Raw genomic sequence first — 58,702 nt, forward strand, 5'->3', positions numbered from 1 at the left:
AAGTCAGCCAAGTTCCTTTTTTTAGATAGCATTTTGATCTAAAAGGAACCTGGGCGAACCAACCCAACCTGCGAGTTGGCGTTAGGTTGTGATCTCTCGATGTGGCAATGTATCTCCAGATTTATGGACAAAGAAGACGAAAATGTTACCCGTTGCAGTGCAACGGGTAACATTTTCGTCTTCTTTACCCGTTGCAGTGCAACGGGTAAGTTTCATTCAAGATGTCGTGCGCTACGTGTGATCGGTATTATTGCAAAAAATCGGTTTTCCGATGCCGACCGCCAAAAATGGATTTCAGATTCGTAATCTACACCCCAAAAAACATATAATTAAAAAAAAAACACCCTTTTTTTGGATGTAGTTAATCTGCAATAATACCTAAATACAGAGCAGAAACACACCTGTGAAAAGGATTTCTCCATAGCATCAATGTAGGCAGCAGGTTCAGTAGCATTCTCAGGGATGAAGAGATCTTCCAAGAAAGCTGGAGACTTGATATAAAACAGGATCCCCATGATGCCCTGCAACAAGGCACAAAAAATGTTTAGATTGCACAAATAATATGCAGAAATGATCAGGTGATTTTTGGATTGAAAAGCTAGATGAACCTTCAAAAACATTTGCAACTATTTGTCATTTATAATATCTTATATATTTATAATCTGGAACTAAGTAATTCTAGAAAAAATTTCAACAACTAATTTCAATCCTTAAATTATACCAATAATACCATCAAACAGGATAATTAATATGGGACAGGAGGGGACAGGGTAAATCAGGGCGGTCGTCAAACCCGAATTGCCTCAACCATCCCTTATTACCCCATTTGACAATATTCATTGTAATTGTATCTTGGAACCAGCTTTTGTATGCCTGTGGACTACTGCAAGTTTTCCTTTTTGTATAGGCCTACTACTAGGCTACCTAGGCATAGTGGCAAACCACAGATTTTTAGAATCAGTTCATTTTTAATTTCCTTGTTTACCCAAGATTTAAATCCATTTTTTATGTATGATACTGCTGGTATCCAGGATACTTTACTGGTCTACTTATAGGACTCACAAATGAACTTGAGGGAGATTCTAAAAAACTCTCTGCTTTGCCAACCTAGGTACTACTGAGCTGAGTACTGTAGCTAATCATCATTTAGACTAATGTACAGCAAGTTTTCATTTTTCAATGCTAGTTTTTTTTTTTGGTCGGTAACACTCACCAGCTGTATTATTCCCCAAACGCTCAAAATTGTGCAACAGAGGGAGAGTTTTGGGCCGCAAAACTTCATTTTTATTAATAATGATTATTGTTCCTAAAATTCTAGCACCGAAAGGCAATGGAAGATCACACAGCTAGACTATACAGCTGTCGCTGTCGCTGTTGTTGTATTTATTAAAAGAAGAATTACAGAATAATTACCCTAAATATCGTCATTTTCAGAAAGAAAGTCACACAGTTGGTTTCATAGAAGAGATATGAATCAAGAAAAATTTCCTACAAATGGTAGAAATGCACATGGATGCAGTATCAAATACATTTTTTTGTATGGAATACTGTAGAGCTCAGTATTTTGTACAAAATTAGCCTTTTAGGGTAAAATTTATAAAATTTTAACCTAACGTGGAGACTTTTCAATGTTTTGAACATGTGATCGCCTATGAAGGATGGAAATCAACCGAAAGCATTGCAATATGACAGGCTCATAAATTAAGATAAAAAAATATTGATCAGCTAACCCATGATATCTAATGATGTCCAATGAAAATGAATTACGACATCTCAAATTTATCATCATGAGTAGCCTAATACCATTGTAGTCACTAGTCACCTATGAAAAGCTGATGCTCTATTAAATATAATTAATTACTTTGATAATCAACCTTCATATAATTAATAATTTATTATACTGAATTAGTACGGGCGGATTAATTATTCAAATAGTGTTTAGTTATTGGGATTATGATATGACTAAAAATTTGTATATGGTGTTTACTGATTTTTAGCGCATTTTCTCATTTATGGAAAAAATGCACTATTGCGCTCGCCATGTCCGTCTGTCTGTCCGTCCGTCTGTCCGTCCGTCTGTCCGTCCGTCTGTCCGTCTGTCTGCCCGTCTGTCTGTCCGTCCGTGACTTCACGTTTTCGTCGACGAGAAAATGCGCTCTCTGTCACTCACTGCAGTGAGTGCTGAGTTATATTTTTTTCACCTTTAATTTATTTAGGACAGCGATCAATTTGAAATAATTTTAATTGACAAAATTCTGCAGGTCCATTCATATTCATGATTGTGGATAAACGTAGATAAATTTGTTCCATTTAATTTGAAGTCCCTTGAAGTTTCAAAAAGGAATAAATCTTTCTCTTTTATTCGTCTTAATTGCCACTAAATGTAAATATTTTGGTTCGACGCACTATACAAGTAATAGCGGTGTCAACGTCGATCATCGCTATTGCTATTATAGTGCGATAATATAGAAATGTTTGTTTAAAAAGAGACCAGTTAATATCAATTAATGTATTAAAAAATATAACTCAGTACTCACTGCAGTGAGTGACAGAGAGCGCATTTTGTCGTCGACAAAAACGCGAAGTCACGGACGCCGGACGGACAGACAGACGGACGGGCAGACGGACATGGCGAGCACAATAGTGTATTTTTTCATAAATGAGAAAATGCGCTAAAAATATCGATACCAGTTTAAAGCTATACATGCTATATGGAACTTAGAACACCCACTTGCTTGTCGTTCAAAAATAGGAAAATGAAGATTTTAAATTCAATCAATAAATTCTGATTTAAAAATCAAATTCCAGTCCTCTCATAGTTTTTACATTACACCATATTCTGTCATGAATCAATTTTTACTGCGAGGAAATATTCCGGCATATGGTGAATAAGCGAATAAGCGTTTATTTAGCCCCTATATATTTGTGGCGCCGAGCTTACAACGCGAACGCACTGCTGATACACTAATTAATCTAATCTTCTTTATACTAAAGATATTTAAAACATTTATGTCCCGGCGACTTCAATATCACAAAGAGATAGTCGATCATAGATATATGGATAAGCCCGGTCTACGCATTCCAGATGCGTTGATTGACGTAGGTTTGAATTAACCCTGTTTTCCCATCAGGTAGGATGTTTCATTATTTGGGTCCCGAAAGACCCCCCTCTCCCTATCACCTCCCCCCACAGGTGGAGGCAGCGCCACAACTCAAGAATTGGGTGCTACCGTTCACCGGCCACCGTCGCTCTCGGAGGCGTCGCCGCGCGGCCTGCCGCAGCAACAAATTTCGAATGTAAAATCGATGGTGAAGACGAAATTTTGGGACCAGACTGTCCGGTATCGTGGATACGCAATGGGACAAACCCCTATAAATGGCATGTCGAAACAGCAGATAACTTTATGGCCAATGTGAGGTACTATACATCGGACAAAAAACAATCGTCCTTTTGGGGAAAAGAATGTTCCACATATTACCTCACGTAGGCCAAATGTCGCAGCTTGGATTGACGGTGTTCCAATGATCATAGCCTCCACAGCAGGTAGGAAGTTTTATTCATTGGATCCCGAAGGACCCCCCCCCCCACAGGAGGCAGGATGTTTAATTTTTGGGTCCCGAAGGACCTCCTTCCCCCAAGAGCAAAGCAGTAGCCAGGTGAAGGCAGCGCCCCAACTCCTCAAGAATTGGGTGCTACCATTCACCGGCCACCGTCGCTCTCGCCGCGTGGCCTGCAACAGCCACAAAAGAGTCGCCGCAAGAATGCGGTGAATCTCTTCCCCCTTTTGGGGGGCGGCGCCTCGCTTCGGCTCAGCTCTGGTGACTCACCCCGGACCATCGAGAACAGATCCCAGCTACTGGGGTCACCAGAGCCTCGCCAGTCCGACATGCCTTAGACCGACACGGAAGAGCATTCCATGAGCCTTCGGAGACCAGCCATGTTGTTAAAGATTTTTATTTCAATCGAAATTTCAAAGAAAATCGATGATGAAGACGAATTTTGAGACCAGACTTTATATAGTCCGGTATTGTGGATACGACATTGGACAAACCTCTATATATGGCTTCTCGAGACAGCAGACAACTTTATGGCCAATGTGAGGTCCATCAGGTAACGAATCTTCATCGTTTCCGCTTAAAGTATCACAATATATTTAATTTTCAAACTAAAGCCGATTGAATTGAAGGCACGCTAATTAGAATTGTTTCTCACTCAATAATCAATAAATTGGTGCAAAAATTGTCTGCTGGCTTGATCGGAGGGTGTATTGCCCGTGGTTGAAGTTCAATGGTTCAACAATAGTATTGCCCGCGTATCAGCGATACACAACACTAATATACATGTATATGGCCACCACACACACACGACCAGCCATACTTGCTGCTGTAGCTCAACTCAACCTATTTGTTCCAACTCTACTTGTAATTAAATAATATACGTTTAAAAATTACTTTTTAAAGACAACACTTCTAAAGAATCCAGTGTTTCCAGTGTTACTGTTACACATGTACAATAAATTTCTAATTTTATTTTCAAATAATAAAAAATTAATTTTTAAATTTTATTTAATATATAAAATTTTTTTCGAAATTATTTATTCTGTCAATTGATTCATGCATTGCCTCCGACTTCACACAAGTATGCAAAATTTCAGATCAATTGGGCAGGTAAAAGTGTGCCAAATAACAATTATAAGATTTGTAGCTGACAAAATTATTTTTTCAATTTCTTAATATCGACAAAAGAAAATTTTTACTTTTTAAAATTATTCGTTTGCTAATTGATTCATGCATTGTCTACAACTTTACGCAAGTGTGCAAAATTTCAGATCGATAGGATAAGTAGAAGTGTGTTAAATTTCGATTATAAGATTTGTGGCAGCCAAACAAACAACAAGAAGTGAAATTAAAGAGAAGTGTTGTGAAAACTTGGTTCACAGCGAATCATCGGTCGCTTCACGATTTTTCTGGCGCAAATGTCACATAACTTGCGTCAATAAAGGAATAAAGAGCTTGTCTCCACTCAAACCACTGTACCTCACCTAGAGGATTGAAATAAAAAAGGAAAATCCGCAAACAAGTAAGTGCAATAGAACATGCGCATACGCAGTTTTACGCTTCTTACAATAATTGGTAAAACAAGAGCAATGTTCCTCTGTAATAATTTACTCGACAAGATATGATATAACCCTTTTTACCCTATCACGTTGACGTCCATGCATTCTTTATGTGTGCTACTTGAACACACGTCTGTTTCTTCTTTTGTTCATTACTAGCATTGACAGCCTGTCAGTAGCCATGACAGAAATAAAAAAAATATGAATTAAATCTAACATAATATTCCATGTCATTACCTGAAATAATGAACATTATTTTAATTTCAAATCCAACGAGAAGTAGCAAAAGACGTTAAAGGAAACAATGCGTGACGATCAAATAAATCATTGATCGAACGAGGAAGAGAACCTTATAATCCCGGTATTTTATTTGAAACCTTGGTGAAAAAAATTGCGTTCTCTGATGATCATATGTCACAATTTCAATGCAAATAAAGCCAATTGCGGGAAGACCACAAACTATAAATCATATCTCTGCTCCCAACTCAAACAGTAAATTCTCTCACCAGCAATAGTTCTTCATCATCTATGCTTCCAACCGCTTTGCAAGTAATGAACAGTTGTTATAGAGGTATCAGCGTTTAGGCTTGTCGCCTAGTCTGAACATCGCAGAAATTTCACAGCCTGTTGCGTGAAATTTGATTTTGCGTGCATGGGATGATGATTAGTAGGAACGATGTCCGTAGATCAATGCCTGTAAATAATGTAGGAAGTAACCGCATACATCAAAGTGAAAGTGCACAAAAAGTTTTAACTGTTTTTACACGAACTCGGATTCCGTTTTGAACAAAAAAAGTGAACTGTTAACTGTGATCGCAAACGAGTGTATAGATATTACTAGTATTACAGAAATACTCACTAAAAATCACGGGGGGAAATTGTACCTGTTGAATTTCAGCGGCCAGGTTTTGATTGTTTTCATAACTTCAACGAAGATCAGTGCAGTAGAGGTGTAGCTCTGTGGGTTAGAACCTCTTATGGGGCCCAGCAAGTTAAGTTTTCTGCTGAGCATCAATCAGCTCGAGAATCAGTGTGGTGCGAACTTATTCTAAAAGGCAAAGATATCCTCCTCATAGGGGTCATTTACAGATCACCTAACAGCTCCTCTGATAACAATAAAGTACTAAACAGCCTTTTACCGAGCATGTCATTCAGCAGGTCGCATACGCTGATCGTTGGCTCACTTTAACCATCCAGAAATAGACTGGGCAGATGAATCTTCTCCAAGAGATGGGAATCACCCAGCATCCCTGTTCTTGGAGTCTGTGTGAGACTCATTTTTAATCCAGTACATCACCAAGCCAACCCATTTTAGGGGTAAACAGACCTCAAATGTTATAGATATTGTGTTTACTAGTGAAGAATCAATGATATAATATAGCGGTTTCAGCGTTTATCAGGCCGTAGGCCTGTCGCCGATTCTTAACATCGCAGAGCATTCACAGCATTTTGCGGTCTCGAACTCGCAACTCACTGCTCCAATTCTGCTTTGCTTAACCGCCCGGCCTCCTTGCCGATTCTGACCAGAAACTGGCGCACAGAGCTGGGATCGAACCCACGCCTTTCTGCTCCAATCATGGGACTCTGAACTTTAACCACTGGGCCACCCTGCCCTAAAAGTAATCGTCGCCGCTTGGGCGACATTCAAAATAGAGTTTAAGTTTATACTGTATAAATGGTTCAAGATATGGTATACTGGTCGTGGTTTTCTTATGGCGCTGCTGAGTTTGTGGACCATGGCTGTTTTGAAGAGGGAGTCGTTTACTGTGAGACTGGCTGTAAAAAAAAAACAATCGAGCTTAGGAAACATTGGGAAACTTGTTTTTGGAGTTAGTGATTAATTCTAAGTCTTCTTCATTTGTGCTTTTCGAGCTCGTAAGGCCAATTTCACCTAACTGGACAATGTGCCGAGATGAGTTAGAACTAGATGAGCTTCGCCACGAGGCTTCGTTGGGTAAAAGCCACCACCAATCATTGTTTTTCAGTATTAAATGTTTTGCAGAAAAGACGCTTCGGAAGTGTGAACGTTTGAACTTTGCGAAAGGCGACTATGATAAACTCCGTGAAGCGGTGAATGCGTCTAATATTTCGGACTGTATTGAGGACATGAATGTGGCTGATTCATCGTCGTTTCTCAAAGACTCGGTTATGTCTGCAGTTGATGTCTGTGTCTTCAAGATTACGCTTGGAGGAGTCAAAAAGTCCCAGTGGATGAACAGTGCAGTTAAGGCTCAGCTAAAGACCAAGAAAGAAGCCTACAAGCGTAATTTACGAACTCGCAGCGAGTCTGATTATAACCTGTATGCAAGAGCTCAAAATCAAGCTAAAAAATTTTGTCGCACTGCAGTGAAAAACTTCTAAAAAATATTGCTAAAAATGCAAAAAAAGAATCCGAAAGCCTTCTTTTTGTATGCTAGTTTGAAGTGTAAGTCATAGGACGGCATATCTGATTTGAAAGTAGACCAACAAAAGATTTCCTCTGATGAGCGCAAGGCTAACGTTCTTAATCTGTTCTTCAGCAGTATGTTCACAGATGAGGACTTGAACAGTAATCCAGATATTGATGAGCGCCCAGTCGGCTCTAAATTAACAAGTTTTGAAATACAAGAAGAGGTTCTCAAGCGCCATATCGCTGTAAATCCAAACAAGTCATGTGGACCAGACGGCTTCCACCCCAGATTAATCAAAGAGTTAGCAACTATCCTGGCCGGCCCTTAGACGTCATTTTTTCGAAAAAACTTTGAACGAAGGAATGCTGCCGGCTGACTGGAAAGAAGCTCGAGTAACACCATTGTTCAAAAAAGGTGACAATGGCAGCCCCGGTAACTATCGCCCTGTCAGTCTGACAAGTGTTGTTTGTAAGCTAATGGAATCTGTTGTGAGGAATAGGATTATTGATCACTTGACTGCTCACCATCTCATATCAGATTGTCAACATGGTTTTATTGCCGGCAGATCCTGCACCACTAACTTATTATATACGTTGAACGATTGGACTCGCCTGCTGGACGAAAGGGAGCCAGTGGATGCATTCTACCTCGATTTTGCCAAAGCATTTGACAGTGTTCCGCATGAGCTGCTGTTGCGTAAAGTGAAGTCTTTGGGAATTGAGGGAAACGTACTCCAATGGATCAGAGATTTTCTAGTAGGTAGACGACAACGTGTCAGTGTTAACGGAACCGTGTCAGACTGGGCATCAGTGCGCAGTGGCGTGCCACAAGGAAGCGTTCTTAGGCCTATTTTGCTCGTTGCTTTCATAAACGATCTGCCAGAAGCAGTGTCCAGCGTATGGTCCATGTATGCCGACGACATAAAAATTTTTAATACGGTGAAGGATGCGTCAAATAAAGCGCAATTGCAAGATGATCTTGACAGTTTAGTTAACTGGCAGCTGCGTTTTAGTTAACTGGCAGCTGCCACGTAAACTGGCAGTTTAGTACGCGGCAGCTGCGGTTTAATGCTGACAAGTGTAAAGTACACTTTACAATGAAGAACAATGAACAGCAAGATTACAGTATGAGAAGGCCTACACTTAAAGCGCCGAGATCACTATGTTATGTAACTTATGTTATAGAATAGAATAGAAATGTCGGCACTGAAGAAATAGGCTCATGGCCTGTTGCCGATTCTTGAATTTTTCGTTACTTGATTCACATGTAATCACTTGATTCACAAGTGATTCACAAGACAGGGCGATTGACCTTTGTCACATTTTTTGAACAATGGTGTTACTCGAGCTTCTTATGTTATTTGATTTAACCACTGGGCTAAATCCAGGTTATATGATTTAACCACTGGGCTAAACTACTAAACCCACTGGGCAGGGTGGCCCAGTGGTTAAAAGTTCAGAGTACCAAGATTGACGCAGAGAGGCGCGGGTTCGATCCCAGCTCTGTGCGCCAGTTTCTGGTCAGAATCGGCAAGGAGGTCCGGCGGTTAAGCACGGTAGAATTTGAATAAGTGAGTTGCGAGTTCGAGACCGCAAAATGCTGTGAATGTTCTGCGATGTTAAGAATCGGCGACAGGCCTACGGCCTAATAAACGTTGAAACCGCTATTATTATTATTAATAAATTTATTATCTATTATAAACCGCATTGGTTAAGAATTTAGGTCAACCACACTAAAATCACAATTGACTACCTATTTTATCTCTCACTAGATGGCGTCACTTAACGGTCTCTATGCAAGGCGAATGTTGCTGTTGCTCCTAAACCCGAATAATATGATGTTTGCGACTTTGGGTTGTGGATACTGGAGAGATCCGCAATAGGTTAGGAATATTTCTACAATGGACATAGGAATTGAAAAAATGGCGTTATGCCCACGGTTGTATAATCACTGTCGTGCATATCCAGGCGAGCAAAATCGTCTTTGAAGACTTCAAGTTCAAGATAACTTTGTTTTATGAACCATTTTCTCGTTAACCAGACGACCTCTATAAGTATAATCTCGATTGTTGAACTAGGACGAATGACGATTGGTGGCATTATCATTATGGCATACCTAACACATACGCCGATGATATGGATACGGTAAACGATGTAGGCCTACATTCGATTCTTGTGTATGGAATGGCGAGCACAAGCAGTATTTAAAAATCATGAGAAGAATTTGTCTTCAATTCTGATCGACTGCCGTAATCATTACGGCAGTGAGCAGTCATAATAGCTACCTAACTAAAACTTCACAGTTTATTTAATTCGATCTAATATCAACAAATTTGCCCTTTTCTTATAATAATTAAGTGAAAGTCTGTGAAAGTGACTGCAAACTAGATGTCAAAAGCTACCATTATTGAGATGATATGAAATGTTAAAGTTTATTTATGTGACCTTTTTCTTCTTTGTTCTGCCTGTTTACCATAGGGCATAGACATAGAGTGATAGACATACCTAGTAGGCATTTGCCCATAGGTAGATACTAGGTAGTCAGGAAAATGTGTGAAGTTCATATCATAAGAATTTATGTTGTCATTTAGGCCTATCCACCTATCCAATTTGCAATTCTGCATGGTGATGGTGTGCCAAAATAGGCTATGCTGAGGAAAAAAGTGCCACGTGATAGGATCAAAAAATAGCTTAAACACGCACATGGAATCATGGATGTGTCATGTGTGCTTGTGCAGCAGCAGCTTGTGTGGCTGTGCATGCAATGATGCAGCATGTGCTCAGGTCCTACTTTTCCCTGAAATATTGCGGCTCTCTAAAATTACAAGCTGTCCTGTAAGCTTACAGATACAGAAGAAATGCTACATGGCTGCTGATATGAAGCTTGCAGACTTCCCAATTGGAAATTTTACTTCCTCAACAGACAACAGTGAACAGACTTACCTACTCTCAAAACACCACACTGTGCGCCAGCAATGATGAAACATCACAAACTGTTGCCATATTTATTTAAAAGCCTTTAGAATTCAAATCCTCGGAATCGCTGAATTCCGACACATGTGTGCTAAATGCGGCATATTGTGAGACTAATTCTGACAGTGCTTCAAAATCGTAATTCGTCATCCAGATGCCCTGTGTTGAAATTCTGACGCCCTGTGTGAGCTGTGTTGGAATATGACACAGCTCAAATGAGCTGTGTGTGTTTAATTCTGAGCTGTGTTTGAATTAGTTTTTATGTGTCTAAAACCGTCTCTTAAATTAATCATCTATTAATTTATTTATCACTTGAAATATGCAAATACAAGTATACTTAAAGGATTCCTTTTATATTCACAGACTTATTTAAAAGTCTCAAACCATAATATTCTTTCTACACTAACAGTTTATCACTATTTGGTAGAGCAAGATCAACTATCAACTTTCACTCGTGTTTTGATGTTCTCACTGGGTGACGTGGAGTTTTGCTCTGTGGATCTTAACATTTTCCTGCCAGACCTAGTGTTTTCCTGAAATATTGCGCACAATAGTATGACGTCACTATTTCAACCATCTACGCATGCGTGGAACTAAGACAAAGCTTAATATAAAGGAAAAAGTTGAGAAGTGTCAGAATTACCCACGATGTCGGAATATGGTGCATTTACCCTACTTCAGGAACTGTTTCCAATTTCTAGAACATGGATGGCAATGCTTTTTTGTCATAGATTACACATTTATACAAGATACTAAGAAAAATAAAGACCAGAAATATGATTTAGTATTTTATTGATTCTTTGATGATTTGTTCTAATTTATACGTACAGTATAATGAAATTATGCTAACCTAATATATGTAAGTCATGTTTGATAGTTAAGATGGGATCAATCAATTGATTAATTTGTTAATCAATAATCAATGGTTTAGCGTTAATTGATTTAATTTATATATGAATTCAGAGATGAAATATTAACGCATGGTATCTAAATGGGTGTAATAAGCATCATGAAATTTTTCATATTTGTTGACTGTAAAATGAAATATAATTGGAATATATGATTATTTATAGAATGACAAATAATATGCAGAGAAAAATTACAAGGTCCCATTTACCCTCAATGCAAATAAAACCTCTTCATCATTAGAGCTCCAGTGTCTTGTCACTTTGATTGCTTGAAGCTTTATCTTTATGTACTCACATTTGTTGTATCATTAATTTATTTTCTGTCAAATTGGTGATACAACTCTTGTGCTCCGTAACCCACATTAATACTCATTTCCCCTTATTGGCCCAAATGGATGATACTCTGACAATGATAACAAATGATGCATTTACCCTCTAATGTTGTATGTCACTCTCCTCCGGGAACATAACTTTCAACATAAATTATACATAAACTGTTGAGTGTAGCAACATGAGGACTCTTGTATGCAAAAGAGAACATTTTAAAGATGTATGTGGCGGCAACCATCAGTGCAAGTCATTTTGCGCTCACTAGAATGTATCCTTTTTGGGTAGTAGGCTTCTGACAATATTGCTATGGTTACTAGCAGTGGTAGAAAGTTAATATTGTTTTCATGGCCCACAAAACTAACAAGTTAACATTTTACTCAAAATCTGACATTGATTAATGATAATCAATTCTTGAGAAGGTAAGTTTCACAAAAGGAAATAGAAGCCTATTTTTGATTTTTGTATTTCATATCTATGTTTTATAAACAGGCACTTTTACCTACGTTCACAATTTGTAGGACCTGAATAGCATTTGCCACCATGCATGCAATGTGCATGTTGACTTTGTGCACTGACATCAATACATTATCATGTTTTCCATCACTTGGAAAATATATTTCTACATGCTACTTCTAACCTGATAGGTATAATAGTATATACTCAATTTCGGTGGTAGAATTAGCTGTCATGAAATTTTATAAAAAAAAGTTCATGTCATCAATCATGTAGCTTTTCAGGGAAAGCTAATTTTATAACCTATTTGTTTGGCAATTTTAAAGGTTGAACAATCATTGACAGGAAAGACAATAATACCGTCAACCGGGGCTACTCGGGACAGGCGGGGCTACTCGGGACAGGCCTATGACACGGCGTAAAACTGTTGTAGTAGCGAAACTAATTGGAATATCGCAAAACTAAAAATAGTGGTGTAAACGTAACTATTTTTCATATCTATCTAGTATAAAGGAAGTCAAAAAATACTACATTTACTTGCTATGAAAAATTCCTGAAAAAAATGGTGAAAAACTATGTTTTGTAAAGTTACAACTGCTAAGGTATGTAGCAAAAAATCAGGCGAAGTTAATGATCAGGCGAAGTTAATGACCAGGGGAAATTAATGATCACGGGAAGTTAATGATCACGTGAAGTTAATGATCATGTGAAGTTAATGACCACGGGAAGTTAATGATCACGCGAAGTTAATGATCACGCGAAGTTAATGATCACACGAAGTTAATGACCACGGGAAGTTGATGACCACGGGAAGTTAATGACCACGGGAAGTTAATGATCACGTGAAGTTAATGACCACGCGAAGTTAATGATCACGGGAAGTCCCAATTAAAATGTGAAATTACAAGCCTTCCTGTAAGCTTACAGATACGAAAAAAATGTTATAAGGCTGCTGATATAAAGCTTGCAATGGACAAGGTTGTTGTAAATGCTCAATGGCATGTTCATGGATACGGTGATATCACATCAATAATACGATAATGTCACATCAATAATACGGTAATTAATGTATATGGCAATATCATATCAATAAAGGAAAAACAAGTAAAAATCACAGAAAATGTCATTTATTCTATCTCTACATCATCTACAATGAAAGAGGAGGACTTCAGAGTACTGTTAGTAATGGATGAGTACGCTCTGCATGCTTCAAATGTTTTGAAATGAAGTTTTATTCCCGTTGTCCCGAGTAGCCCCAACCGACGGGGCTACTCGGGACAATCTCTATTTTGCGTCTGGCACCTTACGAATAGCATATGGAATTTTTTTGACAACGCCATTCAATAGCCCTGCCAATCAGCTATAAAATGAGACTAAACTTGTTTATGAAATGTTTCATCGTAAGAAGTTATTACCTGTTATTTAAAACTAATCGTTCAAATCTGTCCCGAGTAGCCCTGGTTGATGGTAATCTAAATTCTTTTACCCAGGAAAAATTAAAGACCATCAGCTAACAAAGCAACTATTGATTTTATTAATGCAAGTTATTTACATAATAGAAATGTTTACACTATTCTTCAAATAAATTTTGCTAGGAAGCAGATGTGTTGACCAATGAGTGAAATTAATATTAAGTAATTTTGTACGCTTTGGTAAAATTAGTTCATGCTACCATTACCACGAAGTTGTACATGCATGTCTGTTGATGCATAGTAATACACTCCAACTACAGAGCCAACTGAGTTATAATGGCACCAATAATGATGGCAATAACAAACTTCATGTGAACCATTTTGGAACAGAAAACATTGACTTTAATTTAAGTTTTTTCAAAAAATGCAACCAAACTTTGAAATATTTTGCTGTGAGCCAAACTCGCTAGTATTTACAAGCAAAATATACTGTGACAAATCATTGCTTGTCTGTTACAATGAAGAAACAATTAAGGAAATTTCTCTGACATCAAATTAATCGATTCCATCAGAGATCCACACCTGTGACTATCACTGTCCTTATTTAATAAAAAACTGCAAGTTAATGTAGTATAACTAGTTACAAATGATTACTTCATCCATCAGTATTGCTTGATCAAATTTCAGGAAGAAATATTAAGGTTTCTCATTAAAATCCAAGATGCGTCGGCAAAATCACACGCTGCTGCCAGAGATCCAAATCATGAAATATGTTTGCATATGTATACTTAATACCAGGCATAGCACGCGTTGCCAAGGAAAATTGCCAGAAAAAGCACATTGAAGCAAACTTTATCAATTTATTTAATAGAACAAAACTTACTGTCAACTGGGGCTACTTGGGACGGGCAGGGTAACTTGGGACAGTCCTCCGACACGGCGTGAAACTGTTTTAGTAGCAAAACTAATTGGAATATTACAAAACTAAATATAGTGGCATAAATGTCAACATTTTACCTATCTATGTAGTATAAAGGAAGTTCAAAAATACTACATTTACTAGCTTTGAAAAATTCCTGAAAAAAATTGTGAAAAACGATATTTTGAAAAGTTACTTCTGCTAAGGTCTGTAGTAAAAAAAATATTTGCCATATTAAAAAATTCGCTTAGAAAAAAGTGGCAGACAAGTGTCAGCATGAAAACTTATTTGCAGAATTTACATACCTCAATAAAAAAAAGCAGCCATTTCCGCACGGCAGGGCTACTCGGGACACCCCCCCCATTTGGGACACCCCCAAAAACGCATTTACAGTAGAACCTTGGCAAAGGCTCCAGTTAAAAAAAAATTGAATAAAAGCGAAGAATATTGATTACATTTACCTCGCTCAGCAAAAAAATTCACTTGTCAAAAAATTAGTGCATCATCGGTCATTACAAAATTGTGCATAGAATGTCATATATAGAATTGTGCACCAGGCATCATAGAATGAAAAGTAATTGACCTAAACTATAATTTATTTCTCCAAAACATATGATGGTTGTCACTAAAACATTCCTCTCTGTTTCAGGTATGTTTTTCGTGATCTTTTTTATAGTAAATTCACTTAACCCAATTAAAATGGTGTGAAATTACAAACCATCCTGTAAGCTTACAGATACAGAAAAAATGCTATAAGGCTGGTGATATGAAGCTTGCAGTGGACAAGGTAGTTGAAATGCTCAATGACCTGCTCATGGATAAGGTAATATTGCATCAATAATACGGTAATTTAAAAAATTAATGTATATGGTAATATATCAATAAAGGAAAAACAAGTAAAAATCACAGAAAATGTCATTTATTCTACCTCTACATCATCTACAATGAAAGAGGAGGTCTTCAGAGTACTGTTAGTAATTGATGAGTACACTCTGCATGCTTCAAATGTTTTAAAATTAAGTTTTATTCCAAGTGTCCCGAGTAGCCCCGTTCAACGGGGCTACTCGGGACACTTACTGCTTCTGGCACCTTACAAATAGCATATGTAATTTTATGGAGAAGCCATGCGATAGCCCTTGCAAAGAGCTTTGAAATGAGCCTAAACTTGTTTATGAAATGTTTCATGGTAAGAAGTTATGAATGAAAAATTTTCAAAATTGTCCTGAGTAGCCCGGGTTGATGATAGTTTATTATTAAATACTTTTAAAACACTGTGTGTCTTCAGAATTGTGAAAATATCAGCTATATCACGTAGTCACACAAACAGTAGTAATAAAGGGCAAAGGCAACCTCGTCTCTTGGTAGATATAAGTTTGAGGGCAAAGTTGCCAAGTATTATTTTTACTGTGGTGAGCACAGGCAGTCTGCACAGCCAGTCATTCACGCATTGATTATGTTCACATTAGATTATTCCCAAGCTCTATGACATGCATGAACATTGTGCCAGGTCTAGTAGTTGCTGCGTCAGCTGCGGTTTGCAGTGCTCATCTGATCTTCAGCTGAGCTGATGCTTGTCACTTGTTCAGTCATTGCTCCCTGCTTGGTACTTTCTACAGATTTTTGTTTCCCGGACTGTGTAACAAAGTTCAGTTAAAATTATATTATTATTTTAAGCTTCCTGTAGAATTAGTGGCAATTTTTAGCAGCCTAAACATCCTGCAGAGTTCATTAACAGACGTACTAGTTCATCTGATATCCCGTTTTTTCCAATCTGGCTTGCAGTGGACAAGGTTGGTGTAAATGCACAATGGCATGTCCATGGATATGGTAATATCACATCAATAATATGATAATGTATGGATATGGTAATATATCAATAAAGGAAAAACAAATAAAAATAACAGAAAATATCACTTATTTTGCATCTACTTCAACTTCATCTACAAGGGAAAAGGAAGACTTCAGACTTCAAAGTACTGTTAGTAATGGATGAGTCATGAGTACACTCTTCATGCTTCAAACGTTTTACAATAAAGTTTTAGTTCAAGTGCCCCTTATTACCCTGTTCCCAGGCAGTACTTTGTGAGGCCTTTATTATGCATCTGGCACCTTACAAATAGCATATAGAATATTTTTGGTGATGCATTATGATAGCCCTTGCAAAAACTATTAAAATGAGCCTAAACTCTTTTATGAAATGATTCATTAAGAAGTTCTTAAAAAAACGCTTAAAACCATCCCTTATTACCCCGTTAACTGTTTGACGGTATGAAAATTTTTGAAATATAAATACAAGAAAAACCAGTCTGTCAGTGATCAGACTTTTTTGGTATGCTTTCAAAATTTTCATTTCTGCTTATATCTATGCTTTCTCACAAATGGGTTGAGGAAAAATTTGTTCCAGTGGAAAGTTTTTTTAGAGTGCCCCTATTTGTTGAATATTCTCCCAATGTTCATGCTATTTATTGACAAGTTCCAAATATACATGCTATCTTTTTAACTTCAATTTTAGTACCATCAATAAAATTAAAATTTTAATATGAAACCTTTTTTTCCTTTCAGAAATGACTATTATCAATTATGAGAAATTGTGTATGAATGCCCAGTTGAATATCTCAGTTTCCCATGATGACTAATAATTAGTGTTCTCTCACTGACTGGTTCATCATGAGCTCAGAGGTAAGGCATAAGGGATGTTCACGTAATTATTTTTTAAAATTTTATTATCACAAAATTAGGATTAGTTTGACATCTCATTAGTTAGGCATCTATTCTATAGCTAAGGCATGATGCATTTGAAATTCATTTTAGGTATTAACAGTTGACAGGTAATATTTCTTATAATACTCAGGTTATAATTATTTGTGATAAGTATTTATTTGTTGATGAATTATTTTTATTATCTCTTGTCATATTACAAGTTTTCATTCTGGACTTAAGTTTGATTTGTCAAGTCTTCATTGTATAAACCAATACTTGAAGCATGTTTTTGATGTGTGAGTTCTAATTTGAATGTAAAAGGCAAGTGTCACTTAGGTTTTTACAAGTCAGCCAAATTTTTATATTACTTTAAACATTTGCAAAAATTTAAATTCTTTTTTTTTTTTTTGCCTGTTGACCTCAATTATTTATCATGATGCTGGCTATGATCATCAATAATTTTGTTACATTTTTTATGATATACAAGGATATTCTGTTCATTCCAGCAGAATAAAATTGTCCCAATAGGTAGCAATAGTTTATGCCCTTTTCACAACACTTCTCTTTAACTTCACTTCTTATCTGTTTGTCTGTCTGCTACAAATCTTGTAATCAAAATTTAATACACTTCTACTTATCCTATATCTGAAATTTTGCACACTTGCGTAAAGTTGGAGACAATGCATGAATCAAATGACAAAATAAGCTATTTTAAGGATAATTTTTTTTAATAGTAAAAAAGCTGAAAAAATAATTTTGTCAGCTACAAAGCTTATAATTGACATTTGACACACTTTTACCTGTCCAATTGATATGAAATTTTGCACACTTGTGTGAAGTTGGAGGCAATGCATGAAGTGACAGAATAAAAAATCTAAAAAAATTTTTGTATGTTAAAAAATTAAAAAATTAATTTTTTAATATCTGAAAACAAAATTAGAAATTCATTGTACATCTGCAACATTGGAAACACTGGATTCTTTAGAAGTATTGTCTTTAAAAAGTAATTTTTAAATGTATATTATTTACCTTTCATGCTACAATCAAAATTCTACTCATAGATAATAAATGTATTCTAATATTCACTCAGCATGTCAAGGAGTCTGAGGGCAACAGTGACGATGAAATAGCTGAGCTCCGCATCCAGGCGCTGCTGACCAAGCGTCTCAATGAGGCTGAAGTATCCTTGTCACATCAAGGCATGGAGCATAAGGCCCAGGTAAGTTCTCTTGTTCTTGCATTTCATTCTAAAATTTTCTTATCTTTTTGTTGGTGTGCAATGCTGTGATAGAATTTGAATGCAATGCAATTTCTTTACACGTTGATGGATGGGTGGCATACCCTATATTAAAATCTTCTATGTATGGATATATCATGATATTATTAACTTCAACATAGAAACTGATTTCACTAGCTTTCACTCCACATTGAGAAAGCAGGACTTGAACTCAACTTAGAAAGTTACATTGTTTTTTTTTTAATTTAAATTGAACTTAACATAATGAACAGGGTTGATCCCTGATTTAGAAACCTCCATTAAGGGAGTGTCTACCCTAAAAATGATATCTCTAACTAAATGCCCAATCTTTCTGAAACTTCATATACATATGTAAATTGCTAAAAGAACATTTTGCTTGTATGAATTTTTTGAAAAATTAAAAGAAAATGTAAAATGCATAGAAAACAGCAAAAAAGAAGGGAGGTCCATCATAAATCTCCTTCAATTTATGTGCTACAACATCGAGAGACATCTTATTTGATTCATGAAGAGAATATCTATCAACTCTAGAAGCCCTTGTTTCAATTTATTTTATATTTTCCATGTTATACCAATTTCCTCCCTACCTTGCTAATTTTTAGTGTATTTTCTCATTCATGTGAAAAAGGCACTATTGTGCTTGTCATGTCCATCTGTGTGTCTATCTTTGACTTCATGTTTGTTGAGGAGAAAATGTGCTCTTTGTCACTCACAGCAATGAGTACTCAGTTTGATTTTTTCAATACATAAATAATCCAAACCAGGTACAAATCAGAAAAAAATATAACTCTGTACTTGCTGCAGTGAGTGAGAGTGCATTTTTTGTCAACAAAAATGTGAAGTCACGGGCAGACAGACAGACGGACACACATGACGAGCACAATAGGGCATTTTTTCTATAAATGAGAAAATCTGCTTAGAAGGGCTTCTAAAGTTGCTAGATGTCTCTCAATGCTGTAGCTTAAAAATTGTAGGAGACTCAGAATTTTGAGTTTGTTTGACATTATTTTCACTGATCAAACAACATTTTTGTGTTGTATCATACTTACATGTAACATGGACTTATTTCTGCCATAATTTCAGTATTCAATGTTCTGTATAACTTAAAATTGAATGCTGTCACATTATAAACATTGGTAATAAATTAAAATTACTTCCTAAAACCTGCATTTTGATCAATATTATCTGAAGAATCATTCAACCCTGAAAATTTAAATCGTTAAATAACTTCTATGGTCATTAACAGCCCTAGTTTGAAGAAGCTAATTCTGCCATTCAATACTAATATATATGCAGTAGTGTGTATAGTGCTGGCCTAAAAAAACATACTCAGGTTTGGAATATGAAAAACTAATGCAAATGTAGTGTTATAACTATTAACAGGTCCTGTAACTTGCCCTATGGTCATTTGAGACATATCAAGATGATGTGATATGAAAAAAATCATCAGATATCCTAATTTTTGTTCCTCCTAATTTCCTCATTGATGGGTGATTTTTTTAAAACCAAAATACAAGAACATTTTGTTCATATGATTTTTTTGAAAATATTAATAGAAAACGTGAAATTCATAGAAAACGGACAAAAAAGGGGGTACTGTAGAAATCTATCTCCTCCTAGGGTTTTCAAGCTACAACATTGAGATGCATATCATTTGATGTGTAAAGACCATACCAATCGAGTAATGAAGCCCAATTTTTTATTTTTGCCTTAGTTTTTTACTCATTTTTCAATTTTTTCTCATTTTCTTCAAATTTTACCCCCTCCTCACCATTTTGAATCCTAACTATGCACAAATCTAAAAAAATATAACTCAGTACTCACTGCAGTGACTGACAGAGCGCATTTTCTTGTTGATGAAAACATGAAATCACGGATGGACAGATGGATGGACATAGCAAGCACTATAGTGCATTTTTTTCATAAATGAGAAAATGCGCTAAAAGGGCTTCAATACTCAATAGGTATGGCCTTTACAAATCGAATGGTATATGTCTCATCGCTGTAGCTTCATAACTCTAGGAGATAGGTTTTCTGTGACAATAACTGTGAATGTACTGTCTGACAAAGTTCCGTCCGCATCGCAATAGGCACTCAATGTAGCAAGGATACAAAACTAAACATTTCTGGAGCTTGATTCCACTCAGGGGAAGCGACTACATGCGCACCTCCTCATGCAACGCCAGGCAGGTTACTGAGCTGCACCTCAAGCAAACACTATTTATAGTGCTGGGCAGCAAATTAGATCCTATCTAATTTGTTACAGAACTCCCCCCTGCCCCCCTTTCGTGAAAAGCCAAATCCGAAAATTTTAGGGTTTCCCCCCCCCCCTTATGTTTCACAAAGTAGGAAAACAATATTGGTCTAGAAAATATTTTTAAATGACATACATCCACTATGCTTCATAATGTTACTGTCACAATGGAATAGTTGAGTCAGGTTCTTAAGTCTCTGGCAACAATTTAGGTGAATGAAAGTAGTCTTCTGGATATGGATGTATTGTTGAAGTGCAGTGTAGTGTTTACTGGTGCAGTTGTGGATTGAATGAATTGTAACCAGACATTGGGAGAACGAGAGAGGTATTTGACCTGCAAGAAGATAGAACATGATCGATAAAAGTATAGGTAATCAAATAAAACAACCTCACTTGCAGCAGTTAATTAAAACCAAAAACCCTTAGCATTGATAAGACAAGCATGCGGTAAGTTCAGATTAGTTAGAACATAATTGATATGGTGAGCACAAGAGAGTAAGTCAAGAGTTTAACCCAATAATGCTGAGTGGTTCCACTTGGAACCAGAGGATAAAAATGGATTCATAATAACATTTTATGATCAAATAAATATACAAATACAAATAAATATACATTATAATTTTCAAGGAGTTGAACAATTATTTAGATGATGTTGGTAGCTCAAAAGGCAGGTTTAACAAGTAATAATTTATTAATGACATTTAGAATGTAACTTCATTTACATGTTAAGAGAAGCATTGAATAATGAAAGCTCTTTTGTCCAATTGGAGCTCATGTGCTCATTGTCATAAGCTCATTTGTCAATGGGACAAATATATTGGATTTAATTTCAGGCTGCACTATGCCCAGGTGGGGGCTCTTGTACCTTGTCGTCAAGATTTTTTTAATGAATTAATATTCAACCATTTGCCATGGATGCAATGATGTATTTTGCACTTGCAAGGTAGCTTGTTGCTAAAGGCTTAGGAGAAAAATGTCATTGTGTTTTTTAGAGTATAGCACTACATATAGTTGATTATTTAATTTGAATTTAAATTTTTTGGAATACAAATCCCATGACTTCTTGTTTTGGCAGTTATTTGGTTAAAACTAGAAACCAAATGTTGCCTGAACAGGTAATTTTGTGCCAGCAGTGAGAAACATCATGACCAAATTATTTTATAACCATCAGTTAATTATTTATGTATTTTTTACCCAAAGTATCAGCTTAACATGCATCCATTATTGTTTTTAGAACAATTCTCGCAGGAGAATTATTTCAGGTGTAGGAAATTTGAAGGCAATCAAATTAGTCTCTAAAAAATAGTATACATGTTCCTGCCCTGATACTGGATGATTAGATTTGCACCTCCTTGTGCAACTTTCCGTCTCGTAATGTCTTTAGCATACTTTCCAATTTCAGTAAATGTTTCTTTAACTTTCTGATGCATTAAATGGAAGATATTGGCCACTAAGTTCTATTTCATACCTAATTCCAGATCGCCCATGATCATCATGCAGAGATATCTGCACATGGCAGTGGAAGCAGTATAGCTGTTTTGACGTCTTCCGGCCCTGAGAATATGAATGTTCCTCAAAACTGGTCACCCCATCAGCATGGGTTTCGAAATCACCCAGAAGGAAATCCGAATCACTTCAGTGGTGAGGGGAATCGCAGTGCCCATGTTCCCAGAGGATATAATTCGCCTCAGTGGCGTGGAAGAATGGCACCCGACAATGACCGCTTCAATACAAGTCATCCCATGGAGAATAGAATGGGGCAGACCTATGGTGGGATGCAGCAAAGCCGTGGGGATCCTTCGAATCGTAGAAATTATGCAGGTAAATTTCCTGATACCTCGACTTCGTCCCTGGCACTTCCTCAAGACAAGTATGCTAATAAAAATATCGCATCAAAACATACTGAAAAAATGGAGACGAATGTTAGTGCTCGTTGGCAACGACTCCAGAGTTCTGACTCTGAAAGTGAGAGTGATTCAGACAGTTCTGAATCTGGGTCATCATCCAGTGGTCAGTCTAGCTCTAGTAGCTCCAGTTCTGATTCGGGTTCAAGCAGTGAATCTTCTTCCGACAGTGAAGATGAAAACCGTGGTAAGAACAAGAAAGGTCCAGAAAGCAAATCCCAGAGTAATAAAAACCAAAAAGATTCAAAGCAAGACTTTGCCAAAGTCACGTCGGATTCCGATGGATTTACTTCATCCATTAAGAAAGAACTGGATCAGGAAAGTGAAAAACACTTCGTATCGAACTCAATTAACCCTCGCACTATTGGCAATTCCCTTGAATTGAATGATCCAGCGGCAGCTGTGGCTCGAGGTGTCGCTTTGCCACAGCTTGCTAACGAATCTGGCAGCATTAGTGAACCAATACGATCGATAGGTCATCCACCCGCGCATGAATTCGAAATCCCTTCATCTACTCAAAGTCTTAGTGCTACTAACTCCTCTCTAAATGTAAAACTTGAATCTTCTAATTCATCTGTAAATACACCAATCAAGGGAGTCGTGCAACCGCCGTTGATAAATCCACAAGAAACGCCTTCCTGTCGAGGCTCTCCTCCTCAACCGCTACGAAGTTCGCCAATGCGTCCTAATTCCCGTTCACCGTACCGCCGAAAGTATCTTTCTCCGTATCGTCGAGATTCTCGTTCGCCATATCGTCGAGATTCCCGTTCGCCTTATCGTCGAGATTCCCGTTCGCCATATCGACGTGGTTCCCGTTCGCCTTATCGTCGCCGCTCGCGTTCTCTTTATCGTCGCAATTCACGGTCACCTTATCGACGTCGTTCTTCTTCACTCTCTCGTCGAGGCTCTCGTTCGCCTATTCGTGGTCTTGACTCGCGATTGCTGATCAAACGTAAGTCGCTTTCTCCAGGTCCTCATAGTCCGCATTTACACCTTCCTCGTGGCTCTCGTTCTCCAATTCGTCGTAGCTCACGCTCGCCTCTTCGTCGTGGCTCTCGATCGCCTATTCGCCGTGGCTCTCGCTCGCCCATTCGTCGTGGCTCACGCTCGCCCATTCGTCGTGGCTCACGCTCGCCCATTCGACGTGGTTCACGATCACCCATTCGACGTGGCTCCCGTTCGCCCATTCGACGTGGCTCCCGTTCGCCAATTCGACGTGGCTCCCGTTCGCCAATTCGTCCTGGTTCTCGTTCGCCCATTCGCCGTAGCTCACGATCGCCTATGCGACGTGGCTCACGATCTCCTATTCCTTATGGCTCGCGATCTCCTATTCGTCGTCATTCACGTTCACCTCTTCATCGTTGGTCACGATCTCATATTCGGCATGGCTCACGATCACCCATTCGTCGTGGCTCACAATCGCCCATTCGTCGTGGCCCAAGATCGCCCATTCGTCGAGGCTCACGATCGCCTATTCGTCGAGGTTCACGATCGCCTATTCGTCGTGGCTCACGATCGCCTATTCGTCGAAGCTCACGATCGCCTATTCGTCAAGGCTCACGATCGCCTATTCGTCGAGGCTCACAATCACCTATTCGTCGAGGCTTACGCTCACCTATTCAACGTGGCTCTCGATCTCCAATTCTTCGTGGACCTCAATCGGTTCTTAGGCGTTCTCATTCATCATCCAAACCCGGCCCTCGTTCTCCTCCAGCTAAAGGTGCGAGTTCCAATCAGAACTCGCTTTCCAAATCGCCCCCCAAACAAGTTGTTTCTCTGTCATCTTCCAATCGGAAGTCTCGATCTCCTGCCAGACGACGCTCAAAGTCGCCTCCTGAATTAGCATCTCGATCTCAAATCAGAAGATGCTCTCGCTCTCAATCACGATCAAGAAATGATTCTCATTCTGTTCCAGAATCCAAAAATTTGTGTAAGCCTGTCGCTCTTGACAGTCCAATGCCACCATCCAGGAGAAATGGGTCTTCGACATTTGAAGTCGACTCCAACCGTTGCACTGCATCGTCGCCCGCGGGACGCGTTTCAAGATCTCTTGTTCGCTCCTCACTTTCTCCAAAAAGGCGTGTCGGAATGAATTCGAATTCGCCCTCCCGTCGTTTAATTGAACATCATCACGCAACATCGCCTCGGAGGTTAGGAAATAGACCTCCAATGCGAAGGTCGCAGTCGCCAATGAAGATGGATAAAAAGATTTCATCTGAAAACCAACCACGTCCCTCGCATAAAACGTGTAGGTCACCTTCAAGAGAGTTACACTATCATAAAAATCTAGTCCCCTCTGACCCGAACTTGCAGAAACTTGGCAAGGCATTTCCGCGATATTATCGCAGTACTTCCAAATCACCAGGACGATACTCTCCTGTTCAGCGTTCTCCAGGAAGAACTGTTAGATCATCCCAATCAACACTTCGACCTCCTCCAAGTGAGAGTTTGAGACCTCATCCAGGTGAGACTAGTTTGAGGCAATCTTTTGGACAAAATGCTCGGGATATTCAAAGATATCCTCGATCTCCAATTAATCGTCGCTCTTCGTCTCCAGCGTCCCGTGCAAGAATGTCTCCGAACAGTAGGTCTGTGAATCGAAGAAAATCGTCATCACCAGGATCTAAAAGTTTCATGCTCAAATCTCGATCACCAACGAACACTAATTTTGGTCCGGGATATGGCCCTATTTCTGATAATTTCATGGGAAATTCCCGTCCATCTCGGCGATCTTGGTCTCCCGAAATTTCCGGTCAGCCTCAATTCCAACGTCATTTCTTGAATGAACGTGTTCAACGCTATCCGCCTGATGGTAATCTTGCATCCCATTTCCCTTTCGCACGTGGCCGAACGTCGCTATCTCCACAGCGCATGTCTGAACCGCAATGTTATGCAGACGTAACGCGAGATACTTTTGTTCGTAGAGCTCCTTTCAATTCTGAATTTTCTTCAGATTCTTACCGAGAACTTCGTCCGCCTCATTTTGTTACCAATCAGCATAATCGGAACATCGAAAATCGTGAAATGATCGCTCGTCCTGGCCAGCCATCTGATTTCAGGAACCCGCGCCATAATCTACAAGGTGAAATGTTACGGTCTAACTGTTATGAAGATCAGTTTTCTAATCGACAAAATCCTCCCAGCATTTGGCCCAAACCTGAATTCGGCAATTACGGTGCAGGTCGAGTATTACATGGAAATATTCGAGGCATGAATACTCCATTTGAGCGTTTTGGTAGAGGTGGACGAGGAATGCAGGGGATAGGTAATAATCCAATACCACCATTATTCCCTGGAAAAATGGTGCCAGGGGAATTCAATAACCCCTATGCGAGAGGTAATGATGTAGGTTTATTGGGTGATCTGCCCTCTTCTGTAGAGAACCGAAATTTCTCCCGAAATCCTTCTGCTGTGCGCGGAGTGGGTCACAGGGAACGTGCCAGAGATGACCCGAGTAGCGTTCTTTCAAGTGCCAATGAAACTCCCCTCGGTAGAAAGCGTCAAAACCCTTCGTCTCAATTAGATTCTCGGCGTGAATCAGAAATGCATGCGACTGAACAGCGGGGCATCCGCGACGGCGCACAAGATGTAACTTTAGGTGGCCGTAATAGTTCATTTCTCAATGCTCCTAAATTTGATCCAACCTTTCCTCTCAACATGCAACGAGATCGAGATGGACAAGGTGAAATCCCGAGGAAGAACCGCAATTCACCGGACGGTGCGTGCCGAGGATTGTTCGATCATACTAAAGGCTTGCAAAGACCCAGAGTCCACAACGATGATCGAGGCGGCAATAGAACTAATGAGCGGCCTGAAGCGCGGTTCACACGACGTGGTTCTCCTAATCATCCGGATGGCAGAGGTCGTGGCCAAGAAAAGGCACTTCACTCCCGGCCCCCGCGAGGAGACGTCGAAAGACCAAATAAGGAAAAACACGATAACGATCAGCGAACAAGAAGGGTAGAAACAAAACAACGGTTAAATCGCGGTGATGACAAAACTTCCGATAGAGGTAACTTCCATAACGATGATAGAGGACGACCAGAATCTTCAAGTAAAATCCAACGCAATGATAAGCGTCCCATGAGCAGCAAGAGCAACTTAGAAGTTTCCGGTGACAACCGTTCCAACGAATCTCGTAGACCGGTTGCTTATGAACAGTTATCTACTCCTACGTTGCCCAATAGTCGCCGTCTTTCACAATCGGATAGAGCTGAAGAACATATTCTCGACAGTTTTGAGAAAGCTCAAAGACCAGATAGTGAGGTTACAAAAGGGTCTCAAGATCTGCTGGAAAAGGGGCCAGAAAATCCTGTCGAAAGCGAACGTGCAACAGATGGAGAAACAATGAAAAACATTAACGCTACAGATTCTGCTTCAATTGCAGATGTTGCACCCATCGAGCTAGTTCCTGCCGCCGTGAGCAAAGTAAAAAATGAAAAGAAAGGCCCTACCACTCCATGTGGGTCTCCTTCTGGTGTGCCAGATAAGACCACCCCTAGTTTTTCTCCTTCCGAAATGCATACTTTGAGAGTGGATAATAGCTTGAAAAATAAGGAATCTGCCGATGAAAGTACTGATGTTCATGATATTGGAATTGAAATGCACGTTCCTTTGGACGAAGAGCATGCATTTGGCCCTAACTCTGAATTGGACTTCGTGTCTCCAGAAAATCCCAAAGTCAATACGGTCAAAGAGTGTATTGATCAGGGGCTACTGGCTAAAGCTCGTGATAGAGCTTCAGGAAGCGAGATCAAACACAGTAATTCACTGACAAAGAAAGAAGAATCGAATGAATATGAACAAAATCGGGATCGTGAACGTGGTCGACGCGTTCATGGCGATAAACGGGAGGTTAACGAGAGTGTTCAAACCGGCTCTGGTAGAGCGGGTGCACACGAATACATTCAGAAAAATTCAGCTCGTGATTCTAGTAGGTCGGACAGCCATGGTGCTAGCGATGGTCGCTACAGGAACGATTACAGTAGGAATGACCGTCATCCAGCAAACGTCCATGATCGATTGGTGAAACTCGGAAGAGACAGAGTATCTGTGCAGGATGACCCAAGATTCGAAAGCCGCCGCTTGAAGACCGAGTCTAGATTTGAACCCCAATCCAGACCAATTAATGATCGTTATAGCAAAAAACCAACTGACATCAATAGAAGGGATCACGATCGCGAACATCGCAAAAATTTTGGTCGAGATTACAGAATTGACAAGCGGAGAGATCAACCAGAGATGGAATCCAAGTCGGATAATTTGGAGCGTGGACGGGGTTCGAATTTGCATCGTAAAGGAAACGACCGGCGGATGGATCAAAACCAAAATGAAAGTTCAAGTCGAGATTCCAGGCCACGTGAAGATAGGTTAAAGCGAGATGCATCGCGCGAGAGTAAAAGGGAAGATATGAAGTCCGGTGACCGTAGAACTGATGAAACTCTTCGCACGAAAATGGAATCTCGTTTGGTGAGACGATCTCAAGACAGGAGTGATAGTGCGAATAAGCGCACGGAACAGCAGAGCAGATCGCATAGTAGGAATGAAGAGCGAAGTGACCGCGAAGGACAAACCAAGAAACGCAAGGAACGTTCTGGTAAAACTAGAGAGGACGATTTATCATCCATAGCCGATAAATCGGACCGAAATAAGAAGTCGGAAAGAGAAAGTTCAGCTGTTGACGCTGAGAAGAAACGCTCAAAGAAAAGAAAACGGGAGGAAGATAAGATAGAAGATGGCAGTAAAGTTATCAAAAAACATAAGAAAAAGAAGCGAGCTATTGAAGTCGAGAATGAGCCCAATTCCAAGAGAAAGTCTGTAGCAGCTTCCAGAAAGAAAAATAAAAAAGAAGTGGTAGAAGGAGAAGAGGAAACTAAACCTGAGAAAAGGACGAAGTCTCCAAAGAAGAAAAAGAAGAAAGACAAGAAGAAGAAGAAAGCGAAGAAGAGCAAGAAGCCAGCCCGCACGTCTGATGAGGAAGGCTCCCAGGAAGAAGATTACGCCCCTAAACGCAAGCAAGGTGTGTAGTTAATCTGCTGTCTCTGTACCATTTATTCGTTTGTTGTACATTTTATGATAGTGGATATCACCACTTCGCGGCCTTTCTTGTATCGTGTTGTACCTACTTTTATCAATATCATAGTTGAAAATGTGCAATATTTCGTAGCTCTGTGCCAGCATTGATATATTTTTGAGAGCCTTGAATCTTTCGAACTATTCATCTTGAATGGTTAACTAAACTAGGCCATTAAAAATTTCGTTTTTGTCGGATTACGTTCAATCATACTATCGATGGTTGTAAAAGTTAACAAATTATGTTTAAAAACATTATGCTTAGCGTATACATTTCTCAATTTCAAGCATTTTAATTTGCAGACCGACATTCGGAGTCTTCCAGTGAAGATTTACGCTACACGCTTAAGCGCAAGATCGCAGATGATGCTGACAGCAGCTTCGACACGAGTCCTCACAATGCACGCAAGTCAAGAAAACCTCTGCATGGCGCTGACAACCGTGACGTTGGTGTTGAAAAAGACGGTCGTCCTCAAGTTCCTACACGAACGATCTTCGTTCTCAAGAATGACCTTGCCGAACCTCCTGCTTCTACATCTCGCCATGGTGATAGCGCACTCGATACTTCAGACGAGCGGCCGTCCAGTAGGAACAGAGTGAACGAAAAACACCACCGAAAATACGGACGGAACAGAGACGTAAAGGAATCGGGAAAGCAAATCCTAGAAGTCGGAGGAAGACGGAGTCGCGATGGCGGCTGGGCCAGCAACCGCGAGAAGCCAGTCTCCGTCGACGCTGAACCGAAGAGCAAGCACCTTGGAAATGATCTTCGTGAGTCCAAACTTAATTCTTGATTCAGAGTAATTTTTTCGCTGTGTAAAGATCAACTCTAAAGATTGACTTTTTCTTAGTTGGTTTGGAAAATGTTACGACTGTATTTATGGTATATGTATAATATGTATTAGCATTAGGTGGCAGAATTCTCTTATTTAAACGCGTATGAATAATTGATTCCCTAAAAATTGAAATATAATAAAGTGCATTCTCTGGTCATTATTCGTCCGCGTATAATATATATGTGTACGATATAATAGCTAAACCTTTGCAGATGACCCGGCTGGCGATAGAGTGCCTGTGCACCTGAGGCTGGGTCCCGTATCTTCCCCGGTCGGAGGAGGTCGGCGGGTCCTGAAGAATACCAGCGGCAAGAGAGGCGGCAACGCCGCACGTTTCCGGAAGCTCTGAAATACAAAGCTTCCTCGCAAGCGTGGAAAAACTCGGATTTCTTCGCTTGCTCTATCTGCTGCGGTCGCTGCATAGGTGAGTCTGCTTCTTCTATAGACTTAGAGTTGGATGGATGAGGCGGCCCCGAATATGCTGGAATACCCTCTTTGTTTACGAGCGCCCTCCCTGTTTATCGACGAGTCCCCCACTGCCTATCGAAGATCCTTCTTACCCTTCAAGGACCCAACTGTCTTTCACGTATATCGTCTTTGGTTCAGTGCAACAAGTATAATATTTCGTCCGATCTTCAGTGAGTGAAGCATTGGTCAAAGTGGGGTTGGTTTAAGATTTTTGTGATTCGCGTGATTATTTGTAAATAGTAGATCATTCAAAACATAAAGCATCAAGAATGGTGTTTGATAGCCATTCCATAAAATTTTAGTTACTTGAAGCTTTGAATTCCTTGAATTACCTGACGCCCCTTGATGAATCTTTTCTTATGGAAAATGGTTTAAATATTGCAAACACTTCGATTGCCGCGAGGTCCACAGAAATATAGCATGGATGGGGTGGGAAGGTTAGAGTAGCCGAGTATTGAGAAGTGCGCGGAGCTTGCGTGCCGTCATCTCATTATAGGCAATCTTACGTGTTTCATCCATTTGTTTTTCTGGAAGGCATTGCACATCTAATTTTGAATCAATATCTGATAAATTAGTGCAGTTGTAAAATTCAGTAATGGAGGTTTTAAAGTGAACCTATTTAGCCAAAAAAGTCAGATTTCCAGACTGGCCTCTATGGATATGGTGGAATGTATTTTATTAGTGAAATTTGAGTTGAAGTGAAAGAATGGTTGAGACGGGACCGTTCCCGGGTGAAAATCATCCACCAAGAAATCTGAGATCTTCTTAAGGTCCTATAGGCAAACCCTGAAATGTTTATAAAAACCCTGAAAAAATGGAACCCTGAAAAAAGCACTAACGATGTCCATGGAGAACGTTCTCCTGACGCCAGCTCTCCACACCATTGACCAGCTCTCCTCCACGACGTCTCTTGCTCTGCACGTCAAGTCCACGGATCGTCCTCGCCTCATGTCGCCAAACCGCAGCCGCCGCTCCCACCTCGCTGATCAGCGGCGCTACGGTGAGCGGTCAGACGCTCTGTGATATTGTTGTGTGATACAATAGCGTTGAGAAGTTTCCTATGTGTTAAACGCACAAATGTATCATTATTTAATAATTTAATTTATTTTAACAAATACGTGATTTTAAATGTTTGCTTTTAATATAAATGATTCTTTGGAATCGTTTTGTTTCGTTTTAAACACTGACTACAGTTGTACGTACGACTTGCTAGTTTCATTCAGTGCGACCTGCCGAACTGGTTAGCTCATGCACAACAATATTTATAATATGAAATGTTCCCATATCATGACGCTCGTAATGTTTTCACGCCGGGATCGATATGAACAAATTGACAATGTTTGCCTAGACTGACTCGTCTCTCAATGCAGTGGTCGCATTAAGCACAAGTTTTAGTTCCTGCTCTCGCTCTGAGGTAATCATTTGGTCTGCTAATCATTAATGTAAAGTAAATATATGTTGTTGTGTTTTGTGAGGCGTGAAGGTCATTTGATAGCGATGCCGCTACATTAGCTGAATGAGATGAATGCACTGAAGAGATTTTGTGTGACACGTGCACCATCACCGAGATGTTCCCTTGTGTCATATGAACTCCAGAACTTTAATTACTGTATTTTGCATTTAATAACAAGATGGTCTAAAGCATGAAAATGTGATAACTGTCCTAGATCTCATAATTGTGTTGTAGCTATTTCCTTATTCGTATGTCTATTGAAAACTTTTGTCATTAGTTGAGTCGTTGTTCGGTGAAGGAAACCAACACTCACGAATATTGCAGTTGCTCTGCGAATATCCACAAGGCGTTATTCCTCCAGGGTTTCTGTTGAAAATTATATATTTTATGTGAAACTCTTAAGCGTTAGTGACACGCTTGGATGAATTGTTTTTACTTTTCAAACTCAAATGAGCCTTCTCATCGACTCGTTTACTGCATGCTGTCCTGACACCTGCGCTAGCGTTTTGCCTGCATGATCATTGCTGACAAGAAACCTCGTGCAATAAGTTTAGAGTTGAGATTGTTGTGATGCTTTTAATCATTAAGAGTTATAATTCTCATAGGGTGCGCGTTTACATGAAATTTACGTAACGGTAGCTTGTGGGGCCGATCTAATTTTTTTTAATTGTAAGTTTAATTTTAAATCGCGTCACGCGTACCTGATCCCTGCAACTGACTGTGTTACCTCGATGTCAATACTCGTTAATAGGTTTTTAAATCCATTGCAGTAGCTACTGTAAATATTTTATGAACAATTTGTTTCAATCTTAGCTCGATGGTTGCTGCCAGTTTTACCCTAGCCACCTGCATTAGGTGAGATTTGATTGTACTATGTATTTGATATGTTGTGACTATATATTTGATATAGTTATAGACTATTTGATATTGACCAGTGGTAGCGTATGGGCTCTAAAGGCTGTGAATGTAACACTGGGCTTCCACGTTTGGTATTCCAGACTATGGTGTAATGTGTATGTACCGTCATTCAACCAGTGATTAAGTGTAATTTTTTTAATTAAATGGAGACTACAAAACTTTTATTGCTCAGCTGGAATTAAACGTAAATATTTTCCAATTGTTAATGTGGAATCCTCCTGCAATTGCATCCAATGGTTTAGATAGTTGAGGAATTTTAAGGAAAATAATTTGCATGCTTTATTGTGGAAGAAATTTATTTTTCCGCATTCAACAAAGCGTTGGCATAATAATGCCTAATTATAAGCAAATTAATATTTTTCGTAATTAATATTAGCTCTGAGTAGTTTATTGTGTGTGAAGATTTTGCGCTTCAGGTTTAAATGAGACGCAATATAGATCTCGCTCCACGTGCCGCTCTTGGCTATACTCGCCCTATACTCGTAGTCGACGTCGCAGGTGCTGAATATCTTGAATTTGTAGGTGTGTTCGTCGGCGCTGTGCAGTGCACAGTGAGATCACAGGTGCTTTAAGCTAAATATGTAATAGCATTTGTTTTCTTTGTGGTTATTGTTTTTGTGATATTTAACGGGCTGTGAAGATGCTTAATAGCTCGGATGTATGACCGAACTATTAATTAATTAATGTAAGATTAATTAATATTAGATGCTTAATAGTTCCCCAGTATGACATTGTTTATAAAACGCACGCCACGATAAACCTTTGGAGAATAACTTTGGTAATCTATTATTCACGAATGGCTCATAACATATTTCGAGAAAGTGTTCAGATCTTGTTAAGAATAAGCACTTCTGACGTTACTGGGGGTGCTTATTCTTAACAAGATCCAATAGTTCTAAATACATTCTACAACGACCATGATTGTGTGCATTAAACTAATGCATTTAGGTGTTAGTGTACCTTCTTTTGTTTGGTGATGATAAATTTAAGCCTTGATTAATGATCAACTCATTTCCCATCGATCGTAATTTTCGTAGATTTTTCCAATCTGCTAATGAGTGCTGAATGGAGGATAATTTGTAGTAAAAGGAAATGCTGAAAACTATGATCAAACATATGTGCATTAATTTAATGTGTGAATATATTCCTTAGTTTATTAATTTAATGTGAATATATTTCGTTAGTTTATTAATTTAAAGGAATGGCGAACGATAAATTGTCACTATCGATGTGCAACATCATGATCTCCTTGTTTGGTGTCATCTGTAGCGCAGTGTGTAGTTATTCTAGTGAAGAATGCCAACGACGAGGGTATTCCTTATTCGTATTTTTACCTCGTCCCTTAAACGAAAATTTTGCGATACCAGCAAGCATGGAACACGCTACCGATTAACATGTTAAATTGGTCATTGACTAATTTGACATTATTGCATGATATATCTTGTGTCACAATGCAGGTCCTCGAATGAAGTATAACAATCTGGTCACGCAGTCAATACAGTAAGTCTTCATATTACCAGTTAAGCAAGTCTGATGCGTCATGGATGTTTATGATGTTGCAGCTTATTTATACCGAGTCCGGCAGGGAAGTATGGATGATTTGAACAGCGCGACACATTAGCTTTAGATTACCTTGGCGCTAATGAAGGAAGGTCAAGCCAACCTTCAACGTTCATTTATACGGCATACTCATGCAGTTGATGGTATACGGTATATTCGTGCATGAACGATGCCTTCCGGTGTCCCAACTGTTTGATCGCTTCCCCGTGCAGTTTGGATCTCGTAGATCCAGTCGGTTCAAAGTTATCCACCCTTTCATTATAGTGGCAAACTACGGAACATGACCATGGCGGGCAACATTGAAATGATTCCGAAAACGTGTTTGTGTTGTTTTACAAACTTTAGAATAAACGTGTTGCGCACGCTAACACGATGATCTATCGGCCACGTCTCCATTGCTATTGAAATGACGTCTCCTGACTAGCAGTTACTCCCACTCATACTTTGTACTCTTGGTACTATGTGTTTCGTACGTAGCAGTCCCACGCCACGCCTCTGTGGTCCACCACCCTCAGCCCCGGCATCCATGTCGCCCTCGCCGCCGAGAGCCCAACGATCAGACTGTAATTACCGGTGCGTAGTTGCCCTCATTTGGGTCACCCGATGCACGATACTGTTGCATCTGTAAGTGCGTATTATCTTCCTCTTAGCTCCCATTGCGAAACGTTAAACAACCTCGCTCCCGCCACGGAAATTGGCTCTCCCGCTGAGACTGAAATCTTGCCGCAGCTCTGTTGTCCAAAAGGGTTATCATGCTCATTCACCCGCTTCTCATTTTGCATGGTAGGTTACAATCCTGAATGTCTCGCTTTTGAAGTTAGAGGCCAGTCCGGTTTTTATTTTACTACCAACGTTATTTGGATTTGGGGCGTGGTGATCCGGAGAAGAGCATTCTGGAGTCAGGCCTTTACAACGGTCATGTGCCACGCATCATATGTTCGTTGTTAGTACGAGAGAAAAGGGAGTCCAAGCCAGGTAGAAGCTACATTAAAGGAGAGGCTAGAGTGGGGTGGAAGTTTGTGTCAAGAGCAAGACGAAGAAACGAGGGGAAGTGAAATTCACGAGGAAATTTATTTGGTTTAATATGGCTATATACCTACTACTTATTGCACTATAGAGTTTACTTTCAAAATAAGGTATGTTCATGTTAGATATGGGACGTCTTAGGCCCTGAATGATTATTTGTGTTCCATTAAATTATTGTGAAAAAGTTATTCTCATTTTATTATTGCTTTTTTGCCTACACTCCTCCGGCCTCCATTCTCGCCAACCTCCTCCTCTCTCTCATTCTCCATGCAGTCTCCACATTTTGCTTTCCACTGTCATGGCAGCAGTCACCTCTGCTGACAGACTCACTATCATTGCAATCCATTCGTCTCTCATTCTCTCATTAATCGTGTCACCCCTCTCCTCCAGTATCACTCATACGCATTACACTCCATCATCAGATGCTCTACAGTCTACACTCTACAGTTTCCAGAGGTGGGCAGTAGCGCTCTACATGTAGCGGCCGCTACTGGCAGCCGCTGCATTTTCAGTAGCGGTAGCGGCGCTGCATTTAAGCAATTGTAGCGGTAACGGTAGCTCCCGCTACATTTAGAGCATGTAGCGGAAGCGGTAGCGGCCGCTGCATTTCAAAGTAGCGCTGCCCAGCTCTGACAGTTTCCCTCTCACCTCTGTCACACATAAAACAAATATCTTCTCTTCTATCATTCCACTTGCATGTCCATGCATTCCCACTCAAAGCATTCGCACTCACACATAACATTAGGTCCCCACCTCTACTGCCATCATACGTGCACTCATACTCGCGGAGTCCTGTTTTTTGATTTAGTGTTATGGGTCTTTTTTTAGGTTTTATGTCTGACTTAGAATTTTGACTTATAAAATGATTTCATTCATTTTTAGTTTGCCGAACTGATGATGGAGCTGGACTCCGAAACGTTTTCAATATCGATATGGTGAATTGGCTTGGCGTTTTCTTTACTTTTAACTTCCTTGTGAACTTGCGATATAAGCAGACTGATAATATAAGTACTTGTATACAATCATCAAAATTTGCATCCTTTGCATCCATCAAAATTTGCATCATAGTTGTTTCATACTCAATCTTCACAGCAAATAAGTCCTCACTCATTTCACTCTCACCGACATTTATTTCTTCAATCTCAAAACCCAATTCACTCCAGACAATAATGCCCACTCCCCCACCTTTAGTTTGTTTACTTTTCCCTTGTACACTAACTCATATTTTCCACTTCTCAAGCATCCACCGCCCCTCAGATGTGTTTCTGTAACAACCACTGCATCCATATGCTGTTCCTCTAATTCTTTGAATGTATCTTCATATTTTCCTAATCCTAACCCTCTCACATTTATTTGACCCACTCGCATAACATTTATTCGATTAGGCCTAATCACATTCACTCCCACATTGTGTCACTCTCTGCTGCCCACACAACTTGCCTGCACCCAACGCCTCACCTTTTGTCCAAACACATCTGCTTCCTAACTGTTTAGGTGCACTTCATCTACTTTATACATATGTTCCTTCATGCAGTCAGGGTCAATATAGCTCTCTCTTTTCTCATCGTATATTCAACTTTCATCTTCATCAGCCTCTGGAACACCTTCTCATTTACCTCTTTTCGCATTCGCTCATACATTCCATCTTCCCTTGGCCGTCTCATAGTGCCCACCACAACCACTGCCAGGATTTTAACATTTGCCTCTCTGGTTGTGCTTATGATCTCTTCAACAGTTTTATCCACTCCAATTTCTCTTAGGCCATTGCCACCACCCTGCAAAACAAGTAGACTGCCATTTGAGCTTACACATTTTTTGTCGGCTTCCCCTCTTATTTTGATAATATCTGCTCCACTCGAGCATACAATCTCACTCCCAGCCTCATATACACTAATTTTCCCCTAAGGGATCCAAGTATACTGTCCCTCACCATGACAATGGGAGGCTTGACTGCTCTATTCTGAATTTCTCGTTGATTACAGGCAGTCTTTTCATCTATTTCAATGCCACAGCCTTTATGGCTGCTAGACTGTTTTGGCTTTCGACAAGTGTTATCTTTATTAGCATACTCTGTAGTGCCAGTTTCATTGACATCACCCTCACCTATTTCAGCTTTTAGTTCAGCCTTATTGTCAGTGGAAGGGCCAGGCAGGTTTGCTGTTTCAGCATGATTAGCTATATTAATGATCTCTAATTCTGAGACTCTTTCCTTAAGCATGCTGTTCTCATCTCTAAAAGCCAGTATGCACTTCCTACAGGCAATGTATGATTGCCTTGTTTTTTAGTTTGACCAGTGGTCAATTCCAAGAGTTTGTAAGGAGTATCAGGTTTTGCACCTGGAGCACTCCACATGGTCAGCTTTGATCTCGCTCTCATTGCTTACCCCCCGCATTTTGTTGGCACATTATTATTGTTGGCACATTATTATTGTTGTCATTTATTGTCATTTGTTGGCACATTATTATTGTTAATTTGTTCTAGGCTTTCTTAGGCTGCAACTCATACACACCGTAAATATAAGAGGACAAAATATATTCTGACTCTATTCTGTATTATCCTAAGATGAAACAGGAAGAAAAATAGAAATACAAACAAAAATGGGGAACAAAACAAACAACATGATTTAAAAGCTATCTTTGGTTGGTGGCAAGGTGACAACAAAAGGCATGTTACATTACCCACTTGATGGGGTTCACAAGGTTATTTTATTATTGGGATATAGTGCAAGCTTATATCTTTTTGTAATTACTAGACCGTAATTATAATCACAATTCAGGGCTGAGGAGACGTAGGTTAACCTACGTCGCAGACATAGCGAAAAAAAAACAAGGACAGCAAGTAAATAGTGAAGGAAAAGTTAGTTTCTGCATGGCAGAGGTAATAATGTAGAATAGGTATGGTTGTAGTCACTCAATTTAATCAATTATTCATGCATGATCGTCCACGTTCACCAAAATCCAAAACTGACACAAATTTCTCTTAATCACTTCTCATTTTCAGATCACCATCTTTAAAAAAAAAATTTTTCAGCAATTTACATTCTTGCATTACAAAACACACTTAACTCATTCATATTTTAAGCTTTAACAACGCTACGGGCGCTAAGGAAAAACGCCGCCGCCCGCCATGCTGCTCCTGATATTGGTTCGGATTAACGAGCGCTACCATTAATTAGATTATTAGGCATTTTAACCCTCTACCGCCTGACACGAGTAACCGGAGCAATATTGTCACGCGCCTACTTCCCAAAAAGGATACGTTTTAGTGAGCGCAGAATGACGTGCACTGATGGTTGCCGCCACGTACAACTTTAAAATGTTCTCTGTTGCGTACAAACGTCCTCAGGCTGCTACACTCAATAGTTTACGTATAATTTAAGCTGAAAGTTATGTTCCCGGAGAGTGACATACGGTACGGCGGTAGAAGGTTAATTCAAGTGTCATAGGTTTCCCAGTAGCTTAACTTTATCTGCGAAACGTGGTAAAGGGAGACAATCAAGAGAAAAACATTCTTATATTCACCAAATATCACAATTCTCGAGTGTACAATCGGGTGTTCAACGAATCAGATGCTGGCAGCTATCTGATTATTCTCAGCTCGCATGCGGTGCCGTTCAAATCGTTTATACTTCCTTGCCGGACGTGAAACTTGAATATATGTCTTGAAATTTGAATTTATTAATGTGTGTGGATAGTTACACGTTGATTCGGATAAGAATAAAAGTGCTAGATCGCGGTGGAAATTCTGCATCTGCAATATTTACGTTATTTTATACAACTTGACATCTTCATTTTGTTAGACGCTAGTTTGTTGACGGACTCGCCAACACGTACATGAAATAGGATGAACCTATAAGACAGTTGGCAGTTTTCGTTGTGCTTATCGAAAAATTGCCCTTAATATAGAAATAGATTTTAGCCAAAAAATATAAGAGGGAAAATATTCCGTCAACGTGTACACTTCTATTGATGAATAAATTTGGTTCAAAATTGCGTTGACGGACCTTCTCCACCTTGTAGCGTTGAAGTTTATGGAAACGGGATTACCTTGTTCTTTTTCGCAAATACTGCCTGTCATCATGGTCTTAGTGATTAAGTTTGCTCCCATTAAATCACCTATAATCGCCAAAATACGAGCTAAGCTCTTTTGCCTTGTGTGGCATTTCAAACGACGCTTCCAATTTTTTTCCGATATAAGCATTTTGAATGAAGAAAAAATGAATAAAGTTTTGAGAGTTTGTTTCATTGCAATTAGTTTGCTCGCATATTGTTTTCCTGTCAAATAACTCAAAATGATTGAACATGTGAAAATTCATCCAACTAATTAGAGTAGATATTTAGGATTGGATGCTCGTCCATACATTTGTTTACATTTTTTCATAATTACGATATTAGAAATAGTAGACTAGCGTGCTTGCAGTGAATTTTAATTATTATGTGTGCGAATCGATATTTTTCTATTTTGTACGTTTTGGTGCGAGTGTAGATCACCCTTGAGCTGTACAATTAACATTTCCTTGAGCTGTACAACTATACTAGTCTTTTCTTGATCTGTGCATGTAGTAGGCTTACGCGTGTGTATTTTTAATTTTCATAGCCAAATTTATAAATTAAAATCATTAAAAATTGCTCTTATTTGCTGTTCGTAAAGTGTAGTTGTAGGCCGAGTGAGGAATATGAGACCAATCGACATTTCCTCGTGCATGAGAATTGAGAACGTCTTCCCAGAAGCTGGTGCCGCGAGGATTAAATCAACGGCGTCAAACTGCGTGTGATGTAAATTTGATCTGAAAAATTTAAAATACTTTTATATGAACATCGTGACCTGGAAAAAATACACACCACTAGACAATTTCCAAGTATTTTGAGGCCAAGTTGACCCATCTTGACAATTTCCAAGTATTTTGAGGCCAAGTTGACCCATCTTGACACTTTCCAAGTATTTTGACGCCAAGTTGACCCATCTTGACACTTTCCAAGTATTTTGAGGCCAAGTTGACCCATCTTGGCGAAAATGAGTTCGTTGCTAATCTCTTCGTTGTTTAATCAACCTGTTGTGAACCTCATTACTGCAGTCGCGCTTCTCTCAATATTTCAGTTGAATTTCCTCGTCTAACACTCCTTGCTTAGAATCAGGTGGCTGTGTGAGTTAAGTGACTGATACATGGGGTGATATACGATTCATGGATATTATTTTAGTTGATGTACATGATTCTGAAACATTTCCATGTTTCTCTGTTAAATATTATTTTATTTGTGTTGCTTCCTAGTGTGAATAAATTATGTAGGTCAAAAAATTATGTACTAATTTGCTCAATTGTGATATTTTCTTATATTGTAACGCTAATCATTCAATTCAAAGCAAGGGTATTAATTCACATCAGTTCCTGCACCGATGTCAATGCCTGTTATATAATTTTTAGTGCTCGCCTAACGATCCGCAATCCTTGAACTTTCTTACTGAAAAAGCTTGTTGATTGTGTTTCGTCGACTACCAAGGCTTGAATAAATTATACATGATCATAGTTACTGACGGCCGACTTTTAAAGGTTGGGCTATGCTTGTTATCACGATACATCCTTGAATTCTACAGCGACATTCTTTATTCATATCAACACACGGATGCTGATTTTCCACAAAGCATGAGGTTGCATTCACATTCATGTCTGATTGCTCACTCATCTAACCAGCTAGAGAAATCGCATTCAACATTGAAACGTCAGTGTCTCTCCAAACACACAATGTATGTCAAACTGAATTTATGAATCTATACTGAAAACGTTCTTAAGTAACTTATATAAGTATTCATTATTTAGCTCGGAAAACCATTTCAGTATTATTCTTCTGTGTTATTCTTGTACAGAAATTGTGAAATTCAATGTTGTAATTTGGCTTTCTAAACTTATCAGAAATGTATATATGAATTTTGTATCGTGTCTCAAGTATTAACCGGAACGTCCCATGAATTTTCTTCCACAGAAATTGTTTATTTCTTTTTTACCCAATAATTCTAGGTGTTCCATCAGGGTCAACCCCTATTTATTTCTATCGCTGTAGGTCACCGGCTTCTAAATTATGTGAGTTATTTACGAGGAGACCTCCTCGCATGCTTTAGCGTTGTGAATAAAGTCACTAACGAACTCTTACAGTTACATGCTTCAACTAAGCATTAGATAATTCATGCAGCTGCTGAAATTCCCGCTTCTTGTAAGATATTGTGCGTTTCATTACTATAAATATTGTGTAGTTCTTATTAATCGTGTACTTCCTGTTTACTAAAGAAACTCTTGCAGAACCGTAATTCTTATCTCCATCGATCAGGCTACAGTGGTCATAAAAGCAACAACTAACTTGATTACGACTGTGCAGAATGTCAAGGGCCGTTTTTTTAATAAAACAGTATTTTCTCCTTACCTGTTATATCTTGTATAGCTCGTGGTTTGTACTGGCAATGGTAAACAAACCATCTCATCCGCCATAACTTTCGGAATTTTGTCCCTGTTTACCATTTTAGCGATATTCCGACATGAATCAAGCAGGGACAAAATTCTAAATGAAGTTGAGATGATCAGCTTCCTTTGGCTCGTCAGAAAATCGCCCACCTTCAATAACATTTGAAAAAGTTTTTTTTAGAAAAGTTCCCTGCCGGTCATTGAATAGCTAAGAAATGCCTCGTAGTTCTCTCATTAGTAACTCAAAACCGCCGAAGAAAAGAATGAAATTTGAGGCGACGTTGTTTTCCGGGTTATTGGGTGCTCGATTTGAGAAAAAAATTATTTAGTGAACTTTTTGGCAGGCGAAAAAATACTTTCTATCAACATCATCTGCACTTGGCTTGATTTTGTTGAAAAAAGTGGCGTTCAATGACGAAGTTAATTTGCAGCACCTAAACAAAAGTTCCTGCGGCTAATCACTCATCACCATGTAGTATATACTCGTAGTCTGTTGGAAAAGACTTTTCACTTCATTCTGAATATAATTTCAATACACATGCTCTAGGTTATGTTTTCTTGTTTAAGCTTGAAAATACTTAGTCTTCGGAGAATCTGCAGCTGCTGAACGCAGGCATTGCGTGCGTCGTGACAAGTTAGATATGTCTTTGCGCTAGCGATTTTTTGTTGCATTAGCAGCGTTGGAGCTGAGGTGCTTGAGTTGCCGTTAATACTCTAGATATCTAAGTACGAGTACTTCTCCATCTGAAATATAAGAATTCTTAGAGGTACATTTATAAGTGGCTGTTTATTCCGGTGTCAAAGAGGCAAAATTAATTTTTTTGTGTAGATTATTTTCGACGTGGGAGCAGTTGCTTGACGGCGGCGAGGCTTCATCGTGCATTCGTCGCGATCTGAGAACCCACGTCTTCTAGACGAGTGACGTGCACTTCAGTTATTATTGTCATCATATAGCAAGCCATGTATTTATCCTGTTTCGTGCTGAGGGGATTTCAAAATTTAAGTTAGGATGCGGACTAGATTCATATGTATATGATATCGCCCTGAAGTTCTGACCATGTGTTTTTTATTCAATCTGGTGCTGATGACGCTGCTTATCGATGCGTAAGGTATTAGACTTAAGTTCTGGTAATAAGATTCATATTAATTATTCCAATTTGTTTTATTGAAGCATTACATTTATTCCAGTTACTAGCGGAGTCTATGACATAATTCAACCATCCAATTTTTAAATAAGCCTGTTTCATATGTTCAATGGCCAAATGGTCACTCTGTGTGTTCGCACTTGTTCCCTTTGTGTGTGAGGTGAATACACATTCACCTCTTGTGTGAAGTTGTTCACCATATTTGTGTACACATGATTATTCATGGAATTAACTCCATTTAGTCATCGTTACAGAAATTTCTATTGATTTTCAAACACAACAAGGAGTTAAAGTTCTTATACTGGAAAAGAGTTTCGATTTCTGTGTCATGACCATTTTGCCGACGATGCGTGTAAGTGAGACTGCGAGCCTTTTAACCAATATAAGTAAATTACAGATATGCTCCAACATTTTTTGCTCTGTATGCCTAATAAAGAATATCTTCCATGAATCATTTATCCTATTGAAGTTGTGTATACATGTTTAGTTTACAATCAATTAAGATAGAATGTTGAACACATTGATATAGGGAACACAAGCATGTTTTTTTTTTCAATGTGAACGATCATAAATTCTACCGTACGTACTATGCGGGGTCGTTGTGTCGAAAAAATTTGGCTAGTACGAGATTTCCAATTGTTTGTGGTTGAAGTGACTTACGGAATCGTTAATTTCTCACAGTTTACATTACGATTTAAATATTATTTTTTAATGGTTTAATCATGAGCTTTCAGCAGTAGACCCACCAGGCTGCCGTGTGATGTTATGGAATTTGCACGTTATCTTACTTAATCCCCAGGATTTAAATTATGTTTGTACATGATAATGCATTTTCGAAGAGATCCATGACGTGTATTCAATACTTTTTGTTATTAAATATTATTTTAATAGTTGAACAATTGTATGATGTTGAATGGAAAAGGGTTCGTGTAATAGGTTGCCTTAGTACATAAATATGTTGACACGTTGACTACGTATTGGTACATATGCGTACCACGAAATGGATTTCTCCAGGAGGTAGTGGTACATACACGTAATTCAGGTTGCCTAAAATCGGCCAAATCCGGGAACAAAAAAGGCCAAAAAGGCCGATAATTCAATGTATACTAGTTTATTTGTAGGTTACGCTATAAAAATTCCATTTATTTTCTTTTTGCAGTATTTAAAATTTAATTAGGAAGTACCCCTATCATAAATTTTAGCCGGTCAACGCAATTCAGAAAAACTAAATCACGTAAGTTGTCCGGAAAAAATGACCGTCTGGCAACCCTGCTTAAAAAAAGTACAAAAATGAAATAATAGTACAAGATGAAGCAATCGTAGTCAACGTGTTAATAACTCGCTTCATTTGGAACTATAAATTCAATTACGAACGTTACATTTAACGTATACAATGATGTTATCGTATATAAGTTTTTCTCGTGCGGGAAATTAAAAGGTCGCCATGCATTACTTTATTTCGAGTTCTGACCATGAGTCGCGGAAAAATTATGAATTCTTGAAATTTCTGTACCCGAAAATTTTCACAAAGTATACATATTAAACGCACCTATCATTAAGAAAATCGCCAAAGTCTATTTTGTATAGTAATACGTCACTAAGGTGTACAGTGACTTGTGTGACATCCCGTTCTGAACGTGTTAGCATATTTTGTTACGAAGACTTGAAGTTTGTATAATAAACAGCAGGAACGTTCACTTGTCTTTCTCTCCCGTGCGCTGTCTTCGTTCGAGGTAAGTGGCACCTGTAACGCTGAGTAACGCCGACGCTTCGATGCCGGTAGAATTAAAGAGCGTTTTTGGTCCTGAATGAGGAGATCCCTTGATAAAACACCGCATGCGGTTCAAAACCAAGAGATTCGATTGCCATCATGCGATGAATATGCCTTGATAGTAATATTCTGGTTTTACAAGGACGAAATGAATTTATATTTTGGCAGACCTTAATCGTAGTCACCTGGGCTTGTCATTTTCTCATAAGCTGAGAGCTACTGCATTGGAGCGTTGATGAGATGTAAGGTAGGATGGAAGAAAGAATGTTGCGTCAAAAAAACAATATCTGATAAAACGCTCGAACAATGTAAAGAAAGTTAAATTTTACTCGTAGCCCGTTGAGCCTGAATCCTTTGAAAGGATTCCCGACAGTTCAAAAGTAATTTGTTGAACTCGTTAGTTCATATATCAGGGAATCATCGTAGACTGGTTTATGTTGTGTATCATAACTGCACATTATTATTACTAATCAAGACACCAGACTAATTTGTTTGATATCGAAATCCATGACATGGCACTAATGGCTGGTATCACTACCCTTGTCGCAGGACACCCCGTGGGCCTGCCTCCTACACACTGACGTCGCAGCTGCTCCTGCCGCTGTCCTGTCACTCCTGGCTCAGCTCTCCCGCCAAGCCATCCTAAGCATCGAACTGACCGTCACGTGTCCACCACTTGCTGACTTTACAATTAAGACATGATAACGACCATAAAATTCTAACATTACATTCTCAGCACAACATAACGTCCACATTGTAATTCCTCATTCAAAACATGATACGAAAACGTCCGCAACGTTCTGACATTTGTCACAACACAACATAACATCCACATCGTAATCCCACATTCACACCATGATACGATAACGTCCACAGCATTCTAACCTTACATTGAAAACATAATATAATGAGGTGCACAACAATATAACATTAAATTCACAACACAGTATAATAACATTCACAACATCATAAGCTCGTCCCTATTATCGACATGAGCAGTGCCAGTGTTGACCGTCGGCAAGCTCCGTGATGCTTCAGCCTCTACAGCAACGTTGTGTTGTAAATTGTGATGCTGCTTTGTTTTTTTTTCCTAATTTTATTTATCTTACTTTCATTATCCTTAAAAATATATTTCTCTAACTGTTGGATAATGCTACCGTGTGCGAAATGCTGACGGCTGCGACATGTGGTGTTGCATTGTATCCCACTTACGAGATTGCCCTGCTGAGTTTATGACTCTAATTTTTATAATGCTGTATATCTCTGAAAGCTCGTGAAAATTGTATAGTTTATGATGAATTAATAATTGTATATTTTTGGAAAAAAAAATCATTTTTTGCTTACTTTTCATTCGCAAGTCAAATGATTTAGTTTTATTCATTGTAATTTATTCTTTGGAACATTTCAACGTTTGAACAGCTCATTGGGCGTTTCGGTGATTTTAACATGAATATTTCTTTCTTAATTAACCCAAAAGTTATCCGTTTTATTGTCTAGAACATAATTGGAGCTGAAGCCCTCGATAGTCTATTATGTGCCCTCTCTTAATTATATAATGTCCGTTCATGCCACGAAATTGGAGTCATGATTTCGGACGTTCGGAATGCATGCGTAAATCTAACGCCAGGCTCTTCCTAGAAAATCCCTGCTCCATATTAATTAAGTCTAATTCCTAGAGTCCCTGCTTAGTTAACTAAACAAGTGTTAGCTTTAAAAGTTACTATACGTAAATATCGTCTTCAGCGCGAGATTCATGTCTATATCCTTCCTAAGCTATTAGTTGCGTACATTATTCTAGTAATTAGACTTCCATGTTGTAAAGTTCGCTCGTTCCTCATTCTTCCATTTAAATTCCGCAAATTTTTTTCAATTTTTCTGGTCAATTAAACTGAAGCTTTAGTTCCCAGGAGTTGCCGTTGACTATGGTTTTTCTTAGTATCAATTAGTATTGAACATTATCCCATGTCTTGGGTGCTGCTCAATTCTCCATTGACCTGTTAAATTACCTATTCAAAAAGTTTTTCTAACGGCAGAATACAACTAATATTTCATCAGCTCTTTCCCTGCATTGGTGGCCGCTTTTTGAACGACTTTTCTTCATGTTTGCATCGCAGTGAACACTAGGCGACATTGGCTTCATAATATTAAAATCTGTATATATTAAGTATAGGTTTTGCGCCACTTCGCTGCTGGTGTCATTTGTCTCTTGTATTTATCTTCATTATCTTTGTGTAATATGGAATATACTCGAATTAATGCCTCAAACCGGTCTTTTTTATAATAACTTTCGAGGAAGGAATTGTTGTAATTATCTTGAACTTCAATTTCACTCTCCATCAGACGCCTGTCGAGAAGTCACTGGCTCTCCCACTTACGGATTAGATAAATAATCGAAGATCCCTGATTATTGATATGACTGCTGAATACTCCTTCTGTTGCCATCAACTGTAGCCTTGAGATCGAACAGAATGAGCTATTTCCGATTCATTTATCAAATAATCAGGCTTGGCTGAATCATTTCAAATAAATTTTCTGGAGCTTCGTTGCTATAACCTTCAATGCATGAATATGTAATGACATCAAATCGCAGGCGTCGTTTCTTATTTCTGGTGCCAAATTAACGAGTCTGGAAGTGCAAGCTTGAAGGAAGGTTTTAGTTCTAGAATGTCGTTTCCTCGTCTGTAATTGACTACTTAGTTTTAACAACATTAGGCCTATGGACATATGTTCCGTGCCTATTCTCCATAGTTGTAATGATGTCGATTGTATACCTACCACTATTTGGTAATGATCTGCAGGAAATGGTGTCGGTTAATCATATTTGCCGTTTGATTAGTGCCTCAAGCTTTGGCAAAATGATACGAGGCAAAAACTTTCTTTCTTTTTCAAGTGTGAATGTTGATGCTCTGGAAGACACGATAGACTAGACTGCAAGGAACCTTGTGTTTGTAACGTTGGGCCCGTGCAAAATCAGAAAAATTTTTCGATAACTTATGCTTACATTTCACAGTTGTTCATATAAAACGTCTATTTAAGGAATTTCATAACAAGGGGATTTTCTCCTTCAAAATTTGCCCATTATTTATTTGTAGTCGAAATTCATTTTGTGTGTGAGCTCCACGTGAGCCTGCGACGTTACTGCAGTGAGACTGCATGGGGAGTGTATGTCGTGTTCTCTAGTGCTCCATGTCGTGCACGGAGGCATATTTAATGTTACGGAGTACATGAAATAAACTAAGTGGCTTAAAACAATTTTTATTCATCCTTTAATTGGTGTTTAAAAATTTTTCCCTGGCTACTGAATAGCTCTTCAGGTGTTAGACTTCACTCTGCTCTTAGTTTTTTATTCCCTATTTGTAATTGCGGCTTCAAGAGAACCATTACACTTGAATATATTGTAATATTAGAGGGTCGCTATTTACACTTAATGCCGAGTGTGGAACTGGATCGGAAACGTGGCAAAAAATGATAACTATTTAATTAGGAAGCTTGCAGGAAGATTGTAATATAAAGTATACGATATTAACTTAATGCTTGGCGAGTGGAGAATAAATGGCCAAAATAGCATCCAGAATTCCCGTTATATCTTATCTGAGTGGTGATACAGCGAGAGAACTTTGCGAAGAAATCCGTTTGGAAATAGCTCGGCCTGTGCGGTGGCTGACTGCGTTAAAAGCGTCCACTTCAAGTTTAGCCAGGATCTTATTAATAATTCACGACAAAAAACGTTCTAAAAAACAAGGAACTACGAGTGATTTCAATCTCGGGGTCAATAGCTCTTTCGTGTTTGCCGCCACAATAATGGGAGCAGTTTCGGTTAGATCTCGTTTGATCTGTTTAGACCTCGATCGATAGTGGGTTTCTGAAACTTATTTGGATTACTAACGCGAGACCCAGAACCATCTCAAAGTTGATGAACGATGATAGCGTTTCCTTCACTGATCCAAGTGTTCTGTAGTCTTCATCTTGAGTTTTTTACTCGAATTTTACTAATGACGCCCCTAGTGATATCCGTGCGCGGGTCGCCTGCCGAAGACCACCACTGCCCTGGATGTAATGGACCATCATGATACCTGCCTTCCGGAACGTAGCCTTCAACACTTCAAGCCGTCCGTATCTAGGCCGTGGGTGGAACTAACCCTCGGTCGAACGGCCACTTGGCCACTTGTCGAAGGACGATAAATTTTGGAACAGAACTATGCTATCTGAAACCTAACCTCATGCGGTGACGTAAAATTACGTAATTTAACGATGCCTGGAAGTCATATTCGATCCGCGGCCTGGTGGTGCACGGCAGGTGGTGGTCAAGGCCGGAAGACGACAAAGCCGAGTGGTGCACGGCTGATTGGTGTAGGTAGGTCCGGAGTGGTCCAAGGCGTTCGATTCAGGGCTTATTGGTGCACAAAATTGGTGGTGCACGGCTGCGCTCCTCCGTGCGCAATTCGCTCGTCGACGCTAAAGTCTACGGATTTTGACGCCAGTATTTAATTAACTTTTGTCTAGGCAAATCGTAGCTTGATGGTCTGCCGCTTAAGAATGTGTATAACCTTTTCACCATTTATTGTCCATTCAAATTGATAAAATTTAATGCAGGATTTATCTAAGATATCGATATTTTCCTAAATATGCCCCGCAAAACAGGGTGTTGCTGTGTGGTCTAAGACCTGTCGTGTAGCCAGGGTGCTGTCGTGTAGCCAGGGTGCTGTCGTGTAGCCAGGGTGCTGTCGTGTAGCCATGGTGCTGTCGTGTAGCCCGGGTGCTGTCGTGTAGCCAGGGTGCTGTCGTGTAGCCAGGGTGCTGTCGTGTAGCCAGGGTGCTGCCATGTAGCCAGGGTGCTGTCGTGTAGCCAGGGTGCTGTCGTGTAGCCAGGATGCTGTCGTGTAGCCTAAGTAGAGCTTAAACTTAAACATAGCCTTTATAAACATAGCCACAGCAGAGCTGAAAATTCATTAGGGAACTTCTACTTTTCGGAGCATCTTTGATTTATATTATCTTGTTGCCTAATTATTTTTTAGGCAAATAGCGACTGATAACTTCTATTGTTCTTTCTAGAACATGCCAAATCCTCAATTTGCTATGAAAATATCCAAATTTCGATTCCTAAATTCATCCATCGTTTAGCTTTAAATATATTTCATCGTAAATCACATGGAGGGTAAATATTACCTACTTTTTCAATGACTTTTCTCCATGCAGCTGAATAGTTATGTAAATGTTATCGACCTTAACGTTATATTTTTTAATGCAAAGGTACGTACAGTCAGAAATACCTTGAAAATGTATTTTTAGGTATGATAATAAATATAAGTGCACTTAACATGTTCACTTCGATTGCTTTATCTTGTACTATTTTGAAACAGGGTTGGCAGATGGTATTTTTTCCGGATAAATTCCGCAATACTTTTTTTCAATTATGATGGCCGACAAAAATTTATGATAGGGGAACTTCGTTATTAAATTTATAAAATGGAATTTTTACACCGGAAGCTACAAATATACTAGTATATATTGAGTTATCGGGCTTTTTTGATCTTTTTTGTTCTCGGACATGGCCGTTTTAGGCCATCTGGCAACCCTGAATTATGTACCACTACGTCCTGGAAAAATACACTTCGTGGTACGCATCTGTACCACTTCGGAGTCAACGTGGTTAACAAATCCTAGTAGAGGTTTGCCATAATTTCTAAAAAAACGTATTTATACCCACTGTCTTGCACATTATTTTTTGTCTTATTTAATTCAAGGAAAGATAATATGTTAAGTATGACATCGCTTATTTCATGTAAAGTTTGCCCTAATTCATTTCCCGATTATTGTCACATGGACATCAATTCTATTTATTTCATACCCATTTTTTAATTTCAAATGCATTTTCTGTCGATGAGTTTGTCGATTCCACTACGATAAATAGGTACAGAATTTTAGGTGCATAAATTGCAGCCAGACGTTCCATGTAATTTTTCTAAGCACGCATTCACATCGAGTTTGGTGAGAGTGCAATATCTGTGCATGCGAGAGAAGTTGGTCGATACGTTAAATATTCATCGTTCGTTTGGTTAGTTTTAAAACTAGAACGTCTAAACGTACTCATGAGCGTCCACCTCTGTTGAAAATGTAAACAGGAAAAATTCAATACTTTCTGCAAGTCGACTTGACCCAACCTGAGATGATTATAGGGCTTCTAGCGCTCGCTTTGTGTGCACACGAACATACCCGAAGTGTCGTTAGTAATTAAGTAATTTATTAAATTAAGTATTTATTGCTAACAAATTCACATGAAGAACGCCACGCTCGGTTCGATCATGATATAAAATCCGTTGAATATTCATTGAACTCACTTTGCGCATGTTGGAATCGGTGAACAAAGTGCTCTGATATTTATTTGTTTTGTATATTCATTCATGTCTCTATGAGTGTATTTTCAACCCGCCTGTAAGTATTGAATAACATTTTAAATATTGTTTAGGTAGCATATCAGAATTTTAATAGGTACCAGGCTTTTGTTAATATATTGTTTCTTGTTCATTGTTTACGCATCTCTGGCAACGGATTTCGACGAGTAATTTTTGATGACGTGAGCACCTAGCGACAATGCTGAGAAGCTATTGCAATAGTTTATTGCCGTTTGAATTGAAATATCGTTAAAAAGTTCCACACAAAGTGAAATTCATTATTATTATACCAAACATCTAGATATATTAACACCAAAGTACTTTTTATTGAGTATACCGAGTCATTATCATTATGCACAATCGATCATTGGAAAACTCATTCAATAATGATACATTAGACCTTATTACTGTTGAGGCTAAAATAATTCGACTTTTAAACTAGGCGGAAAGTTACATGCTGCGATAAACTTTGGACGAATAATTACCAGTCTCTAAAACATTGAATAAATAAAGACGCTAAAGCATAACACGCACTCTGAACTATTATAAGTCTAAGGCGTGCCACCAATACTGAGCTGTGCCGTGAAGTGACAAACGAGGAAGTAATTAAACGAGCTTTGAATATTTTCTATCCTGCTAGAAAGTTACAATACTTTTTTGATCTAGGTTGAAAAACATTGTAACACGGCATATGTAAATCAACTCTGAAGCTGCATATAATAAGCGATAAATTTGAAAAGTTGTTCCCAGTTTATTGGACCTATTGATTTAATTTCCAGACAGCTTTTAGCTTATGTTCACGAAGCAAATATTATTTTAGCCAATTCCTTACAGTAATCCCTTAGTACCAAGAAAATAAGTCTTGGCCATGTTATAGGTTACAAAAGGTGATTTTTCCTTCAGGGTGACACGCTGAACTGAGCAATACAAACGTATTTGCACCTGCAGCGTTCGGCAGAGACGCCCACCGTTGCTCCTGTGCCGCGGCTTCTCGGCAGGGCTGAAAATCTTCAAGTAGCAGGCAACCATAAAAACGTTATATGAATTAAACCTTGCAACACATATAAATTTGCAAAGAACCTTATAATCTCAGGGAGCCCTTAGACCTAGAAGAATCTTCCCGTTAGAACTCCCGAAGCCCACGTTACTAAGCCTCAGGCTGTTATGTGGGATACGCTCAAAGAGCTCGGTGAGTGAACATTAATTATGAAGTAGACCATGGCTCCATTGTCGCTAATAATTAATAGAGTAAGTGAAGAACTATCATACTCGTACATGTGGACACGAGAGAAGTTATTCGTTTATGCACATAGTTTCAAGTGACCCAAATTTTGCACTTGTACTTTCTGCTCAAGGAAGAAAAAAGAAGAGTACGAATACTCTACACTCACCGGAAGTGTATAATGAGAAAATGTCTTGACGTTCTCTGAATCGATGCACGACTCTTAAACTCATGTTGTGAATGCACCCACATTACCTTCACGTATGTTGGGAAATTCATTGTAAACTTTCGATTCAAATAGGATATTGAGAACACTAAAACGTATATAGTATTGTCCGTCAAATCGGTAATGATCACTCTTGATTAAAACGAATATTGTAAAGAATACCTTTGGGAATGATTTTTAATCATATTCTTTTTTAATGAATAAGTAAATTCATCATTCAAATGCAGTAATATATTTTAAAAACGATGCGTGGAATAAACGACACTCAACTGCATTGTGGTCACAAAGAACAATTCTGCACAACTGCTCTACTCTCTCGTTTGTTTCAAATTCAATTCAATTCAAAAGTTTCAAATTCAATTGCTAGGTGTTAGTTTCTGATTGATAGATTTGGCAGTGGCGTAGTAGAGTTTCAGACATCGGCTAAATCACGCTTTCTATCGTAGGGGCGAGTATATATTGAACGCAGCATCTATCTTTCTGCGGATTTCATGGATAAGACATTTCGATGTTTTTCTAGAAACTAGGCTGTGCTATACAGTGTCTTAGCAATAGAGCATTGACGCTACTGAAATGAAACTGGATTTACTGCCTGCAAAGCATTTATAATTTCAGTATGATGCATGGGTATAGACATAAGAACCATCACAAGGGTAATGACTAGCACACTACACACTGAACTCATCGTGAAAGCTCATCCTTTACTGTTAGCTAAGCGAATTAAACAACAAAGAAGGTCCGACTTCGGTCAGAAAATCCAGTGATCTTGATTTACATTTTCAGCCATGAATTGACATCATAGTTCTATTTTCGCTGATACATCCGAATATTTATGAGTTATTCTATAATAAATGATATTTCACTGGAAATATAAAAGAAATATTCACACATCTGAATTACAAGTAATATATATAAGCGGTGAATATGAACGGAAGTTAACCAGGTACTTTTCAGACATGTGTCGATCATTCGTTAATATAAAGACATAAATATATATTTTTTGAAGTATAAAGACATAAATATATGTTTTTTAAAGGTTGAAGCAAAAAAAAATTTCTGCACAAAAATGCGAAGAATTTTCACTAATCCTATAATTTTTTAACGTGCGCTTAATTTCGCTTGTGGGGGGCTGTACCTTGAGCAAATACCGAAGTTTTACTGCACGTCTCTTATAGTTCCTACACTTTTCTTATGCAAAATTCTTTTCTTGTAAAAAATCCCTTGTTTGTGCAAAATTCTTTGCTTGTACAAATTAATTACAGGACGTCTTTCTAAGTACTACAGAAACAATCCACATTCGCCTTAACTAATCTTATGCTAATAGATCAAAATCACATCGAAAAGATAAAAATAATGCGTATGAAGTCATTGGAATTGCCATCCTAATTGGTTTACACTCAGGAATTCATTTTTCACACAATGGAACACTTAACACTATAATGTTGATTATGGAAATTTTGTAGAATTTAATGTAGCGCACAGTGTTTTAAAAATGTCACTCGATGAATTTCTGCCTCTAATAGAAACCTATATAATATGATGTTTATTAATACAACGTTTTTTACTAATCCGCTTGGTGAGTAGCCAAAGGTTCAAAAGTTTCTGCTCGCTACGGAAACCAGGTACTATTTCTACGTTCGTGAGTTGCTCACCCAGCTTGAAAAAAGTTTCTGCTCACGAAAGTAATCACATAGTATTTGTAGATGTGCGAGTTGTTCCTAGCTTGACATCGCAGGGCCGAAATTTTATTTAATTTCACACAAGTAATATGCAGGTTTGTAGCACCAGTCATCTCCGAGCTTATGAGTAAGACTGATGCGCATGACCAGCAGGCAGTCGACGCCCGGGGTCGCAAAGGGTGATAAAGGAATTCTCTTGTCAGGCTGTGCAGGAATATCTGGGAAGGAGGCGTAGTTTGAGGAACTCACAGTTGAGCCGTCCACCCACCGGTAGTCGAGCAGCCCAGGGCTGGATGTGGCCCCAACCCACACGTCAATTGGCAGAGGAACTAAAAATGCTAATTCCTTAGATGATTGCAATGTAAATTTTGGTGAGAGAAAAAATGAGACTAATCTTCTACTGGAGTAAGAATAATTTTAAATATCACTAGGAGCGTGCAGGTTTCTTAGACACAGTCCTTAACTCAGAAGAAGAAAAGCTTCACGAGTTTATTGCACAGCATACCCAAATACTTGTATGCATCTCCGATTCCAATAAGCAAACAATTCTTTTCCAACCTCACTTTTTTTCAAAATCCAATCGTAAAGCTAAATAGGAGAGTTCTTCAGGTGGCATTGTAAACACAACAGGTCGGGGTCTTTGTGTTTTTGATCTGTAAGGCATTCCGCTGAATATTTGATAAATATTTAATACATTTTACACTAAGCATTTATAGAATTTGTGCAAGTCGCACATGAACTCACCTGTCGTGTCGAGACAACTCACCCTTCTTGTCGAAACCATTCACCCCTCACGTCGAGACAACTCACCCCTTGTGTCGAGACCATTCACCCTCATGTCGAGACCATTCACCCTTCATGTCGACACCATTCACACTCATGTCGAGACCATTCACAAGACCATTCACCCTCATGTCGAGACCATTCACCCTCATGTCGAGACCTTTCACCCTTATGTCCAGACCATTCACCCTCATGTCGAGGCAACTCACCCGTCGAGTCGAGGTAGTTGTTCAGAGCGTTGAAATTTATGACGCCGGAGGGTTTGGAGTACAGGTCGCCTGTAGGCCACAAGCTCTTGCAGAAGGCCTGTGCGATGGGGTACGGTAGAATGGGGAAGAACCAGGAGCTCGTGAAGACGCATCCCACGTTGGTGATTCTTACGAAGGGCCATGGACAGCAACCAACCGGGTTGTTGTTACAAGCAGCCAGAGCCGCGGCTGAGGACATCAATCGCACTGCCTTACTGAATCTTTATACGTTATGCGCTCAGTCTGAGATCATGAAAGCCATTTACAGCCCCGAATTGCAATACCTATTCAATATAAGGAAAGTTATAGAGGCAATTGTTCTGTAGTGTAACTCTGATCGTGATAGTACTTTAGTGCAAGAGTGGCTGCATGTCTTCGATGACATCATGGCGCTGTCGCCCCACTTACCTTTATCAAAGAGTGGTTTTGCCGTGGTGTAGCAGGTGTGGAGAGAAGGACCGGTTCCTGCGTTGTCGTATCCTGCAGGTAAGAACACCTCCGGCACCCAACACTCCCTCTCGCTGGTCATGCAAAACACCGACGTCAAGTTTGGAATCGTCATCGCAATGGCAGAGCAGCGGATGACGCTCATTCCCGGATACTTGTGCACCTTCAGGGGAAATAAGCAAAATTAGTCAACAAAATTCGCACTAAATTAGAGAAGAGGTCACTTATCAAGTTAATCTGCACTTCATTTCGGTGTACTTTCAATCATTTAATTTTATACTTTTATAGCTTTGTTCCATTTCATAGGATTAATCGGAGACGCTGAGGTTTAGACCCGCACAGGGAGACATCGGCGCTGTAGTATAATGCACCAGATTGGAGAACTTTTCTTAAAATAAAGTGTTACTAATAAGATTTTTGGATTAGTAACACTTAGTCTACTCACTTAGTCTACTTACCATGTCTACTTGATATTGTCTACTACTTATTATGTAGACAAAAAAAATGTAACACGATTTTCAAAGCGAAGCATGGTTTTCTTTCACATCAAATAAATTAGTTTTTCAAATTTGCTTGGTCGGATTACTATTGATTTTTGGTTTAGTCATCCCGTTACGAACATTAAGTTAAAGTCATAGCAAAATCTTTGTGAATTCAAATGCATCTTACTCTTAAAAATTACGTTATACACTGGAACAAAAATTACCGAATACAAACGAATAAGTTTTCATCTGAAATTAATTTGAACGGAGTTAAGATGAGGTTATTGCGATCTTTGATCAATGATGTCGATGCTCTCTTCGTAAGACCAGTCATGTCGGTCTTTCGGCATGAAGACATGACTGACATGATCGAGAATTCGTGTATATGAATTCTCGATAGATTTTCTTTGCAAATTTGTATTTTATTGTTAGAAAAACAGGGCCAACATTGAATGACTGGCTGCAAAACCTAAAATTTGACTTCAAGGCCAACAAGAATGGGATTTTCAATCCTGCGCTATGCAAACTGCAGAGACGGATGAAGCAGTTTCAATGGACAACATAAACACGCTTGTAAATTCTGTTCTCACTCCGGAAAAAGAAATAAGTTACGACAGGTTTACACCCCGATTTATTATTTGGATATTCGAATGACCCAACACAACAGGAATAGTTGTTCCATTATATTTAAACGTTTCTTCGTAATCGTAAAAGATTGAAATAATAATAAGGCTCACTTATCTTGTGAAGACAAATGTTAAAAATGTTTTGAGGTCAGAGAACTCAGAGCGTTCAGCTGGCATCTCTGCATCTGTTGCGAGGCACTCAATGTGTGCAGTTGGCATTCAGTTAACTCATATTATTCTTAATTTCCTTCCAAAGTTCAGCTTTCCCGAAATTTATAGTTTATTTGCAAGATAATTTGCAGTCAAAACAGTTTTTTTTCTGGAGTAAAGTCCAGAACATATCCTTATGCCGTGCACTAAACTGTAGTGACATCGCGTTTATTTTATAAGTTCTAACGCATTGACCTCAACAAGCTTAATGTTGCGCGCTCATGGAGATTCCGAGCATAATGTGTTTCTAGATTCAAGAATAGAATTTTTAGTACATAAGTTTATTTAGTAAGTTCTAGTTACATTTTCACCTCCAGAAATGTTCTTTATGTTTTATATATAGTTATTGATACATTTTCGAATTACTATATGTTTCCGAAAAGTATAACTGGCAATTACTTACTCGAAATTAATACAAATGTAAATAATGCGGGAAAAATTCCTCGCAGCCCGTTGGGAATAAACACGTCACTGAAAACACGTTTGCAGTGTTCGATTTTCAATTGTTATAGTTTATTTCAAAAATATTCATTTCAAGTTTATTAAATTCTTAGTCACGAAGATTTTATAACTTTAAAATGTGACGCAAATCCGGCATTAAATCCTTTTCTTTTGGTACCGCATAGAAGTCTTGATATCAGCGGCACTTTATTGTTCAAATATTAGTATTTTAATAAATATGTAGGCCTACAGTACGTATTGTAAATTTATTCTTAGTGAGAAATAGAATATTTAATAACGTTTTAGTGACCGTTAGAATCGAGATAAGAAGGATGCGGATAGGATAGGAGAATTATGAACGTGAAATTTATCCCAGTGAATGGAAGTTTAATCATTGTCCGATATAATGTTTCATGAAAGTTGAGTTCTACGTTCCTCATGTATTAAGGATTAATGTGATGTTCGTACAATAAAGTGTTCAAATATAACCGTTTCTATTCTAGTCATTGAACCTGTGGATTGCCATTATATCCACTGCCTCCGAAAAAATATTCAATTGTTTCTAAAGTGTAAAGAAAAGTGTTTAAATATGACCAAATAATATTTATTTTAAAAATAAAGAAAAACTAATTGAATAAAGCAAAAACTAGCTCACCACTACGCCGGTGTCGAAGTCGTTGAGGCCCACGTGGATGAGGGAGGCCACGGTGTCGTTGAGGCCAGCCCGCGCCGTGGGCCCCTGCAGGAGCACCAGCAGCAGGACCAGGGCCGCGGTCATCATTTCGAGTTCCTCAGACGTTGACAGCTGCTGTGCTGAATTTCAGGTTGCGCTTCGGCGCTACTTAATTATGCAATTGTAACGCGAAGTTTACCATAAGATGTCAGCAATAATGTTCTGTCGCTCACCGGCATTCAAGTCTGTACATGAGGATCACAGCTGTGGTGTTCTTATGCTCATAGTAATTTATGTGTCCCTGTAAGTGATATAATTGAAATGCAGCTGCTTCTTAAAGAACTGAATGTAAAATATTATTCATTTCCTTGATTCCAGTACCCCGGATTGAAAGCTGTTAATACTTGAATTAATTTCATGGATCAGGAGTGCCTGCGATGTGAATAGATGAGTTATATTTTCATATGAAGTTCAAAATTAATATTCATGAAAATTTTTTCGGATTTTCATTGTAGTAAAGTATGAGAAAAATGCGAAACTAATCTTACAATTTATAACAACGTAGTAAGACGTAAGATATATTTTTCTCTCCTCCACTATGAAAATATAATTTCCCAAGTTTAAGTACGAGCGTTCAATTGGTACATCAATTTATTCAAGACCTCTTGATAATATATATTTTGGTTCGATTATCAGGTTCCAAATAATTACTTATATCATTAGTCTGCTTATATCGCAAGTTCACAAGGAATTTAAAAGCAAAGAAAACGCCAAGAAAATTCACCATATCGATATTGAAAACGTTTCGGAGTCCAGCTCCATCATCAGTTCGACTAAACTAAAAATGAATAAAATCACTTTAAAAGTCAAAATTCAAAGACAGACATAAAACCTAAACAAGACCTAACATTATATCGAAATAAACAGGACTAGTTATGAACAACTTAGTCCTAGGG

General features: G+C 38.8%; 3 protein-coding genes across 3 annotated transcripts in view; 1 reads left to right on the forward strand and 2 right to left on the reverse strand.

Annotated features, from left to right (window-relative positions):
• The window catches only part of LOC108680299 (ribonuclease kappa-B), a 5,074-nt gene extending 3,683 nt beyond the window's left edge, over positions 1-1,391 (reverse strand). Inside the window, exons 1-2 of the mRNA XM_018169100.2 lie at positions 1,214-1,391; positions 402-521 (exon numbers count right to left, since the gene is read on the reverse strand). Of these exons, the coding sequence (XP_018024589.1) occupies positions 402-521; positions 1,214-1,282 (189 nt within the window). The 5' untranslated portion in view covers positions 1,283-1,391. The remainder of the gene's footprint in view (positions 1-401; positions 522-1,213) is intronic.
• Positions 1,392-17,068: 15,677 nt separating this feature from the next.
• Positions 17,069-45,388, forward strand: LOC108680298 (serine/arginine repetitive matrix protein 2-like). Its single transcript, XM_018169098.2, has 6 exons — positions 17,069-17,180; positions 18,292-18,420; positions 22,192-28,636; positions 28,993-29,460; positions 29,738-29,949; positions 44,867-45,388. Exons 1-5 carry the CDS (start codon positions 17,169-17,171, stop codon positions 29,872-29,874), a joined length of 7,191 nt encoding a protein of 2,396 aa, XP_018024587.2. The 5' UTR covers positions 17,069-17,168; the 3' UTR covers positions 29,875-29,949; positions 44,867-45,388.
• Positions 45,389-53,631: 8,243 nt separating this feature from the next.
• On the reverse strand, positions 53,632-55,461 carry LOC125177930. Its single transcript, XM_047880657.1, has 3 exons — positions 55,276-55,461; positions 54,829-55,056; positions 53,632-54,165 (listed from the first exon to the last, which is right to left on the reverse strand). Exons 1-3 carry the CDS (start codon positions 55,457-55,459, stop codon positions 53,903-53,905), a joined length of 675 nt encoding a protein of 224 aa, XP_047736613.1. The 5' UTR covers positions 55,460-55,461; the 3' UTR covers positions 53,632-53,902.
• Positions 55,462-58,702: the final 3,241 nt, after the last annotated feature.

The sequence above is a fragment of the Hyalella azteca genome, unplaced genomic scaffold (genome assembly GCF_000764305.2).
Source record: "Hyalella azteca isolate HAZT.00-mixed unplaced genomic scaffold, Hazt_2.0.2 contig5828, whole genome shotgun sequence".
Lineage (NCBI taxonomy): Eukaryota > Metazoa > Arthropoda > Malacostraca > Amphipoda > Hyalellidae > Hyalella > Hyalella azteca.

Excerpts from the sequence above, each read along its gene's own strand:
- LOC108680298 (XM_018169098.2), top strand. Across the intron at positions 18,421-22,191 it reads GCATGGAGCATAAGGCCCAG|ATCGCCCATGATCATCATGC; the intron begins GTAAGTTCTCTT and ends ACCTAATTCCAG. Across the intron at positions 29,461-29,737 it reads GCACCTTGGAAATGATCTTC|ATGACCCGGCTGGCGATAGA; the intron begins GTGAGTCCAAAC and ends AAACCTTTGCAG.
- LOC125177930 (XM_047880657.1), bottom strand. The coding sequence starts at position 55,459 with ATGAGCGTCATCCGCTGCTCTGCCATTGCGATGACGATTCCAAACTTG. Across the intron at positions 55,057-55,275 it reads AAAACCACTCTTTGATAAAG|CCGCGGCTCTGGCTGCTTGT; the intron begins GTAAGTGGGGCG and ends TGATGTCCTCAG. Across the intron at positions 54,166-54,828 it reads CAACTACCTCGACTCGACGG|TTCCTCTGCCAATTGACGTG; the intron begins GTGAGTTGCCTC and ends TAGCATTTTTAG.